The sequence below is a fragment of the Protopterus annectens genome, chromosome 12.part0 (genome assembly GCF_019279795.1).
Source record: "Protopterus annectens isolate FY-2018-M chromosome 12.part0, PAN1.0, whole genome shotgun sequence".
NCBI lineage: Eukaryota > Metazoa > Chordata > Ceratodontiformes > Protopteridae > Protopterus > Protopterus annectens.
Window position 1 is genome coordinate 892,651,729 of NC_056746.1, and position 72,089 is coordinate 892,723,817.

The window sequence follows — 72,089 nt, forward strand, 5'->3', positions numbered from 1 at the left end:
TAATCAATTCTGGCCTGCCCTTCCAGTGGTATATAGGCCTATATAATATGCCTTTGTTCTAAACTGCAATAACTGTAACCTGTAATATGAGAAATGGCAAGTGCATTTAGTATCATACTGTTTTCTATTATTTTGGCACAATTGGTGTCTATAAGATATAATTATATGCACACAGCTTTATTTCAGGCACTATACTGTCAAAGAAGTGCTTGACATGTTAGAAGATGAAGATTCTTTTTCTGTGCAGATATATACATTGAGCCACCAGACGATGGAAATGAATCAGAAGAAGACAGCATAGATGAAAAGAGGTCTGGGCGCATTGATAATCTCAGTGGCAGGCAACTCAGTGCCCATGGACATGCTGTAATTACACAGAATTGTCAAACATGTTATGTGGGTGATACAGTGGATGGCAATGAAGAATCTTCTCCTCCTGCTGAAAAGGAAGGAAATTCTAAAAATCAATGACAAATAGAGGAAGGTGAGAGTTTCACAATGCTGCAGCCAAGAGCAACATGTGAGTCACAAAGCTGAACCAAGCATACCAAGGAAAAACCCACTGGAAGGGAAGAAAATAAGCCCAATACAAGAAGACAGTGCAAAAGACCTGTTTCTGCAGGTTGTGATGAGGGACCAAAAATAAGAAACACATGACAGATGAAGTCTAGATCAACCATGGTAGATTCCTCTTTCTCACTGAAGAGGAAACAATCATTACAGAATCTGGGGGACAAGCATGCTGGGTGAGAAAAGACCTGAAACCTGGTTTTCCAAATTTTGATTTAGGAAACCAACAGTTCCCAAGAGATGTCGATCCAGTTTCCCTTTTTAAATTATACTTTGATGAAGAGATATGCAATTACTTGGTGGACATGATAACTCTTTATGGACAAATAGTAAAAGGTGATCAGAGTTTTGAAGCAGACCTGGGCGAATTACGCTGTTTTCTGGCTATCCTGCTTCTTTCTGGATGTCTGTATTTGCCACGCTGGTGTATGTTGTAGAAAGTTGACACAGAATCTTTTATTCCAACTATTGTAAACTCTATGAGGTGTAATCAGTTTGAAATGATGAAGTCATATTTTCACTGTACTGACAACAGCAAATTGAATCCCAGAAACAAATTTGCAAAGATGCACCAGCTTATGGCTATGTTGAATGTTACAGGAAATATGCTATTCTAGGGCAGCAGCTGTCAATTGATGAAAGCATGGCTCCCTATTTCAGGAGACGTGGGGCCAAGCAGTTCCTGAAAGGAAAACCCATATGATTTGGATATAAATTTTGGTGCCTCTCTGACAGACTGGGATATTTGATCCAATTTGAGCCATATCAGGGTGGCTCAGTGCCTTTTGAGAATCTGGAACTTGGACAAGGTGCATCAGTTGTACTGAAGTTGGTTTCTGTTTTACCAGCAAATACACTTTCTAGTTATATGGTGACAAGCTCTTCAGCTCCCTGATGTTACTGAGACGACATTCTTCCATGGACTATGGCTACACTGGAACTGTAATGACTGAATAGGATTGAGAATTGTCCAGTCATGCATTTCAAGGAATGAGGAGCATATGCATGCCTGTTAGAAATTCCAGTTCCTTGGTAGTAGCTTGGAATGATAATCGACTTGTCACAATGATTACCAACGTTGACCCTATTGAGCCAGTTGCGTCTGTCCAATGATGGATCTCTACCCAAAAATGCAAAATGGCCATTCTTAAACCAAACATTGTAAAGAAGTACAAGTTATACATGGGAGGAACTAATAGAATGGATCAGAACATTGACACTTCCTGCAGAAAAGCAAAATAGATGTACAGCCTGTGAGAAGAACAGAACAAAAATGTGTGTCAAGTACAGGGTTGATCTACATGAAGCATGTTTCAGAGACTTTCCCATGAAATAAACTTATAAAATGTACATTAACTTTTCTGCCCATAGTTTTCTTCATATTCCAGATTCATATACCCATTCATGCTCATTGTTCCAATTTTGAAACATAACATTTTACAAACATTTCATGCACTTTTTGTAATAAATGGTCAAAATGACTGTTCAGGCATTAATTTATACTTGATTTAGAGAAGGCTTAATGAAATTTTCCTGGCGGAAAAAAAATGGCAGAAATGGGTTAATGATAACTTAATGAAAGTGTTTAAAAAAAATATTTAAAAAATCATGAGTGGTGTATGTAGTGGTGTAGTTTGAGGATTAAAATGTTGAGTCCAAGGGTCCTTCCTTGTTTCAAATAATGAGAAATTAAGTAAGCTGTTTGTTAGTTCCAGATACCTTAAAGCTGTAGTGTTACACAAGAGATGCCTGTAGTTAGTAATGTGTTCCAACACTTGAAAATAAATGATTTGTTTACTGGTTTTTTGTTGCTGGGCAGGGACTGGTAATCAGACAATAATTTTGAGGTGCTTTGGGTGAAAACGCTTTTTGGAAGAGAATATGTAGGTATGATTAAATGACAGAGTGATATTTCCAGAGCATAACTGGCTGGTGAATTCATAAACCTGATGCATAGTTCCTTAAATGTGTTATATTCATTCAGTATGATTCATAAAAAGCTTGACTCATAAAGGACCAGTGCACTTATGGTGTGCCATGTAAAGACATAACCTGCTGTCTGTGAATCTTGAGAAATTCTGTCCCCACATTACCAGTGACAGACACCAAAGAAACAATGCTTTTTCTAAGCCTCTGACCTTGGCTACTTACCTATTGCATAAATGTACTTACCTTACAGCATAGCTTAAGAGCTGTTCTCCTTTCTTTATATACAGACTTCTGTGACCCCTTCCTGGGGGAAGAAACAACTTTATTATTTCAAAAGTAACCTTAATAAATAACAAAACAGCATTTCTGAACATTCGTAACAACAGCATATATATATATATATATATATATATATATATATATATGTATGTATGTATATATATTAACTTGTAAATACTAAAGCCAAGCAAATAAATAGAAGCAAAACAACAAGAATAAGCCTTCTGTAAATTTACACCAGCATCATAGAATTTGCTCTCTGGCAGGCTATACAGGGCAAGGAATCTCCTATCTTGTCACACACATCTAAAATTGCACTTTTAAAAAAGTATAAGTGCAGATGCCTCACTGATGGTTAGACTTTCTGGCTATCTTATTCCTTACTTCTCTCCCTCATTAATAAATTTAGACTGTTACTATAGAGAGAACTAGCTGTTGCTTGAAGGCATTGTTTGCAGAATACTTTATGTATATCTGCATATTTAGGTACACTCTAGCCCACTATCTGTAAAATTCAATGTAACCATCATATATTTACCTCACTAGCTTGGTTCAGCCTAGCTACCTGGTCAACAACAAATAAATAAATAAATAAAAATAAGGACGATAAGGACTGTGAATTTTCTTTTCTATTTTTTAAACAGTTTAAACCAAGTTGTGTGAGACAATTCATATGTTTACATTTTCCAGTACAGACATTTACAACACATATTTTATTTGTATAAGAATAAATCCTATCTTCCATACCTTTTTTTTTTATAACCTTTTAATTTCAGAGAAGGATGGAAAGAAGTGTAAAAGTAAGGCAGCTATATATACTATCAACGTTTGCTTCATATCTGGCTGCCTAGATATTGCAGCTAGGGTGAATATTTACTCGTAAAATTTCTACCTACTACTTTGTGTCATCAGTTGCTTCTCATCTTAAATCAGTTCAGCCACTGACATTTTTTATCTGCCCCATTCCTGGTATAGTCTGGGATTTACGATAGCTAGTAGTAACATTCTTCTCAAATAGTAACTATACAAAACTGTGTGTTGCACAATCAAAGTTCCTACCCCTCCTGTATCCTTAAAAAAGAAATAATTCCTCTTCCAAACAGCTCACACAATAAACATTGAAATTCTCCTATAAACATCTCCATCTTTGATCAAGTCCAAACAATATACATCCAGTCTTGCCTTAAACCCATAAAATATATCCAACATGCTTATTCCACTATCAGAAATATCTCTGTAAGCCTCCCTGGTATATAAAAATATTTATGAAGATAATTCTAGGCTAAGATTCTAAACCCCCACAACATAGTAGCTACACTAGCATTTGTTACTCTTTTATCCATATCAGCTGTTCTTTCTCCCTATCTAGCAGTTTTTTCAGATACCCTCTTAACTCTTGCTACTGATGCATTCTTAGTTATATTTAGCACCTTGCTCAACCTTGATATTTGTACCTTATCAGCTTGTTGATTTTGCTAATTTCTTTAATCCACTTAATCACTCCAGCCACTCTTCTTAATTTGGTTTAATCCGATTAGTAACTTGGATTCTTTGCATAAGGGCATATTAATCTAGCCAAACATTCTAGGGAAGCCTGAAATATCTTTGTGCCTCTACCCAGGAAAGAACATCCCCATTCTGTGTCATTTGTTCTCAGTAATAAGCCTCCCCCTTGAATGCCAAACTGTTCTAGTGTACTTAACACCTTTCATCACTCCTGTAGGTAAAATATCTTAATTCTAAACCCCAGACTTTGTGTTCAAAAATATTTTGCACTGCGTGCTTCAACATCCTCTGTCAGAGCCATAACTAGGATGGGGAAAAGGTGGTTTAGCGATACGTTTGGCAGTACAGATGTATTTCAAGTGCAGAACTGGCTTTAACATACCAAGCAACAAGGATATCACAGCTATATAAATGAATCCTGATACTGCATTCATATTTGCAGTTGAAACTCAGTGTGGGCATGATAGTAACTGTGGCAAGGTGCTTGTTATTATTTTTTTTTGTTTTGTTTTGTTTTGGTCCTCAACACTGGGGGCTTTTGTCTGGTTTGGGAATTGCTCAGTGCACCAGATGATCTAGTTATGGCTCTTCCTCCATAGACGCTAATCCACCCTTTTCTTGCTGAGCTCCCTAAAGTACTTGTAGCAAATCCATTTCCCTTTAACAAGAAATCTTTTGCACAATCTCTTTCTTTCCATTTAGCTGCACATGAATGTACTTGACATCTCACAAAAAAGATAAATTATATAGCCCTCATATATCAGGTTACATCCAGCACCAATTACCGTTCTTCTTCCTTCTCCCACACTACCTTTGGCTTATCTCTCATCCAAAAAAATTCAATTTTTCAGAATTTTAGGGTGACCAGTTGGCCCCATTTAGGTGGTAGCCAGAAGAACTGACCCAAATACAAGAGATGAGGGTAAGATATGTGACTGGACTGCAATGCCTGCACCCTCATATCTAGGTCTGAAAATATTTCTGATTTTGCTAAATACCTCCGGATATGACAGTACCATTAATTCTTCTAACATATTCATCAATTTTATCTCTAAATGAAACACCCATTCCATCAACTGCCACTTTTTCAAATGCCAAACAGTTAACAAAGCATAGCAGAGCATGCCCATTGTGAACAACAATGTGCAAAAGGAGGCAGGAAAGCATATCATTTTCCTCAGTGTTAGACAATCTCATAGACTGATGGTGAGGCATCTGAAGTTAAGTAATCAAAAGGAAGAATTCTGATGAAAATTCAGATGATCAATTAACACATATTCCTGTAAATACCTAAGTGACTTATGTTCCCAAATCTTTAGATACTGATTTATCATTTCTTGTACTGGCTTATAATTGAGCCCTAAGGCCTTTGTCTTGTATGAATTTATTTCATATCCCAACATTTTATTTTGAAAATCCTGCAGAATGTAAAGAGAAGTGTATCTCCCTGGGGGACTCCTCAGTGTTAGCAACACCTCATCAGCAAAAAATGAAAGTTTGTATTTTGTCATTTTTGTCTTAAAATATGATTTACTTTTCAGGAGCGTGTTTTTTACAGATGTTATATACCAGTTCATACTTGATAAGCAAATAACCGAATGAGGTAAATAATCACAAATTATTTAAGTAAATTGTAAAGATTTAGATCGCATATTCTAACTGGAGTGTAAAGATTTTAAAATAATTTAGCACATTATTTAGAAATGTCTATATAGACATTTAAAATAGACATGCAGTTCACTCTTTCTTTTTGGATGTTGCCATACATAAAAGTGGTAACAACTTCGAGAATGAGCTATTGAGAAAGAATGTGAGTATCAACAGTATTTTAGTAGTAATATCTGCCACCCTAGATTTTTAATCACAAGTATATGTCAGGCCATTTCAAAATATAGTAAAACTATGTCTACTATGGATATGTTAAATGAGAGAGTACAAAACAGGGAAAAACATTTCTAGAAAAGAGGCTATTCTAATAATCTGCTGAAAATATTTATAAACAGTTTTAAAATAATCTGACATGGGTGAAATGAAAGATGGGAAATATAGTTCAAGGAAGGAGTACAGCTGTTAATATTAATAGAAGTGGGTAACTTCTACCAATACAGAAAAGAAGTATAATATAAATAATAACTGGCCATTAATGCTGGTGAATTCTAAAGATGGCAAGTGTATCTCCAGTTATCTGTAATTTGTTTATAAAAGAGCACATAACATAAAGCGCATGTAGGGTGATCTTAGTTGGATAAGGCTGAGATAAAGATAAAAATTAATATAATAATTCCTTGTTAACACAGCAGGGTATGCCCTTATAAAATAAAAATGATATGTTTTTAAATGTTTATGCATAGACCACTGTATTCACTCCCTGTGTCCTAATTACGAGAATTGAGCTATGCTGCATGTACATGGTATGAATGTACAACTTATAAATATGAATTTTTTTAGCGATAGCTTTTGTACACCTAGACCTGCAGGAGAATTACCACAGATGGGGTTTTACAGTATATAAATATTGATTTTTACATCACAAGACATTTACACCCATGTTTTCCACAAATAAATTCATTAAGAAAGGTCATTTGGAGGTGGGCTTGTAAGATGCCTGACATAAAATGTGTATAGATCATTCTGCAAACAGCTGTCCAACTTCCATTCTCAGAATCTCTATAAGCATAATTCTAGAACACAAAAACTTCTTAACAATGACCTGTCTAGTACATGTACAGCTGATCTGGATCTAATGCTCAGCATGTGGTCTTTGCTTGACGTAATCATTGCAATATCATACGTAGTAAGAATGCTTCTATAAACACAGAATGGAAAGAATAGAATTTGTAGCAATGTGGCTCTTTTAGGAAGGTATTGATTCTGTTTTTCTGCTGTCACAGATTCAGAAACTGTGACCAGAGTCCTGTGGAAATAACGCACTCAATGTTTGATGTGCTTGTTAGTGGGAAGTTAAGACTTGAGTTGTATTTTTGTTATCTGCCTCTCTCCGTTCCACCACGCAAGGCAGACAATAGTCCCTGCGTCAAGAGATTAGCATTTTTATGTCATAAAAATCATTTCACAAACACATTATTTTCCTGGTGTGTATCAAGTCCTAGTATGGGCCATTTTCAGTCATTTTCTTATACAAATTATGTTTATTGATGTAGCAGTTGCTAGTACTGAAAAGAGCAAAATAAATTATCTTATATTGTCCTGTCTATCCACGTCAAACTTTGGGATTTCTCCATCAGCTGGATCTGACCCAGCAACAGCAGCTGCTCAAAAATGCTCAAGCTTCTGACTTGATTTCATTCTACACCAGTCTCTCCTTAATTCCTTGGCTATGAACAACTGTTTATTTTTCCTATGTTCTTAGAGGCTGGTTAGTTTTCATCTTTCATTCCTTTATAAATTCTTGCCTTTACTTCTGCTGATTAAAAAAAAAGTTTATATATTTTCCTCATTCTAACTAGTAGCCTGGTCCTAGTCCAAGATTATCAGCTTTCATAATTTGTTAAGTTGTTTATCTTTACTTTTAACAGATTTCCATAGAGTTTAGTCAGTGAAGTTTTGTGTTAACTGCTGTGCCTTTGTTTAATTTGGATTAGGAAGTGTCATGGAGAAGCAGTCAGGCTTCAGGAAGTATGCCCACTGTGGCTGTACGATACCACCTCAGGATATCCACAAGTTATATATGGTATGCCTGAGAACTGAACATTTTGATATCTCATGTGATCTCTGTAGGACTTTCAGCCTGTGCTTCTTACAACGGCTTGGAAACAAGATAACTTTGAATAGAATTTTTCCCCCTAGCTCTAAGGATAAGGAAGAGAGGAGGGAGAAGAATAAGGGGAAAGAGAAAAAGGTTCCTAGAACCAAATGGGGCAAGGGACTCTGTCTCTGGCTGCATCAGAGCCGTCCACTTCACCATTGTTAGGACCCTCTCATTTTGTCAAGACCCAGATTAATACCCCCCCCCCCCGTATCTAGGGTAGATCTCACTGGCCCTACAACTCCAATGTCTGAAGCTCTTTCCCCAACACAAGTCTTATTTCTAGATGTTTCAGAGCTGAAATCTATTCCAATGCACCCTTCTTCAGCACAGGGTGATTTTCATGCCACCAACTCAGTCGTCTCCAGTTCCATCAGTGCTTGATGTGTCTCAAAGGCTGATCCACAACTATAATGATCTGGTATCCTCTTCTTTGCTGATGCATTTGGTGCACTTTGTGTATTGGACTGATCTTAATTTCAGAGCTGGCTGGGTCATTAGAGCCAACAGCACCATGCCCTAGACCATCAACATCTGCTTTCTTTGGGACAAACATGGCACCAAGAAATGTATCTTCAGTGCTGACAGATTCCACCTAGGCTTTCAATTTCTTTTAGAGGATCATACTTTTTTGTATTACCTCAATGTTGTTTTGAATGTTTGGACTATATGCTTATTAGGTATGTGTTAATCTCATAGTTCCTCTTTAGTTTGGTTCAACTAGTTCTTCTTTTTTTTTTTTTGCAGAGTCTAGCAAATGTAACGCCCCATACTGTATATACTCAGTGCTGGTTTACATGTAATATTGTATTTCTTTTATATGTGGACTTTTTCCTCTCTGTCCTCCACTGAAAAGAGGCTACTAAGCCCAGCTGGATCACTTCAGTAAACAAATGTCAAATAAATCATTGCTCATCCTTTCATGCAGATAGGAGGCACACCATTTTTTTTCCCACCCCGTGAGACTGTTCAGTTTGTGACCTTGAGCCCTCTTCATCAGTCCCTAAGAAAGAATAGATCTCAATGCCTCAAGATTTCCCAACAGCAGGGATGCCATCAACATTCAGTGGCTTCAAACAAGGTCATACTGGAGCCATCTAAAATAGGCACACTAATTCACCCCATGTAGTCTGACACTGGATAGAAATCTTGATGAGGTAGAAGGTTCTCCATCATCTCCTCCTGTGGACACCAGATTTGGTAAGAACCTAGAACTAATGAGGCAGAGGAGTACTTAGGACCTTAGGACTGTAAGAGGTTACTAGGCTAATTGCCTTGAGGCCCTTACAATCCTAACCAAGAGTTTATCCCCAAAAATGAAACTTCAGTTAGCCTGTTTCCCCTATCGATGAGGGACACAGGTGGAACCCCTGGGACAAATTTGTGGTTTCCCATCCACTCATCAAGGTTATGTTTGAAGGGGGGTCAGAGAGGTACTCTGTTTGATATGTATGGGAAGTCTATTCCAATGATGGGGCAGCCTCAGGGAGACAAACTGGTCTCTTCAGCAGGTTTTGTTGATGTCACATATTATATTTAGGTCTTTTGAGTGGGTAATGCATGAGGAGTTAGACTTAAGGATATGGAATATCTCTAGTAGGGCAGGGTCCGATATCACCTTGTAGGCGAGACACAGATCACCTCTGAGCAATCTGTATGATACCGAGTAGAATGACAGTGATTTGAGCCTGTCCACATAGAACAAGTGTTGGAGGGCATGGATTCTCTTTGTGATGTATCTCTGTGGCCTTTCCAGTTGGCTCAGGTGTTTAGAGAGGTGCATAACAAATAGGCGTTATACTCAATTATTGGCCTAATGAGGAAGCATTACAGAGAGGTAATAACCTCCTTTTTTCTGGATGCAATCCCTTTATGTATGAGATGAACTAAGTAAAAGACTTTTCTGACCACTGCCGCTACATGATGGTTGAATGTGAGATTATTGTCAACCTGAGTACCAAGGTCTCTCACCACATGTTGTGTGCTTAGGGTGTTGCTGTTGATGTGGTAATCAGTAGGGGCCGTGTTTTTGACGAAAGATATGCTAATACATTTTTTTGCTTTCAACTTAAGGCCATGACTTTGGCATCAGTCATTTGTTGCTGTGATTCCCTCTTGCAGTATGTTAACATAATTTGGGGAGTCAATGACAGCATCCAACTTGCAGTTGTCTGCAAACTTGGTCAGCCACAGGCCTTTTGTCTTTGCCTGAACCTCTGAAAAGTAGATGCCAAACAGTAGGGGTCCCAGGACAGACCGAACATCAGTAGTGACAGATCTGGTGTCGGAGGTGGAGGTGCCTGTTTTGATCTTGTGGGTCCTATCAGTGAGCCAGCTGGCCACCCACCTGATGAGATAGAGATTTACGCCATGTTGTGTTAGCTTTTCAATGATGCCTGAGTGTAGGATTGTGTCAAAGGACTTAGCCAAGTCAAGGCAAGCTGTATGTACAGACTTTCCTTCATTCAGGGCCTTGGTGACAGTCTCAAAGAAGTCAACAAGGTTCAACAGGTAAGATCTGCCCTTGAAGTATCTGAACTGGGTGGGTCAATTACTTAGAGATTGCCTATGTTCTTGTTTATGAGATCCATAATAATATGCTCCATGATTTTACAGATCAGACTTGTCAAGCTAATGGTTTCCAGGGTCAGTTTTAGCACCACCTTGAACTACTGATCTCTTGCACTCAATTAAGAGGGTCTGCCTGAGCATTTAAATCTGCCCCCTCTCCCTCCTGGGTGGTTCCTCCCACTGATTGTATGACGGAATTGGTGACAGAGAGGGCCTAGTGGGAACCTGACACAGTAGTGCCTATCCCTAGTAAACCTTACAAAATCCTCCGGCTAGCAAAGGACAGACCCTTTTGGAGCAAATGTCCTCTAGTTGACTCAACTACTGTAGCAGCAGCCACCAAGAAGGAGTTTTCTAAAAATAGCTTAGTGATATGTCTTCCTACAAAGCAGTCCAGGATGATGGATCTCATGGAGAGGCAAGTTTATGACTCATGCATTTTCACTGTCTCAGCACTGAACTTTTTTATACACATGACTAGGCTTTAAAGAGACCTAATGGAGCAGGTCCTAAATTCTTTGAGGAAACCTGCCACATCAGATAATCACAAGCGGGTCAAGTCACAGGTGGCCATTAGGTTGACTATAGCTAGCTTTTCCATGAGACGTTTGCATAGTGCCACTTACAGCATGGTTAGAGCAATGGGCTCAAGTACAGTCATCATATTTTCTTCTATTTATGTGGTTTTGTGGACAATCTAAACACATCTTTTGTCAATATCCCTTATGATAGGTGCACACCTTTTGGACCTAAAGTCAAGGAGATAATACTGAACAGTGAATAGGAAAGAAAAAACATTATCTGCCATAGGAATACTTTTTGAAACCCACTTAAAGGTCCTTTTCTAGGAACCAGAAGGGCTCTAAAAATCTCTATTTTCAAAAGTTCTAACACTTTTCCTTTGATTATTTTTCAAATAGCAGTAACTGTGACACAGGAGGCCCCTTCAACCAATGCCATCCTAGGTGTAGAGTTGGTGTATAATATCAGGGGTTCTGGGTCCCTACCTCTGGAAGCAGCCTTATCATCCCTAGGGATGTACCTGGTTTCTGTAGGATAACTCTCTCATCATGTGGACTTGTGGATGGCCATCACACAGACAACAGAGTGATGAGCATAGTATCCAGACGTTATACAATTCACTTCACAAAAAACCCAAACCTGCAGCTCTGATGCACTCAGATGTACCACCACAAGAAAAAAGACAGTGCTATGGAAATCAACTTTCTCAAAAAAAAAAGACTTCCAGAGGTTCTGCCAGAGCAGAGAGGTTCCAGAGTCTACTACAGATTACTTTTAGTTTTCCCCAAAAATCAAAGGATGTCAGGCCCATTTTGGACTTAAATGGCTAAACAACTACATAAAAAAACACCCAAACCACCAAATCGAGGAAACTCAAACAATAAAAAACAAAACCCTTGTACAGCCAAAGTCATCAAGATATACTAACACAACCGTATTAACGTATACTCAGTTTATTGACCGCTTTCGTCAAAAAGACTTCATCAGAATACACAATCTTAAAACTTCACTCAGCTTAAATAATCACAACACAATCACATTAAAACATTTCAATTAAACAATTAAACAATTAACCCTTCTGTTAAAGCACTAAAACCACACAATATAACTTAGCAAGTGTTTTTTGTCGTATCTATTATCTATATATATACTCTCCTGTTTTTTTAAAAAACATTTGATATTCACCATATAATTAAGTCCTGGGACTTTGTCTGAATTTAATCTAATTTGCCATAAGGCTTCCCTTTGTTCAAGAGAGATTTAAAGTCCCCTCCTCTTAGATCATTATGCACCTGCTCTATAACTGAAAAAATAAATTTCTTATAACTAGTGCATTATTTAACATGCAGAAATCACAGATAATCTAAAGACATGCATTGTACAATACTAAGCACACGTATATACAATCAAGTCCATGTTGCTGTGTATTTCACACTAGGCTTAGAAGTCCATATCGTGTGACATAAAATTGGGAATCAGATTTAGCAGCTGGAACAGTCTCTGCAAAATGGTTGACCTGTGGAATGTTTGAATTACTTTCTGGAACAGAATCAAACTTCTGAATACATTCTGGTCTGGAAACCATGTCTGACACATTCTTTGATTTAGAGTTTGCATCACAGATCCAATGTTGTGATTGCAGTGATGATGATTCTGGTACAGGAAGACGATGTCTGAGATTCCTCACATACTCCACACCCTCAGGGCTTAGCAAATAGGATCTTGGCTCAACACAGATGCTTGTAATCTGTCCTATTTGATCAAAACCTTTCATTGTCTGAATCCGTACCATCTCACCTTCCCTCAATGAACAGGGTAATCTGCTTGGTCTTTTGTAACTAGATTTCTGGATCTTCAACAATTGAGCCTTGATGGTTTTATTGTTCTTAGAGTTAGGCTGAAACAAACTTAATGAAATAGGTAGCGTAGTTCTAGTGTGTCTGGAAAGCAGTTTTTGAGCAGGTGAGCCAAGAATATCATCACAAGGTATGTTTCTGAGATTAAGTAAAGTCAAGAATACATCAGTATTGTCATGCTTTGACTTTTCAAGTAATTGCTTTGTACTCTGTACTGCTCATTCAGCTACACCACTGGACTGAGTATATTCAGGACTACTAGTGACATGTACAAAGTCCCATTCTCTTGCAAATTTCTGAAGCAACTGGCTGGTAAATTGAGTACCATTGTCAGAATAAAGTTTGTGTGGACTACCATGGACTGAGAAATGATGTTTCAGTTTAGTGATAACAGCTGTTGAGGTTAAGTTTGGTAGCAGATCAATCTCAAATCAATTTGGATAAAAGTCTACCAAAATCAAGTAGTGTTGATCATTACTGTGACGGCTGTGCACTGGCTCTGTAATCAAGAAGCCTCAATTCTCACCAGTAACACCAGTGAGGGGTGTCCACATTGGGAAGGATAACAAATACACACACAGTAAAGTACAATTTCCCTTAAGAGCACACAGGGATCATAATCAGTCTGGGTTTGGTTTCTCCCTTTCTCTCCAGATCCCCAATAAGACTCCCCACTGGCACAACTATAAGGTACAAATCTCAGGGCATCTATAGCAGATGATTGAATGTTTAGTTAAGTGAAAAACTAAATGTTGATCACTACTAATTGCACACACAAAATATCGAACGGAAACAATGCCATTGCCCAAAGGAAAAAAAAATGTGGTCTCTGCCCCCCCCCCCCCAACTAAATATACCAACTCCGAGATCACTCCACATTGAAGAAAGGGCAAACTCCGCGCAACAGCCAAACGACTTGGTTCCCTGAGTGGAAACTGTCGTTCGTGGTTTTGTGTGTTCTATTACTAGTGATCGACGTTTAGTTATTCGATTAACTAAACGTTCGCTCAACTCATATAGACCCATCTCAGCCTAGTGGTCAAGCTAAAACCTCCAGCATCATCTCTGTCCAACCAGTGCTTCGTGTCCCTGCCCAAGTAGCTGACACACACACACACACACACACACACACACACACACACACACACACACACACACACACACACACACACACATGCACACACACACACACTTTAAGATATGAGTTATATACAAACACACAGACACTCCTGGGAAAGGCTGGCACAGGTTCTCCAGCTATGCCCCTTCCTGCCAGTCTATAAAGTTGTACCAGCTGCCACCAACCATTAATATCAGCTACTAAAAAGGCCCTTACGAAAGGGTGCCCAATTTTACTGTGCAATATTATTATCCAGATATTAAGTGTGATTGAGCAGCAAGACTATTGGAGTGGCTTTGTACAGTATCACTATATAAATACAATGTAATCAAGAGCTTAAATTATTTCTACACAAAACAGCCACAGTTGAAAGGTTTAAAAATATTTAATAATAAATAATAAAACACAAGATCCAATTTTGCTGCTCAAAACACAAGACAATACTTCTTACTACACAGTGCTAGTCAAGAGTTCAGATATATCACAGGAAAATGCTTAAAATAATAATGTAGTGTAGTTCTACATAAATATAGAAAACAGCTAGACCAAACTTACTATTTTCTATTTTTTCCCAAGAGCAATCAGAGTTCTAAATAAACTTACATATAGAGCAAAAACAAAGTACTGGTGAGTTGTTCTCTCTCTCTTTCTCTCTCTCTCTGAGACAGTCTTTTAAATTGATAATACATCACTGCTGACTCATTTTAGATGACATAATTTTTCTCTGGTTCCCAGGCTAACAGAAACTCAGACTTTAAAATTTCTTTGATCTTGCACCTAGTCAGGAAACCACAGCAATTAAAGACATTATAGATGCACAATCTAGTAATTAACTCTGGTCTCAAAACAATAGACAGAATCTGATGGTCCAGACATCATGGCTCTGAGTTTTAGATAAAACAGTCATACAATGCTTGACTTCTCAGCTTTCTTCCAACAGAGTGCACTGCTGTTGCATTTGTGACGTTCAACATTTAACACAATTTTCTGATATTTAAGAGAACAAGCCTGTGGTTTATATTAATATTTGGAAATGACAAAATTATCTACAAATTTCGGTACTTATGTATTATCGCAACCAGATTTTTGCGATAATACGGCTTGCTTCCCGGTGTGTGACTGTAACCAGAAATGTATGCAGAATCACACAGGGAATGTTATCTGTAAAAAAAAACACTCTGTTGAGGTAGGACTAGTGTAGTACTACAAAAATGACTGCTTGTTTGAACCTATGCCGTTTCCAAACATCATGTCAGTCTTAGTGCTTTTCCAAGTCCTGTTATGTGTGCACGCAACAGAGCAGAGCCGCGTCTGCAGCATATATTCCCTTCCCCAGAACTAGCAGCCCAAAAGGGGTAAAAAGCAACTGACAGTTCACACACCATTCAAAAAGGGGGAGAAAGGTAACAGCTACAGACGTGATTCAGTTATTATTAAACACACACATCACAGAAAGCAGGGAGTGTGAAATTTTCATGTGAAAATGCAGAAGCGCAAAAGACTGTTTCAGGAAAAGTAATATCTTACAACCTGCACGTTTGCTACGGGGGACAAAAACATAGAGATAGCCGGTCAAAATCTTTCAGATGACGAAAATAAAATCTGAGTACTGGCGATGAACATAAGGATGGTATATTCCCGATTAACTTAGCCTATATTGCGCTTGTAATCAGGAAGGCAGGATCTACCTTGCGCTGCATGCAGCAGTATGTAGTTCACTGGCAAAGTGAGACATGCCACTCAGGACTCCAAAATTTGGCAGTTAGTCCTCTCCTTTCCTCAAAACCATGTGTGCCAAAATTTAACTTACTTACTTACACTCCCTTTTCCAGCTTAATAGACCTGCTGTCTCAGACACGGGACTAAATTCGCAACCGCGAAAATCTGGTCGCGATAATACGTAAGTACCCAAATTTCTATCTAGCTAGGCTGGCAGCCTTCACATATCCCCCCCCCCCGGAGAACTCAAGCTTGTTTTTCAAGTGACCCTTGAAAAATGTTGCTTGAGAAGATTAGGTCTATCTGAATATACCTTACCCCATTCCCCTGTCTTGAGAGCCATCTGCATTGCCATTGCTAATCCCACTGTGGTGTTGCACTGACATAAATGCTTGCAACCCTAGGCTCCATCAGAGCAACTTGGCCTTTTGCTGGCTGCCTTAGTGTAACCATATTAGGGGATTGTGGTCTGTAACTACAGTGAATTTTCTTCCATACAGATAAGGCTGAAGTTTCTGCAGTGCCCACACTATGGCTAGACATTCATTTTCTACAGCTGCATAGCATTCCTCCCAGGGTTGGCGGTACAACTGAGATAAACCACTGGGTGCTCTTCTCCCTCTGAAGAAATCTGGCTAAGTACAGCCCCCACCCCATGGTTTGAAGCATCTACCTGCACAACAAACCCTTTGCTGTAATCTGGACTGGCTAACACAGGGGGTCCTCCCAAAGTTTCTTTAAGCTTCTGGAATGCCTGCTCACATGCTGGGGTCCGCACTATCTTATCTGGCTTGTTTTTCCTTGTCAGGTCTGTGAGGGGATAGCTATGGTACTATAAGTGGGGACAAACTTTCTGTAGTACCCTGCTGTCTCTAAGAATGCCCTCTCCTGCTTTTTGGTAACAGGTGCAGGCATTGCCTGAATGGCTTCCACTGTGGCAGGTTCTGGCTTGATCTTACAACTCCCCACTCTATATCCCAGGTAGGAGATGTCTGCCATACCCACCTGACATTTGCTCAGCTTAATGGTCAACCCTGCCCTCTATAGTCTGCTCACTGACATGTTGAAGGCGGTCTTGCCAGGAATGGCTGTAGATGGCAATATCATCTAGGTAAACAAGGGCAAACCCTCTTTCTCCTGCTATGATATGATCTACCAGCCTCTGGAAAGTCGCTGGGGCATTTTTCACCCCAAAGGGCATCTTTGTGAACTCATACAAGCTGAAAGGCATCACAAAGGATGATTTCTCTCTAGCACTGGGAGTCAAGGGCACCTGCCAGTAACCCTTGGTAAGATCAATGGTGGTAAAATACTTAGCCCCACCTATTTGCTCTAGGGCCTCATCTGTCCTAGACATGGGGTAAGCATCTGACTCTGTGTGACTATTTCATTTCCTGTAGTTCACACAGAACCTGGTGCTGCCATCCTTCTTTGGCACCAGCACCACTGGAGAGGCCCAGGGACTGCTGGACTCTTGAATTACCCCTAGTTCCAACATCTCCTGTATCTCCCCCCTCAGAGTCTGTTTGACTCTCTCAGGCACCCTATAAAGGGCGTACCTAATAGGCCTTTGGGGTCCTGCATCCACCTGGTGCTGCACCAAGTGTGTGCACCCTGATTTCCTAGTGAACATGTCACCAAACAGCTGTTGGGACATTGCTACCCTTTCCGCTGAGGTGTCAGTCCGAGCCTCACTGAGGAGATTAGTCACCAGATCTCCCTCAGACTCCTCCTGCAATCCACTGCAAATGCTCAGCACAAGGGCCTCTCTATCATGGTAAAGTTTCATCATGTTAACATGGTACAATTTGTGCTCCTGCCTCCTGCCTAGCAGTTCCACCATGTAGTTAACATCACTTACCTTTCTGTTGCTGGATTTCTGCCAGGTTCTCCTGGGCCAAGCCCATGAGTTCTCTGAGCCTTGTCCTGAGGTTTAGGACATATGCCACAACAGACTCCTGGTGAGAGTCACACTCACCCACCCACTCATCACCAATTAAGTCTTGAGGCCCCTCATCCTATGCCCTTCCAGCAAATCAAAGGGTGAAAAACCTTTTGGATTCCTGGGAAACCTCTCTGTAAGCAAACAACAGATGGGGCAAATATTTGTCCCACTCCCTCTTAAACTGGTCTGCAAATGCCCGTAGTATGGACTTGATTGTAGAGTTTAACCTCTCAACAGGACCATTAATCTGGGGATGGTAGGGGGTGGTCTTCAGGTGCTTCACCCCACAGTACTTCCACAGACAAGCTAGCAGGTCTGACATGACATTGGCACCTCTGTCAGTTGGTATTACTTTTGAGAACCCTACCCTGCTGAAAATCTCTAGCAAAGCATTTGCCACCTTTTCTGCCTCAATGGAGGACAACGCCACTGTTTCAGGGTATCTTGTAGCATAATCTACTACCACTAAGATATACTTTTTCCCTGTGGAACTTGGGGTACTCAGAGGCCCTACAATATCCATAGCTACTTTCTGAAATGGCTCCTCAATCACAGGCAAAGGCATCAAAGGAGCTCTCACCTTGTCCCCTGCCTTGCCTACCTTTTGGCCCTGGTCACAGGTCCTGCAGTACCTTGTTATATCTCTGAAAATTCCAGGCCAATAGAAATTCTGCATAATATGTCTCTTTGTATGTTTTATGCCCATATGACCTGCAAAGGGAATATCATGGGCTATGGCTAGATGGTAGGCTCTAGACACTACCAACTGCTGTATCCTTTCACCTTCTAGTCCTCCCTCAGGGGGTCCACTCTCTATACAGTAACCCTTTGTCCCAGTATACAGATTCCCCCTTTCCTTGAGAATCAGGTGCCTCACTAGCTACCTGCCTTAGGCCTTGCAATGTAGGGTCTGAGAGCTGAGCCTGTCTCAACTCTCTCTTTGAAACCCTTCTCAGCTCCCCTTCCACAGGAAGTCTGGCATCCTCTGATAGTGGTGCTTCAATGTCAGCCTGGGTACTACTACTCACATCTAGCTTTGCAGTCACTCTGTCCAAAGGAACATCAGTGCTCACAAGCAGCTGTGGCTCACCTTCAGACTCACTGCTACAGAGTAGATCTCTCCCTGTTGTAACCACCTCACCAGTCCTGGCTGCAAGTATGTGGTCTGTCTAAGTCTCCCCTAGGCTACCTGACACACATACTTGTCTTGAAGCCTGAATGTGTGCAACTGCATAAACGTATGGTACTGCCTCATCAAAATCCTTCCCTATCAGGACATCTGCAGGATGGAAGTTCAGTACCCCTGCTGTCTCAAGACAACCTACTATTGGCATTTTCTCTTTTCCACTTACTGGCTCTCTCAACTTTTGATCCCCACCTTGCCTCTGTGGACATCTGTATGCCACATGGCCCCACTGGTTGCATTCAAAACATTTAACCCTAGGTCCTGGACATCTACCTGGACTAGTGGCTTCGCCTGCTACTGGCAGATTCTGTTGGGACAGTCTGGGCTGCCAACTATGGGTTCCTTTAGACTCATGAGCAGAACTGGGGGTCACTTTCCTGTGCAGGGATTTCTTACTTGCTAGGTATAGGTCTCCCTTCTTCCCCAACTCATCTGAAGTAGCACATTGTCATTCAGCTAACCAGATCCTCATGTCCTCAGGCAAAGTGCTAAGAGCTTGTTTCCTCACCAAAAGGTCTGCCACCCCTTCAAAAGTGGTGACCTGACATCCACTCACCCACCTGTGAAAATAAGTGCTCAGTTCAGCAACATATTCACACACGCTTTCATCTGCCTTGCGTCTTTACTCATGAAATTTTTTCCTATAAGTTTCAGGTGTTAACTTAAAAAATTCAAACAGATAATTCTTAGCAGTAAAATCAAAAATATTATTGATCAGAAAGTTTAGACAACACAGTTACAGCTTTACCATGGAGTAAGGGGGTCAGGAATCGTACCCAGAACCTTTGTCAACATTCTACTGTTGACATACCCTCTCAAACATATGAATGAAACTATCAAAATTATCCCCCTCTGTAAACTGCAGAAGAAATTTACTGACCTTTTGTGCTTTTGTGGTTACTCCCTTCCCCATTACCTGCATGACTCTGCTGAAGAGTCAGCATCTCCTTTTCAAGATGTCTCTGCCTTTCCTTCTCCTCAGCTTCCAGGTGTAGCAGTTTCTCATTCTCCTCAGCCTGTAGACATCTCAGTCTCTCTGCTGCCTCTGTTTCCAAATGCCTGGCCTCCAACTCAAATCTCTTTAGCTCCAGATGTATTTTTAAGTCCTCTGCAGAAAGGTTGAGCTGTCCATTCTCTGAGTGTTGCACATCTCCACAGCCAGTCTGATCACCCTCCTGATTGCTGTTTTCTGATGCAGCTGTGACCAAAGCTGTAATCATGTCTGCCTTAATCAGGTTTCCATGCACCAGTCCCTTAGCCTGGCACATCTCAGCCAACTGGCTCCTTGACAGCTTGCCATCCTCCTCTGCTGACATTCTTGCCTGTTCTCCCTGACTAACTAAGCTAACAAAAGAAATAAAACAAGTGTGATCTGGACTCTGAATATTCACTGCGTGGCTGATTTACAGTACAAAAACATCTTCAGTGATCACTGTACACAAGCTACAGAAATTCACTATCCACACCACTGCAAGCCAATTGCCACACAATTAATATGTGGTGTGGATATCCCACCACTGCCAACCATTTAATATGTGATGCCCGTACACTGGCCCAGTAATCAAGGAGCCTTAATCCTCACCACTAACACCAGTGAGGGGTGTCCACACTGAGAAGGATAACAAATACACATGCAGTGAAGTACTATTTCCCTTAAAAGCACACAGGGATCACAGTCAGTCTGGGGCTGGTTTCTCCCTTTCTCTCCAGATCCCCAATAAAACTCCCCACTGTCACAGCTACAGGGTACAGCTCTCAGCCTAGTGGTCAAGCTAAAACATCCAGCACCCTCCCTGTCCAACCAGTGATTCATGTCCCTGCCCAAGTAACACACACACACACACACACACACACACACACACACACACACACACACACACACACACACACACACACACACACACACACACTTTAAGATATGTGTTATATACAAACACACAAACACTCCTGGGGAAAGGCTGGCACATGTTCTCCAGCTATGCCCCTTCCTGCGAGTCTATAAGGTCATACCAGCTGCTACCAACTATCAGCTACTAAAAAGGCCCTTACCAAAGGGTGCCCAGTTTTACTGTGCAATATTATAAGTGTGTCTGAGCAGCAAGTGAGTGGCTTTGTACAGTATCACTATATACATGCAATGTACTCTAGAGCTTAAATTATCTCTACACAAAACAGCCACAGTTGAAAGGTTTAAAAACATTTCATAATAAATAATAAAAACACAAGACAATACTTCTTACTACACAGTACTAGTCAAAAGTTCAGACATCACAGGAAAATGCTTAAAATAATACTGTAGAACAGTTCTGACATAAATATAGAAAACAGCCAGACTAAACATACTATTTTCTATATTTTCCTAAGAGCAATCACAGTTCTAAATTAACTTACATATAGAGCAAAAGCAGAGAACTTCTGAGTTGTTGTCAGCTTTAGACAAAATCCAAAATGTTCTCTCTCTCTCTCTCTCTCTGAGACAGTATTTTAAATTGATAATACAACACTGCTGACACATTTTACATTACATCATTTTTCTCTGGTTCCCAGGCTAACATAAACTCAGAGTTTAACAGATCTTTGATCTTGCACCTGGTCAGGAAACCACAGCAATTAAAGACATTATATATGTAAAATCTAGTAATTAACTCTGATCTCAAAACAACAGAAAGAATCTGCCAGTCCAGACATCACTGCTCCAAGTTTGAAATCAAACAGTCATACAATGCTTGACTTATCAGCTTTCTTCCAGCAGAGTGCACTGTTGTTACATTTTTGACATTCAACATTTAACACAATTTTCTGATATTTAAGAGAACAAGCCTGTGGCTTATATTAATATTCACAAATGACAATATCATCTACAAAATTATATCTAGCTATGCTGGCAGCCTTCACAATTCCATTAAAGATATCAGTTGCTACAGTAGACCAAGGTAGTTCAGGTATTGGATTTGGCTGACACAGTTCTCTTTGCAAATGCGCTCTGGTACTATTACATACTGAACAAGAAGAAAGAACTCTATCAATGTCTTTTGATAATGAATGCTAAAACACTAGTTCTCTTGCCCTTCTCTTAGTGGATAATAAACCTGGGTAACTACAATACAAAATCTGAATAAATTCTTGCTGCGAGGAAGCGGGAACAACAATTTTAGGACCTTTGAAAATAATGCCATCTTTCAGCAACAATTCATTTCTGTAAGAAAAATATGATTGCACCACAGGTGATACATTAGATTGCTTTGAAGGCCATCTGACCTTAATGTAGCAATTAAGCTTTTATTTAACTGGATCAGCCATAGTGTGATCTTTCAACTTATCAAGTCTGGTGCTGGAAAATATATGCACTGACATTACATCAAAGTCAAAAGTTTCACCATCAAGCTGTTATGTTGTACTTCTAGGCAATCTGGATAAGGTATCAGCCAAATAGAGCAATTTACCTTTAGGGTAGACCATTTTGAAATTGTACTTTTGCAATTTGAGCATCAAACTTTGCAATCTCCCTGGAGCAGAATGCATAGGCTTCTTTAGAATGCTAACTAGAGGCTGATGATCAGTTTCAATTTGAATAGCTTGACCATAAATATAATTATGAAACCTGGAACACGCAAAAACTATCGCCAAAAGTTCTTTCTCAAATTGAGCATACTGCATCTCAGTTTAGGTAAGTGTTCTAGATACATAGGCTACTGGTCTGCCCTCTTGAAGAATAACTGCACCAAGACCAAAATTTGAAGCATCACAGGAAAGAACAACTGGTTTATTCACATCATAGTATCTTAACGTAGGTGGGGGTGCCAGTTTTCTGCTTAAGGTCATCAAACACCTTCTGATGATATTCCAACCATGACCATACAACATTTTTGCACATTAGCTCTCTCAAAGGTGCTGTGAACTCACTGAAGTCTGGTATAAAGTTGCCTAAATAATTGTCCATGCCCAGAAAACAACCGTGCACATTATCTGGTGCTGACATCTCTAAAATAGCTGTTTGTTTGGTTGTGTCAGGTCTTAAGGCTGTACTTGTAAACAAATGTCTTATGTAGGTCACTTCTGGAAGCCTGAATTTGCACTTCAGAAGACTGAACTTCAAGTTTACTTCATGTGCTCTGTCTAGAACTTTCTTGAGGTTTCTGCCATGCTCTGCTTTTTCATTGCCTCCAACTAGTAGATCGTCTACTATTATGGCACAAGGAGAATCTGAAAAAAATTGTTCCATTGCACATTGAAATACTTTACTTGCAGAATTTATTCCAAGTGGCATCCTTAGGAATCTGTACCTGCCAAAAAGAGTACCAAAAGTAGTTAGAAATGAGGATTTGTGTTCAAGCATCACTTGCCAAAATGAACTCTTTGCATCCAAAACAGAAAATACAGTGGCATTCGGTATTAGAGCTGCAACTTCCTCAACTGTGCACTTTGGATAATATGTCATTTTTAATGTTTTATTCAAATGTCTAGGATCAATCCATATTCTGATTTTGTCTGAGCCTTTCTTATGAGCAGCTACCATGGACGACACCCATTCATTTGGTTCTGTGACTGGACAAATCACACCTTGCTGCACCATCTTATCCATCTGAGCATTGACTTGTTTTGCTTTGCTATTGGAACTCTTCTTGCTGGTCTAACTACTGGAGTGGCCTCGGGATCTAACTTCATAGAATACGCAACTGGAAGTTTGCCTAATTTGTCATTGAAAAAATCAGCATACTCTGAGAAAATGGCTTCAGAAAAACTTGACCTTATTTTATTTATTTATTTATTTGAAGTTTGTTTGCCAGGGTAATCCATTGGGCTGAATGAGCCCATTTTCAATGGAGTCCTGGGGAGAAAAGCTCCACAGATACAATGTCAAATATGCAATTAAGAATAAAACAGAATACAGTAGTATAAATGTTACACAGCATTTTGTTAGAGTGTCAGAAGTAGTACATATAAGCAAAAGATAATGTTAAAGCAACATGAAAAACAAGACAGAAGAGCTTAAGCAACAATACATATAAGTTGACAAATTTTAGTTGTCTATGTACACAAGCAAATGGAAAAAGTGTTAAGTAAAATTTTAGCTAGTAGATATGTACAGAGAATATTTACATAAAAGGTAGCTACAATATGAATGTTCCCATAGGAGGGAAGAGTTGTGGAGTAGGGGGTGAGTAGTAGCTGGAGGTATTATGCAGGATGGGTACAGGAGCATTCCCAGAGAGAAGATAGGTGTGAATGGAGGAGAGATTTAAAGATTGAAAGGCTGCTGGTATTGTGGATTTGAGATGGGAGTGAGTTCCAGAGGCGGGCCAGGGAAAAGGAAAGTAAGAGTTTGCCTGCTGGACGGGCTGGTTTGTGGAGTTGAACTAGGTTCTGAGTGTTGGTTCTGAGGGGTCTGTTTGGGTGGTGGATGGTGAAGGCTGAGGAGAGTGAGGGGCAGAGTGAGGGTTTGAAAATGAGTTTGTGAGCATGAGTAAGTTGAGTGTAGGTAAGGTAGTTAGGGAGCTCTAGCCAATTTAGTTTGTGGAGGGCAGTACAGTGATGGGAGGAGGATCTAAGGCCAGAGGTGAATTTAGTGATTTTGTTGTAGTAGGAAGAGAGTTTTGTTTTAGTAGAGGATTTTAGGTTAGTTAAGAGTGGGGCACCATAAAGGAGAGAGGGGATGAGGTATGTGGTAGATAGGAGGAATCTGGTGGGTGGGGAGAGGAAGCGGATATGCCGGTAGAACAAACCAAGTTTCTGATGTGTTTTTTTAATGTTAGTTTGTATATGGGAATCAAATGTGAGCTGGTTATCAATGAGAGCTCCTAGCAGTTTGGCATTGGAAACAATTTCTAGGGATGTGTTAGTTTGACTAGTTATGAGGAAAGAGTTTATGTCGATAGTCATGCTTTTTGATGGGGTGAATAACATGAGTTTGGTTTTTGATGGATTGAGAGCGAGATGATTGTCATGCATCTATTTTTCAGTGGTTGAGAAGGCATCTTGAGTTAGTTTTATAAGGGAGGGAATGGAGTTTGCAGCGCAAATAATAGTTGAATCGTCTGCATACTGGACTATTTTAGCATTTGGGATGTTGTGGTGGAAGTCATTAATGAAGATATTAAACAATAAGGGACCTAATATGGAGCCTTGGGGTACACCAGTGACAGTGTTAAGGTAAGAGGAGGTGGATTTCTTCCATTTGACAGATTGCCGCCTATTGGAAAGGTAACTAGAAAACCAGTTGATGCAAGAGGAGGAAAGATGTAGGGTAGAGAGTTTGGTGAGTAGCAGGGAATGGGAGATGGTGTCGAAGGCCTTAGAAAGATCTAAGAGGAGAGTGGAGACAACTGCCCTCACATAATGAACTTCTTTAGCAAACGAAAGCAGATTCATTCTCATACTGCCTTTGAGACCTAGTAAAGATTGCATTGGTTGTCAAACTACATAGACTAATAAGTTGTAACAGTTCTCAGCCAAATAACTTGAAAGTTTTACAGAACCTTCTGTTTGAATTTCTTCACCTCAAATTATGTATCTGCTGATATAACATTACACTTTGACTCAGTGTCTACTTTGAGCTCTGTGGATTTTCCATTGATCCGAACCATACAAAAGACTTCACTCCTTGTTAATAAGTTTACTGCATCAACTCTTTCTCCCAGTACTGATACATCAGCCACATAGAAAGCTGACTGTTTCAGCTCTACTTGATCAACTTGCTTTTTTGTGTGACCTTTCTTTACAACTGAGTGAGGCTTACTTGATTTGCAAAACATTTGGAAATGGTTCAATTTTTTACACTTGTGGCATTGCTGACCATATGCTAAAGACTTCTCTCTTTTAGACTCATTATTTGCACCACAATTACAACAGTTAACAATAAAGCTAGACTTGGGTTTTGCTGACTCACGTTTGTGTTGCACTGAGCTGGTGGTGAAGCTTGCACTTTTTCTGGAACTTTCTGGAAAGCTTCATACCTTCTTTGGAGGGTCTATATCAGAACATCATATGACTGAAATCGCATACGCTCTAAAGAGTGAAAATGCTGGACCTCTAACTCATTATTACCCCTGCAAATATTCCGATCTTCACTGTACTGCGATCTCAAAAAAAGCACTTCAAAGTCCGGCATTTTCGCTCTTTAGAGCATTCACGATTTTAATCACTCAATGTTTTGATATGAACTCTTCTTTGAAAACTTTGTGGCTGCCCTTTGCTTAGGCCTGTTTCTGTTTGCCACACTTTGCATACTATCTACGTTTGCTCTGGAGCTCACTAAAATCATGCTTTTGTCACTTGCAAGCATGTCTTTCTGTCACTATGTCTTTCTGTCACCCCATGGATCTGACAAATCTCTATTGCTTTGTCTAATGTCAAATCACTGTCACAAAGTAATATCTTTCTCACTGCAGCACTATTGATACCACATACAAGTCTGTCCTTTATCAACTCATCTTTCAAATCACCAGACCGACACGTTTTAGCTCTGTTTCCCAAGTCAGTTATATAAGCTGCAAATTTTTCCCCTGGTTTCTGATTTTTTTGTGTAAAACAAATGCCTCTCTAATGTAATGTTTGTCTGGGGGTTGCACATTTCTCTAAACTTATGCTTCAAACACTCTGGATCTTCTCTTGATTCAGCTTGCATAACAATATGGTGGTCTGCACCTTTACCTTCATACACTGCATGGTACATATACAAATGAATGTTCTCTTTCTATGGCCTCAGATCCTGCTAGGTTTAGCAAAATGCCTTGGCACATACCTCTTTATCTGCACAAGCTGCTTGTATGAAAATATCGTACTGTTGTTCAAATATTCTCCAGTTCTCTGCAATATTCTGATCAAATACATGTGGTTTAGGTTTTCGAAATCTGTTATATTAACACATACCAGCGAAGGGACTTACAAATATGCACAAATACACACTCACACACACACACACACACACACACACACACACACACACACACACACACACACACACACACACACACACACACACACACACACTCACACACACACACACACACACACACACACACACACACACACACACACACACACACACATACATACACACACACACGTGCATAAGTAATTGGCATAAACACAATTTGTTTAATGTTTTTGTGCTCTGTATTTATACTTTCTCTCTTTAAGCTTATCAGAATTGTGCCACTAACCAACGTCTTAACACTTTCAAATAACTGGACTTTGCGAAATAAACTTCTTAGGCTTCTTAATGCTTTTCTGTACTTTGCAAAATAGCTTTTCAGTTTTCTTGATGCTTTACTGTACTTTGCAAATAACTTTTTAGATTTTTCAGACTTTCTGATGCTTTATGAATTCCTCGATTGGTAAAGGCAGAAATGCTAAAGTCATTTATTATCACTCACTATGCTTGCGGCATTTGTAAAGGCAAAAATGCTAAAATAATTTACTTTTGAAATTGGTAAAGGTAGAAATGCTGAAATCATTTACTTTCAAAACTGGTAAAGGCAGAAATGCTAAAGTAATGCTTGGAAATTTATCGATAAAGGCAGGAATGCTACAGGCATACGCCATCACTTGTCAAGGTCATCACTTTAAGAAACATTCAAGAACTTTACGATGCAGCTGAGCATTTCACGAGCATTATAATACTCTTGTGATCTTTTGTAAGAAACACCTTTTATCAATGCAAGAAACATATCAAGCAACTGTACAATGCAAATAAATCGAACTTCTGTTGCCCAAATTCAATATCTTTTGAAGTATTTGCACTTTGCAAATGAATACATCTAATACACTAAAATGTCTCCAAACTGATGCTACCTTGCTAGGCAACTCTTTACAGTACAAGAAGCACTCTGTAATTGCGACACTTTGCTGTGAATTGACACATCCAGCACAAGAATTTTTCTACAAATAACCATGCTTTGACTGGATTACACAAAATAGTTGTGCTTTGCACACAGTGAACTCTTTGAAATACTTGCGCAGTAATAAGCACACACTGTAAGCACTTTTCCACACTCTGAGATACTTTGAATAATTTTAATTACACCCTTGATACAGTACAACATCATAATTATGCCCAAACACAGCACTTTGCCCAAACCCAAGCAGTCACCTTGCATTATTTTTGCTTACTGTACTCCTTTTCCTTTTCTTATTATATTCTTTTTGCTCATTTAAGCCCTTTTTTATGCCCACTGTACTTTTCTTGTTCTTGTTTTACTCTAAACATGCCCAATTCTGCCTTAAACTTACTTGTTTTGCCTTAAACAGGTTCATTTTGCTTTAAACATGCTCATTTTGTACTTTAAAGTCAGCCGTCCTGTGAAATGCTTTTATCTTAAACATTTTTCTTTAGTTAACAAACTTTTGTACTTTCTGCTTGTTTGATAATGTGGTTTGTGCCCTTGTAATACCCTTCCTTGCCTCTTTGCTTCAAGTAAATAATTTGTATTATTTTTCATTTCCTTTGATTCATTCTGGTTGTGTTTGTACTGTTTTTTCTCGGTTTTACCTTGGCTGTCGTCTTTACAACTCATGGCTATGAATATTCTTCTCTTTTCCATCCTATTTCTGACACCATGTCACTTTTGTGTTGGTACACGAATAAATGAGTCTTCGTGGGTCCTGCTTAAGTAGCTTTATTCTATACAAACACATCCCTATAGAGGCTTATTAACTATGATGAAGTAACTTATATACAAACTAACTACTGTGATCATACATGCTCACTCTCTGGCTGCTTCTACAAAATGGCACTAGGGATTGCACATGTCTGGAATTTATACGTGCACACACAGCCTTACATGCTTCTTAAAAACATAGCACACACACGTTACACTCTGATCTACAGTAATGATTTAAGGAATTAAAATATATTTTGCAGTGTGATTAGGTAGGTGACGTGTTCTCAACCAATAAATGAAATTGTGTTTTTTCTTGTTATTAATTGCAGCGCACTGGCTTACAGCGCGATTGATTATAGAATGTATTTTATCGGTAGTCTATCTTTTATACAACCAATCATAGGATGCATTGAAGCTCAACATGATTGGATGCTATGTGTTCTAGGAACGAATTATGTTTTCGTGTTTTGTCTTATTTACATGTTTAATTTTATTGGCCTAGACTTCTTTTTAAGCATTTTTTGTAATGAATATGATTTTATGACTTGAAAAAGCATTTGATTGAAAGTGCTTGTCTTATTTTGTTTTATTAAAGTTTATTTTAGCCATGTTCTCCATCCTTTTTTTCTTGGTATTGCTAGTGTCTCGTTTAGACATGTTTCTCCCTACCAGTATTTTTGCTTGCTTGATATATACCAAATAACTCTGAATTCTCCTGCAGCAGTGCTTACTAAAGTTCTGTGTAATTTTCATGTATGAGATTAATCAATGAGAATATCTTTTTAGGAAATTATGGGAAAGGTAGGGGGAATCTACATTTTTTAAGGAGTCTTTTACAGATGGTGCACAAAGACTAAGAAGCAAAAAACAGCCTTATAAGGTGGACTGGTTAGCATGGTACTTACAAGTCCAGCTGAAAAGCAAAGATGGTAATTAACCTGGAAAGGAAACTTTTAAGCCTAGAAGAAATCAAAGTACTTGTGTTTTTTTGGTGACAAAAAATAAAGTTTCATTGTATTCTTTTCAGAATATTAATGAACATATGGAAAAGTATGTGTGCATTCCTGAAAGATAAAAAAGCAAGAAGTATGGCTGTAATTTTTTTAACCAGCAAAAATAAAAAACACTCGTTTGCAGGTCCTTGTATCCACAACAAAACTGTAGCAAAATATCAAAAAACAACAAGTGGACACAGGGTAGGCTCCAGGTTAAAAAAGCTTTAATCAGGCACACGCGCTTTCACATTTGCTTCTTCAGGTGCATAAAACAAACTAAAACAAGTCAAGCATTTAAACATTGCTGATAAGATCACATGACAATCATTCATCACATGACATAATACAACCAATCTGCTGCTATAATATTAGATCTATACTATTAAAGCTGTATAATAACAACAAAATTGCTGTCAGCAAAATACTAAGAGAAATTTCCTAAAATATGTGTCTTAAAATATGTTTTAAAATACATAACTATTTTACCTACGCAAAGGCCTGGCCTTTAGCTTTGGTCCCAATGGTATCTGTTCATTGAGGCCTTGTCCCATATCAGCTCTAAACAAAACTATCCATCTAGCTTCCAGTTCCTCTGTTTTGTTGCATATATCCCCTGGTTGTATTATGTCATGTGATGAATGATTGTCATGTGATGTTATCAGCAATGTTTAAATGCTTGACTTGTTTTAGTTTGTTTTATGCACCTGAAGAAGCAAATGTGTAAGAGTTTGTGCCTGATTAAAGCTTTTTTAACCTGGAGCCTACCCTGTGTCCACTTGTCGTTTTTGGATATTTTTAATTTTTTTTAAGTTATAAGCAACATCATTCAAAGTAATGTTTTGAAGGAATATATATAATCAGTGTTCTCAGCTGAAAGCACAGATATAACTTAACAAATACTTGAAACATTATGAAACATTATGTAGAGTACAGACTCATAAATCATTCATACTATAAAACTGCAGTTTCAAATGTGTGCGATAACATTTTTCTATCAAAAATATGATGATTTAGTGAAAATAATGCTGTGCACACAAGATGGTGTCCTTGTAATGTCGTGCACACAAAATGGTACAACAACATAGATGAAGCTTGATATTCTGCACTTAGTTTGGTAGCACTGCATTGTACATCAAAAAACACTTGGTGACTTCTGAAGCATGGAAAGAAGTGAAGGAGAGGCAGCATTAGCACAATATCTTTAAGAAATATTTCAACATTCTGCAGACTTTAGAAGCCAACCACAAACATATATGTGTTACTCCATGTTTTGTCTTACAGAATACGAAGAACTTAAAACACTGTGTAGTACCTCTTCTAATGTTAAAAATATTCGTAGTATGTGTAGAAATGGGGCATTTTCTGCACTGAAATGCACTTCTTGCAGTATATCAATGGAAGTAGCACTTTTATTCAACTTATTACCAACAAAAGCAGTGATGCAACCAACTTACTTTACATAGCATACTTTACTGCATGTTAAAAGGATGTATAATAGACCGATTATCATAAACTTAAAGGAAGAGTTTGAATAATGCAGTTTCTAAGCCTGTTTCTGAGCATGATATCACTCATAATTTTAAGTTTTCTATCACACATTTAATTTTTAGCAACAAATGAGGAGGTGACATTTCAACATATACTGAGCCTGTTGCACTGAATAGATTGTTGTTTTAAAGGTGATCTTTTAACCTCTCACAGTGATGCAGCTTCTATAAAGCTTAAATACTGTTAATTTCATCAATGCGTAAGGTATATATTAAGTATATATTAAATGTTTTAAAATAATTTCTTTTACCCTTTTGTTACATGTTTTAATATAATATTTATTCGATTGAAACAAAACTTATAAGATAATATGCTATATATGCTGTGCAATGTGAGATTTTGAATCACCTAAGAAAGCATTTGAGTACAGAAAAATTTGAGTTGCATTTTACTTCACCTTTCTTTAATAAATTTCTATAGCCTTAGATTTAAAATTTTATATTAACAGCATTTGATATGACTTCCAGGTTATGTTATCTTGAGACAATGGTGGACCTACAGAAGAATTCTGGGCATGCATTTTGGTAAAAGAGTACTTAACCTGCTCACCTACTAGGTAATAAACGCCTATGCAATAAAAGGGACTATATAAGAACATCCAATGATTAAAATCGCGAATGCTCTAAAAAGCGAAAATGCCTGACCTTGAACTCGTTATTTTGGGAGGCTGCGCCCCCACACCCCCTGCTAAATATATATTCCAGCTCCAAGATCGCACTACAGTGAGGAAAGGGCAAATATTCCAATCTTCACTGTACTACGATCTCAAAAAAAAGCACTTTGAGGTCCGGCATTTTTGCTCTTTAGAGCATTTGCGATTTTAATAATTCGATGTTCTGATATAGACCCCAGTAAAAAAGGGTGTAACTAATAAATGTACTAATGATGCTCATAAATCTTTCAAGCTGTCAGGTGTCTGTATAACTCCCAACCAACTATAAAAGTTTTTAGATGATACCACTGCATGTATGGTTGCAAACATTAATTCTGAGGTTCTGTGTTTCAGAGACTTTAATCATGTCCAACGCAAAATAGATTGGCTCAGCAGCTTCAGATCTGGTAGTTGGTGCAGAGAGTTAAGGCTGTGAGGTGTAGTTCCAGTGGTATAGGATTTGATTCCCTTATTTGCCTGCTGTGTGACCTTGATGAAATCACTGAACCAGGCAATGTTTAGAGGCAACTGGCAACTGGGATAGGCTTGTTGATGGTTCTCTGGACTGCAAGCATAGTAACTACCAATGAAGTCATATGTCTGTCTCTCCAAAAGATCATTCATAACTATGCTGGTTAAGTCAACTAATAGCCTCACCAACACACCTTGATAAGAGGACAAAGAGATCATCATTGCCTGGGTCCTCTCCTCCAACTTCTATAACACTAAGGCTAAAAGATGCTTAACCTGATGCTGTAAGTGACTCTCATACTATCTTTGTCATTTGATCTTAGTTTAAAGCTATGCCCATTCATAGAAATGTTAAAGCCAGAAGATCCTTAACTACCATTAAACCATAAATAATACTCTCATTTACTTTGTTGGAATTATTAGTTGTGTCTTGGATACCCTTGTTCTTCTGAAGTCCTTTGAAGTCATGCATGCCCAACCATCCTTGATATTCAAATCCATAAAAATATTGCCTATCCAAATCACCTGCCTTATTTCACCAATATAGATCTCTTAAAATCAGTGCCAAACAAAAATGTATGCTTCTGTAAATTAGACATAGGTTCATCGGTTCATAGGTTGGTACTAGGCTATTGGCCCTAGGGCCTATACAAGCCTAGTCATAACAATTCCCTGGCTATTTCTTCCCACAGTATTTACTTCCCTGAAGCAATGTCTAGCAGGACAACTGACGTGATCCCTGGGGTGAATTTCCTATCTCCCATCCAATCATCAAGGTTCCTTTAGAAGAGGGTCAAAGAGGCACTCTGCTTGACATGTATGGGCAGTCTATTCCATTGTCTGGGGAGTCTCTGGGTCAGGAACCTATCCCTCCAGCATATTTTGTTCATTGTGATGACAAGGCTTAGAAACCTGGAGCGTGTGTCTCTGAGGGATTGGGATTTCTTTAAGTGTAGCATGTCCAACAGCTCTGGGTTTGACACAGGGTTGCCAGATTTCCGACTGGCCAGGTAGGGACAAAGTGAACACTAAAAAACAAACAAAAAAAAAATCTTTAATGTGGAACATCAGAGTTCCGCATTAAACAAAAGTAGCAAAGTAGCTCTGCATTTATTTTTTATTTGATTGGCCCAGGCCAATCAAAAATAAATAAACATAGAGCTACTTCTGTTTAATGCGAAACATCGCAGTTCCGCATTAAACAGAAGTAGCTCTGTTTTGCAAATTTTTGATTGGCCCGTATACTGGTATATGGGCCAATCAAAAATCGCTAAAAACGGAGCTACTTCTGTTTAATGCGGAGCATTGCAGTTCCGCATTAAACAGAAGTAGCTCTGTTTTGTGATTTTTTGATCGGCCCATATACCGGTATACGGGCCAATCAAAAATCGCTAAAAACAGAGCTACGTCTGTTTATGCAGAGCATCGCAGTTCCCCATTAAACAGAAGTAGCTCTGTTTTGCGATTTTTTGATTGGCCCGTATACCGGTATACGGGCCAATCAAAAATCGCTAAACACAGAGCTACTTCTGTTCAATGCGGAACTGCGATTTCCGCATTAAACACAAGAAGCTCTGTGTTTAGCGATTTTTGATTGGCCCGTATGCCGATATACAGGCCAATCAAAAAAAAAAAAAAAAACAAAGCGGAGGCTGCCTGGGATTTAAACCGGCAGTGCGGGACTCAGGATCAGGCTGCTGATCTCGAAACAGTCCCGCCCAAACAGGGACGTCTGGCAACCCTGGTTTGACATGGCCTTGTATGTTAAGCAGAGATCTCCTTGGAGTAGATGATATGCGACAGAGTATAGCTTGAGTTTTTTAAGGCAGTCAGCATAGGGCATCTGCTTTAGGCCTGTGATTCTTTTAGTGAGGTATTCCTGTGGCCTTTCCAGTTGTTGCAGATGTCTTGAGAGGTACATACCAAATGGGGTGTTGTATTCTATAATGGGTCTAATGAGGGATGAGTACAGTGGGACAATGACCTCCTTTTTTCTGGGTGAAAAGCCCTTAGTGATGAAGTGTGCCACATAGAAGGATTTCCTGACTGTTGTGGTGATGTGGTTATCGAAAGTGAGACCACTGTGCACCTGTCTCCCTAAGTCTGTTATTACACTTTTGGTGTTTAGTGTACTGCCACCTATGTGGTAATTCACGGGTACATGTTTTTTTCCCAAAGGAGATAACTATGCATTTCTTGGAACTGAGCTTGAACCCATGGCTCTGGCACCAAGCATCTGTTTCTGTAAGGCCCTCTCTAAACATCTATAATATAAACCTTCTGGAAAAGGATACATTGGCAAACTCTCTACCCTTTGTCCTCTCCTGATCAGCTGAGTTAGAAGTTGTTGAGACCTTTAGAAACTATTCTGAATCACCTGCCCCCCATACCTATCAACCTCTTAGACCAAGAAGTCTGGACAAATCCATAAATAGTGGGGGAACAAAGGCAGCAAAATAATGACATTTTTAAAATGATGCTCTTACAACTGTAGAAAGTTGATAGAATACCATTTTTGGCATTACAATGCATTTTCTGAAGGGTAAGAAGCCTGAAACCTAAAATTTCTGTTATTATGTTCTGACTTCAGTCCTCAATGATATGTCAGTGATTTGCTAGAAAAACAAAATTTTATATATGAGGCAAAAATCTGGACTTTTGAGAGGTATGCTGCCCCACTACCTCAACATAATATTAAGTTCTGTGAGGTGGGGTATAATCTGAAATCCAGGTTCAAATAAATATGTGCCAAATGAGGAAACTGTTGGCTAAGGTAAAAAGGACTAGCTCAACAGCTTCAGATCCTATCCTGCCTAAACTTATCAGTCTTGTGTTATACTCCTCATCTACTCCATTTGTGTATCTTAGCAACAGAAATGTCAGAGATGGTTGTGACCCTTTGCTATGTTTTGATCCCACTACATAAGAGTGGGCCATTGGTTGCAACAAACAGCTATAGTTTCATTGGTATCTACTGAAGTCCCTCACTAAGAACTTGGAATGGTTGCACATCTATGTATCTCTGAATACACTGAGTGCAATGCTGGCTCCCTGTGACAGTGCAGGATCCAAATGTGCTGTCGTGACTCTGGCACCTCAGAGAATGGGGGACATCCAAAATACTGCAGTCTTGGACTTCTCATCCATTGTCCCACAACTGCACTTTTAGACCTGCTAATCTGAGGATGACAATTATGGTCTTTCAACTTTCAGCAGGCACCCTCCAGCATTATACTCAGTATATCACTGTACAACATGGAGTCATAAAGGACTACCCAGCAAATATTACTCTGCTATCCATCTCCAAGTATATCCGTGAAGGTCTTAGCAATGAAGAGGTTGTACCTAATCTGCTCCTAGCTCTGTGCAAGGCCTTTGACACTATCAGTTATAATTGCCTTCTAACAAGGCATGCTTCTCCAGCATTGAATAATAGCACCCTCAGTTGGTTCAGTAGCTACTTAAAAGCTGTACATTCAAAGTTAATAGCTACCAACTTACCTTAGTTAACTTATGGCTGGGGAAAGTCTACCATAGGGGTCAGTGTTAGGCACATTACGCTTTATGTCAGCTCCCATGCCTTTGCAATGTACTGACCTAACTATAGTTCAGTATGTTGGCAACAGAGCACTTAAATGATATAAAACAAGTCTCTTTTAATAATCCAGGCCAGATTAGAAGAGGGGATCTCAAGGCATGACCACCAGTTCAAGGATTCTTAACTTTCAATGCCCCTAGTTTCGTCATTCAAGGACTCATTTCATTCTAAATTCCAAGTAAACTGTATCAGCCCACTTCCCCAGTAGCTGCTACTATATCATGTATTCATAATATCTTGCAGTTTCTCTGTCTGGTGGGGCCTTAATAAGATTTGAGGACAACATAACATAAGTGTTAGTTATTCTTGGCAATCCCCAATTTCTTCATTTTTAAATTTAATCTATTGTAAACCAATTGCTAGGCTACATGTACCAAATAAAGGACCTCATTTTATTCAGTTTCAGAAGCAGACTTGTTTATTCCACTTTGTTCACTTAAATAATCTAACAACCGTATCATCTTCATGCTGCTTCCCATGAACAATATCACTAAACTGGAAATAGTATACAGTGTGCCAAATTTGCCAAAATAGCCAAATCCAAAACCATCACTGTGAAGAGGGGGGATGAACTGCGTATAATTCACCAACAATTTATACTTCCTCTTCTTCTATTTCTTCTGTCTTTATCTTCATCCAGAGAAGCCCTTTATACTACAATTTTTACTCAATCGGTAATTTCTGAGTAGAGCTATTAATTTTCTAGAGGTTCAGCTGATAACAAAGTCTTGAAATCACAACAGGTGCAGTGATACACTGCTTGCTATGTTAGTCAGAAGCAGCAACAATATCACAAAATTCAAAATGAAACTGCTTTTCAATTGAATTATATTATTAACTGTTTGTGCTACAACAGTTTCATATTTATTTATTTAACATTTGTTAACTGGGAAAGTCCGACTTGGAACGAAGCCAATTTTCAGCAGAGTCCCGGGGAGAAATGCTCCAGAAGCATGTCTTTGTGATGTGGGAGGAAACTGGATTACCCGGAGGAAACCCACATGGACGCAGGGAGGACAAGCAGACTCCACACAGAAGGCACCCCAGCCGAGAATTGAACCGTAGAACCTCTTGCTGTGAGGGGACAACGCTACCGCTGCACCACTCTCCTTCCCATAGGACATCCTCTAATGGATTTATTTTCTTTCCCCTCTTACATTTCATTCCTGCTGCTTTGATTCTCTCTCTTCTTCTTCTATCCTCCTTCACAATTTGTTTTCTAATATTTTAGGCACATTGATTATTCTTCTGAACTTTGATTCATTGCACCCCTGCAATACCAGGCTACAACTCTTACCACACTTTTTGGCCACCAAACCAGGACAAAAACACTAAAGGTGGAGGAGTGTCTATATTCACCAAGGATATTCACAACACCAGGCTAGTTGCTCAGCATAATGCATCTGAAATTCTCCAGGAGCAACTAACACTAGGTAAGACTGCAATCCAAATTGTAGCTTGCTACAGATCCCCCACCATGCCCCAAGATTCTCACTACACCTTTCTAAACATAATGGAAAATATTAAGATACAACCAAACACCCTAATACTGGGTGATTACAACTACCCTGCCATTAACTGGGAAAAATACTTGTGTACCAACACCTTTGCCCATCGGTTCTTGGAATTCATAAATTCCAATGCCCTGGATCAACTAATCCTTAGTCCCACCAGGGGCTCCAATATCCTAAACCTGGTCATTACCAACATGAGAAATCGATGCTCCACACCTATGGTCACCTCCTCATTGGTCAGGTCTGACCATAAGCTAATCACCCTTGACATCCACATCCCATCCCCACACCCCAGTAAGGAAACCTCCGTAAAAAACTTCTCCAAAGTCAACTTCATGCTACTCAAATCAGAAGTGACAAACTTCATGAACATCTGTGCAGACGGGAACTGAAAGTTCGACTGCTGAATCCTACACTAAGGCACTGTATGAGGTGTCCATATTATAATCGCGAAAGCTGTCTTTCACGAATACATGCTCATCGACACATAAACATCAAAGAACGAGAACAGCGAAGTCCCAAAAAATCGAAATGAAGAACGCTGAATGCATTCCTGGAAGTAACAGCGCCATACAGGTAAGGTAAACCTAACTGCACAAACCTCACCTAAAACACTTTTTCAAATGCCCCCCACACCCCCACACTTATATATACCAACTTCAAGACCGCACTACAATGGGGAAAAGGATTAATTTCCTCATCCCCATGATCACCCTGCTGGCCAAGAAAATCCATTTGGCATATTCCATTTCGCTCTTTTGATACTTCGCTGTTTTCATTCTTCGACGTATATGTGTCGATGAACATGTATTCGCGAAAGACAGCTTTTGCGATTCTGATATAGACCCCTGTACGAGCATATCCACTCGTGTATGAATTGTGCCATCCCCAATAGAACCAAGACACTCGCCTCCAAAAAAGGAAGTCAATCTGGTGGTCCCTTGCCATAAACAAACTTTACAACAAAAGGAAGAAACTGTTGCAGAAAAGAGGAAAATCCCAGGATGCAAAAAACTCCCTTACCAGCCTCAGTAAGAAGCTGAGATCCCTCATAAAATCATCCAAAGCTAGTTCCGAAAATAAAATTGCCAAAGATTCCAAAGACAACCACAAGGCATTCTATAGCTATGTCAAGAATCTAAATGGCAATACTCAGATGTGCTCTGAGCTACAACAAAATGGCATTAAATATACTGATCCCAAGGATATTTCCAATATCCTGGCAGATCAATTCAGTGCAAACCTCACCCCCCTCTCACCCCCTAAAGGGCTCATCTCAATACTGAAAGAATGCCAAATTCTAGTAATAGCGGCCACACAGGTAAAAAAATGCACTCTCCAAAGCTAAGAATACAGCATCCATGGGAGACCAGACGACATCCCAGGCGGTGTACTACATGAATTACAAAATGAACTGGCACCTCACCTAAGTGTCATGTTTAATCATAGCCTCACCTCAGGTTTCGTGCCCACTGAGTGGCGCACAGCTACAGTTATCCCACTCCACAAGGGGGGATCCACCTTGGATCCCAGGAACTACCTCCCCATCAGTCTGATGAGCCTGATCTGCAAGGCCATGGAACGTATTATCAATGAACTTATAAACAAAGACATTGGCAACCTTCAAACACTGGACCCCACGCAGTTTGGGTTCATGAAGGGATGATCTTGTCTCCTGAACCTGATTGACTTCTTCGAATCAGTCTCCAGAGCCATGGACAAGGGTAAGATGGTTCATACAGCCTATCTGGACCTCACCAAGGCCTTTGACACCGTCCCCCACTCTGGAATCATAGATAAACTTACTAAGCTGGGCATTAATCCCTACGTCACTCGATGGGTTGCCAACTGGCTTACTGACAGAACCCACACTGTAAAAGTAGCTGACTCCAAATCCAGCTCCAGACATGTGACAAGTGGAGTACCTCGGGGTTCAGTCCTGGGACCGCTCTTGTTTGGCATCTACTTCTCTGAAGTACAGGCTAACACTAAGGGACTCTGGCTAACAAAGTTCACAGATGACTGCAAATTGGGAGCCATTATTGAATTCCCAAATGATGTGGATATTCTACAAAAGGGCCTTACAGAAACAGATACTTGGTGCCAGAGTCATGGGCTCAAGCTCAATGCCAAGAAATGTATAGTTATCCCCTTTGGGAAAATATATGTACTTGTGAATTACCACATAGGTGGCAGTAGACTAAACACCGAAAGTGTGATAAGAGACTTAGTGACACAGGTGGACAGTGGTCTCACTTTCGATAACCACATCACCACAACAGTTACGAAATCCTTCTATGTGGCACACCTCATCACTAATGGCTTTTCATCCAGAAAAAAGGAGGTCATTGTCCCACTGTATTCATCCCTTATTAGAGCCATTATAGAATAAAATGCCCCATTTGGTATGTACCTCTCAAGACATATGCAACAACTGGAAAGGCCACAGAAATGCCTCACTAAAAGAATTACAGGCCTAAAGCAGATGCCCTATGCTGACCGTTTAAAAAACCTCCACCTATACTTTGTCGCATATCATCTACTCAGAGGTGATCTCTGCTTAACATACAAGGCTATGTCAAACTCAGAGGTATTGGACATGCTACACTTAAAGAAATCTCAATCCCTCAGAGACACATGCTCCAGGGATATAAACCGTCAATGAACAAAACATGCTGGAGGAATAGGTTCCTGACCCAGAGACTCCCCAGACTCTGGAATAGACTGCCCATACATGTCAAGCAGAATGCCTCTTTGGTCCTCTTCAAAAGGATGACTGGATGGGAGATAGGAAATTCACGTCAGTCGCCCGCTTAGACAGGGGCCCAGGGAAGTAAATACTGTGGGAAGAAATATCCAGGGAATTGTTATGTCTAGGCTTGTATAGGCCCTAGGGCCGATAGCCTAGTACAAACGTATGAACCTATGAACCTATTACATACCCTCTTATGCCACTGTAACACTGTCCTGCTATCACAATGTCTTTTATACTTTACACATTAGTTATATTTCATGGCATACTCCACTGTTATGCATTAGTTATATTTCATGTCTTGTGTTTTTTACTATAAACTTATAAAACAGTATTTAATTGAGTTTAACTGCTTACTTTAACCTTGTGCAATTTTGTATAATTGCAACTTACAGAAGTCCTGTTTCTGTTACCATATGTATTATTTTCTGCAGCTTTCTGCCAAACGGACAACTTGGATAACAAAGCATAAATTAATACAAATAAATAAATATAAAATGGTATCAAATGAATAAAGTTATCAAACAAAGTTACATAAAACTAAATATTTTAGTGCAAGATGTAGGACTGTGGCTTCCCTATACCTCATTGTGCTTAAGCTGGATGATGTCCCCTCTGGTTGAGTTTTGTGTGGTGAACATGGATTCTCCAGTCACTATTTTCCATAGGATATCATTTCCGGAGTTGTTTCTGAGTGTGAACTTGCAGCAATTCCTTTCTTTTGTGAAGTTTACCTTTTATTCATGTTTGTGCAACAGTGGAGTTTGTATTCAAAAATTTAAAGGATTGAGGAGGGGTTTGAAACTCACATACTGGGTGACAAGATGCCTTGGACTGCAGTAAAAAACAAAACAGTTCATTTTCTGCTTTTTGTCAAGATGAGTTTATGGCTAGTTGCCCTCATTTGATTGTAATTTTGTCCAGTTATAACTTGACAGGTTGCAGTGGAAGCCCTGGCTGTTCATGAAATATTTTCTGTGTGTATGTGCATTAGATATACAATTAAAAAGAGAGTTAAATTCATTAACGATCAAAAACACCCAGAGTGTATTTTCCTCCCCTACAGAATTGTCTCCATACTTACACATATTAAAACATGAGTTAATAACAGCTCCTCTGTATCATCTCTACACTTGCCAGCTTGTTCAGTGCACACCAAGCTGGGTATGTATGATACTTTCTTTAAGAATTTGAACACATGTTCTTAGCTCATTTTGCCCATCATGTGTGAAAGTTTTTTTTCATTATTTTGTTTGCCAAGGAAAACTCACATAGCAAGGTGAGTTTTTTTTGTGTTCATCTACATCCGCAGTGGTCATAAAACTATGGACTGGTATCTACAGTTGCATTCTTTCCCTCTGCTTGGCCATAAAACTGTTTAGCCTTCTTTTTTTTTTTTTTAGTCTGAAGGTCAAAAATCCTGATAATTAGTGGCAACTTCACTAATTAGCTGAGATATGAAAGCCAAGAAATATTATACTCCTGCTGATACAGAGAAGGAAGTAAGGAGAAAGACAGAAATGCTTTGCAGATTATATAACATATATGCATGAAATATATGTAAGGACCTTTGTAAACCAGTCACCGACAGCTTTACTGAGTATTCTTTAACTTCTTCAAGCTTTTTCTGTTCCAAGTGAATAGAAATGTGATCTGACAAGAAAGACAAAGGTAAATTAATCTTATTAGCTTTGCTGTTACAATGGATTATAAGCAAAAAGCAGCTTTCCAAGAAAATGATATCACCTTGATATCTGCACCTATGAGGGTAATCAAGATTAGATAAAACTATGTGTAATTACTGTGCTGCTGGTAGGTTTGCGTTGTGTTAACGTGTTTTTTATTTTTCAATTTCTGCCTGCAGTATTCCTTCAAAGTTACTGTTTAATGTTTGAAAAAAGTTTATATTTTTTGTCTGCGTTTAATTTTTTCTCCAAACGTTTAGTGCTCTATGTAATAACTATTTCATGAACAGTTGCAATAAAAGCAACCACTTCTTGACTGGAAAGAAATTGTGCAGAACTTCAAGGTGAGAAAATGGAATTAATTCAAGTATGATCTCTAAAGTTATCTGATAGATATCCATCTTCATGAAACTATTGCATTAAACCAGAAGTAATCAATGGGAACACATCAAATACTGCTGAAAATGTCAGACCATTTCATGTTTTTTTAACTGCAGGACTGCCACTACTTTGGGAATATATAGTTTCCTCCAAGTTATGGCAACATCTGAACTGATTATATTAATTAGCTACGGTTGTGGTGGGGTTGGTCAACCAAGTAAAATATTATTTCTTTTCATGTGTTCCTGAAGTACTGCTCCTTTTCAGGTGTGATATACTCAACATGATGGATTATTTAGAGAAGAAATGGTTTCCAAGGGTGCTCATCCAGCTATGGAGAGTAAAGTGTATCCTAGCTGACTGGAGAATAAGCATTCTAGTGACAGGGTATAAGAACAAAGGGAATATTCACAACTGTGGGCAGTACAGATGTATCAAACTCCTGTAACACTGCATGAATGTGGTAGAAAGGGTGACTGATAAATGAATATTCAAAATAAAAGATGTGAGCTGAATAATTTGGATTCAGATCAAAATGCAAAAAAAACAACCAACCCAATGTTTGCAGAGACAGATAGTGGAGAAGAAGCTGGAGAGGAGGAAGGAGTCAAAATGGGCACTAACACAGTTGGAGTAAGCCCAAGAAAGCTGACTTGGGCAATCCTACAATGGTATGAAGTCCCAGAAACATTGGTAGAATTAGTGCACGCTATGTACAAGGATCCAATGACATAAGTACAAATAGTGTTTGGATTCACATATGGGATTCCAGTAGATATGGGTGTGCATCAGGGTTCAGCTCTCAGCCAGCTGCTGTTCATATTGGTAATGGACTACATTAGTAAGCAGGTAAGACAGGATAGATCAACAAAGCTGCTGTATGCAGATAATGTTGCACTACAAGCAAACTCTGAGGCACTGGGAACTAAATTTGGGTGGCACGATGTCAGGGTAATCTTATGGCTAGGCTTGTAAAGACCCCAGGGGCATTAGCCTAGTACACACCTATGAACCTAAGTAAATTCTGAAATGATAGGAGACTGGAATGCAAAACTGAAAACTCATAGGATGAAAAATTACATACAATTTTCATGACAGCAAATGGAGGAAATCAGAAGAAGATGAAAACTGAGATAGAGGGGAAAATAGTAGAACCAGTTAACAGTTTCAAGTATCTGGGAGGGGTGGTTGTGGAGAAGGCAAGTCTAAATGAGGAGGTCAAAGCTAGAATCAGAGGGGCTGCAGTCAACTGGCACAGAGTGTCAGGTGTAGTCTATGACAGAAGAATTCCAAAGAAGCTGAAAAGTAAGGTGTACAAAACAGTGGTGTGACCAGTATTACTATATAGTACAGAAATCTAGGCAGTAAAGGCAGAGCAGCTGAGGAAACTTGATGTGATGGCGATGAAGTGCCCAAGATGGGTGGTAGGATGTACACTGTGGCACAGATAAAGAAATGAGGGTATCAGAGCAGAAACCAAAGTAGCCCCGCTTTCAGAGGCGGTCAAGGAGAACGGATTATGGTGATTTGGTCATATATTATCAACGATTATCTTTTTGTTTTTACTTTTATATGTAGTAAATTTAGACCACTGCTATCAGTGCAACCCTTAATGTTCATAATTTTTTCTTTTGTTTTTCTCTTTATAATTAATTTTGTATTTGCATTGTTATTTTAATAGTTTTTGTCCTGTATGTTTATCTTTGCTTATGTTTGCTGGGGCTCTTTCCCCTTAGGTCTCCACTGAAAATAGGTTGCTTACTATCAATGCAATGCAAATAGTTAATAACATTTTTTTTTTACAATTATTTTGTATTGTGATTTTTATTTAATATTTGTATATTGTCACTTTATCTTTACTTATGTTTGCTGGGGCTCTTCCCCTCGGGTCTCCACTGGAAATGGATTTGTTTGCAAACTCAGTTGGACTAACCTAGTTAACAAATGTGAAATAAATACATATGCATGAAAGCAGAAGACGACTTTATGATAATTTGGGAGAGAAAGGAAGAAGACAAGAGGAAACAAGGACATCCAGCCACAGATGGATGTATTGTGTGAAAAAAGACTTATGGCAGCCACGCATAACAGATGAACATGGTAGGAGAGTGGCACTGAATCAAGATAGGTGGCAACAGTTGATGTGATGTAGAAAAATGGGAAAAGGGGGTTGATAACAGTGATGATGATCTAGAAGATGCTATACTGAAAAACTGGGGACAGTATTGTACCAAACTACATGCTTATGTTTCACATTTCAGACACTGAAATTTAATATTTTCATTATTTTTTAACATTGTGAGCTTAAGAATCTTAATTTATGAAAATGTCAGGGGAAAAAGTTGCATCAGTCTGAAAGGTGAACTTAAAAAAGATCATGATATCAATTTTATGAGGACAATTTATATTTCAAAATGTTCGTAAGTAGGGGGTCATTAAAAGACTCATTAATAACCTATAAGTAAAAATGGTCAGAATGGCAAATATAACATTAATATGAAATTTCCACTGAAATACATCTTGTCACATACCTACGAGTACATTTGCTAGTTTTTTGTGTAGCATTAAAATGATAACATACCTAAAGCTAGCTCAGTGGTATAATGGATGGTTTACTGACTGCATAGCTGGCGACCTGAGTTTAAACATCTGGCCTGGGTGTCAGAGGAGATGGTGTGGAGTGATTGGAGTAAATACTTAATGGCTGGCTTAACCTTCCAATGGAAAAGGAATACTGGGTATAGGCCTTCCTCTGCCACTGTACTGAACAGATGTTATGTAAAATGATTTTGACAAACACAAATCTGTGTGTGTGATAGCACTTCAGCTGAGGTGGAATAAAACCCTACTGCAGAAGGTCACTATACTTCCTGCCAATCAAAAAGAACAGGGGACAGAAACAAAAACAAGAAAAAATACAAAATGGAGGACAGGAACCAAAACAAAGGAGCAATACAAGGGGAAGGGGACAGGAACAAAAACAAGAAAATAATGCACCAGTGTGAATGGCAGTTGACAACAGTGCATCTAGTGCCTCTGCTGACAGAGGCTACAGCTGGTCAGTATGGAGAAGTAAATGAGTCATCTGGATGCTTGCGGGCAAGATAAGCAGGGTGCTGCAGCAATAGTGACACAAAATAATGACAGATCAGTTGGACTCCTCTTGGGATACTAATGGAACAACTAGGAAGGTGCTTAAATAATGGCACTGCACACATCACCCTGCTTTATTTAAGGCTGACACCAGTGGGCAGTAAGACTGTTATCTATGCCTAGGATTTAATAGCAGTTTGCAGAATTAATGTCTCCAGAGCTCAGGTGGCTGGAAGAGGAGCCTGGGAAATGGATGACAAGAAGGTGATAGGAGGTGTAGTAAAACCAGACTCAATCAATATATCATATGGGTGCAATCATAAAAACCAGTAAGGGATTAGATATGTCCAGCTACAGCGATATCTGACTGTATCAGGGGGATGGCTGGGGGTGGCAAGGAGGGCTGAGTAGAAGCAACAAAAAGTAGATTAGCATGATTCACACTAATAATAATATCTTCTTCATATTGATCCCTTCTGCAGTAGCCTTAGTTATATAGGGTATAACCTGCATAGGATATAACAGCTGGCCAACTTCCAAAGCTTCACCTTCCACATGCATAAACTGTGTGGCAACTCAAGCTAAGCTAATTACAAGACAAGTTTGGATGCCAAGCCCTTCAGAAATTTCCTGCTGGAGAACAGTATGCTCCTCTGAGGCTTTCAATGATTGACAGTTGACTTGGCTGTTACTTAGCTGGGCATATAAGTTCCCTTTGGGGGGAAAAACTTCCTTTATTTATTTATTTGTATGTTTGTTTGTTTATTATTATTACTACTTTCCTTTTCAGAAAAGTTATTTTAAAGCTAGGAATTTGTGTTTTAATTGACTGTCATGAGACTATACTATACTTTTAAACAGGGGCACTCTTTTTTCCTGTAAGCTGAAACGATGTTTAAAGTTACTGCAAATTATTTTTTTTTGTGGAGAAATTGTGCTTATTTTACTTTGTGAGGTTGGCAAAGTATTTTAAAGTGTGGTTTACTGTGTTGTTTTTGAAAAAAAAAGTAACTTTTGAAGACTTTTAGTTTTTACCAGCATTTGCTACTTGCTTTCCTTAGGAAAGAGATATAATTTTCTGCTTAATCATGGAACAATCTGTTGGTCCCATGATCAGTCCTTCTTCCAGCCACAAAAACAGAAAGTTAGCTATGTCCTCTGGCTGTTGGGGTCCTCTCAGTTTACAAGGAAGAGACACTTTTGTTGGTCCTGAGAGATGGAACAAGGAAGACTTCCTTGTTTAGTCAGAATGTTGTGTCCATACCTGAGGAAGCTGCTATTGCCATTAATAACACTGTGGGCCTGTTTTCCCTTCAAAAAGAAACAGAAAACTAAGCATTTATCTACTCCTCAAATTTCCTTAGACAGGAGTAGTTTACTGGGTCTGACTCATAGTTTAATTCTGGTTATCGATCCTTCTTATGACATAGTTTCTGGTAAAAGAAAGAGGGATAACTCCTTTCCTGAAGAGGAGGATGTAGGGACAGATACAGGGTTTTCACTCAGATTTCTGATTCCAGGTCACAGGGGAGCTCAGGTCAGAGGAGAGCACAGTTTTCAGTGTGAGAACAATGAGGTTTCTCAGTCCCTCAGAAAATGTATGAGCTGTTACAGAAGGAATTTCCAGAACCTGAACCTATTTTTCCAGTTCTCTCAGTGTTGGAGGATGTGTGTGTGTTACTGCCTGCAATCTTCTCACAGTCAGCTGGCTGCCCCTAAAAAGGCAAATAGGATCTATAAACTTCCTCAATTGTTTTAAGTTTTGATACACTCTTCTCAAACTTGATCCAGCAGCTACAGCTTTAGTTAATCCTTCAGCTGCAAAACAGTTAATTTCAATCCTACTCTGTCTGATAAGGATGGAAGGTTATTGATCAATATGGGAGAAATATATATGCTTTTGCTACTTTGATTTTCAGAATTTTGAAGTGTCAGGCTCATATGCTAAGGTTTGTTCTGACTAATTGTGAAAGTACGAGGAATGTTTTATCTGTAGTTGCTTCTTGTCAGGAAAAATCCACTTTAAATAATTTAATTTCTTCGATAATTCAAGTCACTACTCATATACAGTGTGTGTATGCCTCTCTTGATACGTCTTCCAGAGTTATGGCCACTGATACTGTTTTGATGACGTTTGCATAGCTGCATTCTCAGAACCTCCCAGATTATGTTAAAAATGAGATTTTAAATTCTCATTTGGATAGAGATTTAGTTTTTGGACCCCCTGCTGCAGAAGTTACCAAAAAGTTGGAGGAAAGGGGTAAGCTGATACACAGAATCTCTAAGAGTTTTCAGCCTTCATTTTCCAAGGGATTCTCAAATTCCTCATCCAGTTTTGGTTAAAAATATAATAAGCAGCCTTGCAAGGGGGTTCCAAGAAGAATTCTTGAAACTCCCAAAGCCAAAGACAGTCCAATAAGTTAGAATGACTGTTTAAGAGACTTTTTTTCCTCTCCCACCCTGGCATCCCCTTTTTTTCTTCCAGAAAATCTGTATCTCCATTTTCTCTTTGACAACAGATAGTTTCAGAAAAAATGGGTTCCGAAGATCATACATCAAGGTTACAGATGGCAGTGGGATGAAATTCCTCCTTTTCAGTGGGTAATTTCTCATCCTGCAGACCAGATTCTTTTAGTTTCACCTCTCATTCATACTATCCTAGGGAGTGTTAGAATCTGTTCCCCCTCACTAGGTGGGTAAGGTGTTTTTATTCAAGGATGTTTTTAGTGCCAAAGAAAGAAAATGCTTGGAGACTAGTTCTGGATCTTTCTTTCCTAAACCTGTTTGTGATAGTGCCCGAGTTCAAAATGGTGTCCCTTCAGAACCTGATACCTCTTCTTCCTCATTGAAGTTTCCTTGTAAAATTAGATTTAAAAGATGCTTAACCTCACATTCCTAATCATCTAGACTTCAGGTATTTCAATAGGTTCTGTGTGTCTGGATCACATTATTATTTCTCTGCCTTACCCTTTGGATTATCCACTGCACCAAGACTGTTCACAAAGTGTCTAGTTCCATTTATGGCTCATTGCAGGCTATAGGGAATTCACATTTTTCCATATTTAGATGACTTGCTTACCTTTGCAGAGTCTTTTTCAAAGTGTCAGGAATCTCTGTCTTGGGTGAGAGATGTCTTACACAAGTTGGTATTCCAAGAGAAGTATTTCTCGTCTCCTCACAGGATTCTGTTTTTTGGGTTGACATCTACACACCAGAGTTCAAATAGCTTTTCTTCTCAGGAAAAATAGATGTGTATCTAGATCTATTTCTAGGGTTTTCCACTCAGACTTCAGTCACTGCAAAGGAATACCTCAGGATTTTGTGTCTCATGACTTCTATGATTCTCGTGATACCCCTGGCAAGACCCCACATGAGAGATATACAACAGTATCTGAAGTTTCTTTAGTCTCAGCACTATCACCCCCTCATCTTTTCAGATCCCAGTGTTCAAGTTTGTCAGAAGATAAATCATTTAGTGGAGACAGCAGATATACCCAAGTTCAGGCCTCCCCTTCTTTCTCCCTGTTTCAAAGCAATCAATCACCACAGATGCCTCAGACTTTGATTTGCAAGCAGTTTCGGGAGGGATAAAATGGAAAGGTTTGTGGGACACCAAAGACAGATGCAAGCACATAACTGTAAAAGAGATGCTTTTCCTGATGAAGTCACTCAATTCTCATAATTCTCTTTGTTCCCCAGGAACTCATCAAGTTGTTACAGACAATACCACAATCACGTGGTGCATCAAAAAGCAAGGGTGAACCAGGTCGTACCCCCTCTGCAGACTAGCCATGTTAGCTTTTGGTATTGCTTCACAGCACAATCCCACTCTACGCACATTCTACATTCAATCAGAGCAAAATTGTGTGGCAGACTCACACAAATGGAAACTAGATGAGGGACTCTTCCAAGATTTGATTCATCTATGGGGAGTTCCTCAAACAGACCTCTTTGCTTCTTCTCTGAATAATCAGGTGCCAGGATTTTATGCAAGAAGGCCTGGAAGAAAGATGCCTTTTCTTTTCTTTGAACATGAATGCTCCTGTATGCTTTTCCACTCTTTCCACTAATATCCAGGATATTTCTGAAGATTCAGAAGGAATTCCCCAAGATCATTGTCGTGACCCCCTTCTGGCAAGGTAACAGCGGTTGTCCCTTCTTTTGGAAATGACTATGGTAATTAACATAAGTGTCCTCACAGATTGGATCTACACACACGTACAGGAGTGGTTGATATACCCCAACACCAGTCAACTTCAACTGGCTGCCTGGATGATAGGGTCTTAATTCCATTTAGGCACATGTTTACTGAGGGCATGCAGCAGGTACTAATGGAGGCAAAAAAGCATGTTAGTAGAAAATCGTATCTTAGCAAATAGAAAAGGTTTTCTAGTTGGTACCAACAACAATAACCAACACCCACTCAGGTCTAGTTGTTCTCAGGTTTTACAATGTTTGTGTGAGTTACTATCTTTTCCTCTTTCTTACTGCTCTGTCAAGGTTCACAAAGAAAATGTACCAGCCAAGAAACCAAGCTAATAACCAAACCCACTTGGCTGAAATACTAGTCAAGAGCTCATGGGTTTAATTAACTGTGAGTTAAGAGGTTTCATCCTCTAAAGCAGGATTTCATCAGATCTGAATAACACAGTGCACTCCACAAATTTAACTCCCACTCAATTAATTACTCCACCAATCAACATCGACCAATTACATACCACAGAAAAGGAAAATAAAACAACATTGTTGAATAAAAAAGAAAAAGGTGAACACAGTAAAGCACATAAAAACACAGTAAAGCACTAAAATGCAAACATGCCATTTTAGTTCAACAACTCAAAATTCGCATATAACTAATAATAAAAATATTATTATTTCTCTGTCAAGGTTCATTAATCAGCCCATGGATCCTCCTCCTTCAATGCATTCTCATATCTAAATATTTTTGAAAAGTGTTTTGTATAAGAGGCCTCCAAGAAAACCCCTCTTTAGGATCTTAAATTTGTTTTAGAGAAGCTAATGTTTGCGCCATTTGAAAATGCAGACCTGGCTGACATAAAGTTCTTAACATGGAAATAAATTTACTGATTGCTTTGATGTTTGCAAGAAGGGCATCTGAGTTGCAAGCTCTTGCAGTGAGTCAACCATACTTCATTTTCTGCAGGGACAGGATTTCTTTGAGAACTAATCCTTCTTGTATGCCTAAAGTGGTATCTGGGTTTGCAGCTAAATCGTAATCCTTAGGCTTTACCTTTCAGTGAGTGTTTAAATTCATTGTTAGCAACTAACTCAAACAATCCAGAATTCTGGTCTATCTGAATTTAATATATTTTGGGAAAAAAGTCACCTTTAAACCTTCTATGTAGAAGCAGAAAATAAAGGCAATAAATGCATGATTAGAACTACCTTCCTCAGAAAGCTCCATCTTAGCTAACAAGATCTCCAGTCTTAGAGAATTGAGTCAACAACCTCCTTCATTTAACACAGCAGTGACTAATGATACCTCTCCAGTTATGGTTTGGGGAGCTCTGACAGAAATGGTAATCAAAATTAAAAGTGATATTACCATATTTCAAAAAAACATGGGAGAGTAATAGTCTGATTTGCGTTGAGTGATAAGCTCATTTTAAATGAGCAGGTCTTGTTAAAACTCTGCTTTCAGCTTTAGCTGTAGATCTTTTTGTTATATGAATGTAGTCAGATGTTTCACTAGTCAGATCTAATGGTACTATGGCCACCCTGTCTTTTTCTCCTGAGTTGAAATTTTTATATGCATGTGTGTGCATGTATCTGCCCAAGCACGCATGCGTGTGTGTGTGTGTGTGTGTGTGTGTGTGTGTGTATGTTTATGTGTGTGTGTGTGTGTGTGTGTGTGTGTGTGTGTGTGTGTGTGTTTGTGGATACAATAAGGAGGTTAGTGTGGTAAAAAACAACTGAGAAAATGGAAAATTTACACAGCTGTAGCAAAAGCTATCAATATGGATTTTTGTTTTAGTGGACTTGTTTTTTTATCGTTCAGTTTCATGTAAATTTAAGAATGAAAGCCATGAGGACTTCTGGGCATGCTTCAACTTGTCTACAGCAAGATGCTGAGCATGTATCAGCTTATCTTCAGCTATATTCTGAGCATGTACCAGCTTCTTTGTAGCTAGATGCTGTGCATGAACCAGCCTTCTTTTTCCCACTAAATTGTAGGCATGCACTACTTAATCAAAAACCACCAACAGTTCAGCACCACAGTGCTCAAGATGTACAACAAAATCTGTTATTCACGTACAAATACTCAGAGAATCCTAAAATATCCAATTAAACATAAATGGTTAAGCTCTTTCATCTTTAACAAAAAAAATCTTCTGAACCATGAATGAAAATACCACACCTTCATTTTAAACGTACAGCAAATGGACTCTCCCCCAAAATCATCCAATAACATCAAAGCTCACCAATTACATTATTGTACTCAAGAAAAATTGTTTAACTTTAAAACAACCATCAAGTTTGTTGAAAAATGTTCAGTATAAAATGTTCAACATAGGTTCATTATATATATGAATATAGTAAAAACCCATTGTTAAACACACAAGGCTTTTCCTCCTTAACTCGCTGGTGATAGACACTGCTTCATTCAGGCCAGTGTAATTTGTGGTGTTTAATCTAACCTGCCAACACATTTCTCTTTGTAATAGCATATTTTCCCAGTCCCCACAGTATGGATAAACCTCAATCTGCTCCAAGACTAAGAAAATGAATTTTGTAAAATTCTTGCAGTCAGAACTGTGTCTGGCCAAAGCACTTTTATCATCTTTATGATGTATACTATAATTATAGTGATAAATTTGCTTAAGCATGTTTTTTGTTTTAGGTTTATAGGTTTATAGGTGGGTACTAGGCTATTAGCCCTAGGGCGTATACAAGCCTAGCCAAAAAGGTACCCTGGCTTTCACCACCCAAGAAAATTATTTTCCTGTGCCCCTGTTGAATTTCCTCTTTCCCATCCAATCATCAAGATTTTTCTTGAAGAGTGCTAATGAGGAGCTTTGTTTGATATAGATAGATAGTTTGTTCCAGAGTATGGGAAGTCTCTGGGACAGGTATCTATCCCTCCAGCATGTTCTGTTTATTGTGGTGAGAAGGTTTAGGTCCCTAGAGCATCTAGCTTGGAGGGATTGGGATCTCTTTAAGTGGAGCATGTCCAACAGCTCTGGATTTGACATAGCTTTGTATGTTAGGCAGAGATCACCTCTGAGTAGGCAATATGTGACTGAGTAAAGCTGGAGTTTTTTTAGATGGTCTGCATAGGGCACCTGTTTGGGGCCGGTAATCCTCTTTGTGAGGTATTTCTGTGGTCTTTCCAGTTGTTGTAGATGTCTTGTGAGGTGCATACCAAAAGGGGTGTTGTACTCTATAATGAGTCTAATGAGACGAGTAGAGGGGAACAATGACCTCTTTTTTCCTGCATGAGAAACCTTTTGTGATGAGATGTGCCACGTAGAAGGATTTCCTGACTACTGTGGTGATGTGATTATCAAAGGAGAGACTACTGTCCACCTCTGTCCCAAGGTCTCTTATCATACCTTCGGTGTTAAGTAGACTACCACCTATGTGGTAGCTCATGGGTACAGAGTTTTTACCAAAGGGGATGACAATGCACTTTTTGGCATTGAGCTTGAGGCCATGGCTTTGACACCATGCATCTGTCTCAGTGAGGCCCTTTTGTAGGATGTCCACATCATTAGGAGTTTCAATTATGGCTCCTAGTTTGCAGTCATCTGCGAATTTCATTAGCCAAAGACCTTCTGTGTTAGCCTGTACTTCTACTTCAGAAAAGTAGATACCAAACAGGAGAGGACCCAGGACTGAACCCTGGGGTACTCCACTTGTCACTGGTCTGAAGTCAGATTTGGAGTCTGCTACTTTCACAGTGTGGGTTCTGTCAGAGAGCCAGTTGGCAACCCATCTTGTGACATAGGGATTTATACCTAGTTTAGTGAGTTTATCTATAATTCTAGAGTGGGGGATGGTGTCAGAAGTCTTGGCGAGATCTAGATAGGCTGTGTGAACCATCTTACCCTCGTCTACGGCTTTGTTGACTGCTTCAAAGAAGTCAATCAGGTTTAGTAGACATGATCTGCCTTTTACAAACCTGAACTGGGTGGGGTCCAGAGTGTGGAGATTACCAATGTCTTTGTTTATAAGTTCCATGATGATACGTTCCATGGCCTTGCAGACCAGGCTCATTAGGCTAATGGGGTGGTAGTTCCTGGGGTCCATGGTGGCTCCCCCTTTGTGAAGTGGGATAACTGCCACTGTACGCCATTCAGTGGGCACAAAGCCTGAGGTGAGGCTATGATTGAACATGGTGTTTAGGCGGGGTGCCAGTTCATTCTGTTGTTCATGTAGAACGCAGCCTGGGATGTTGTCAGGTCCTATGGATGTTGTGTTCTTGGCTTTGGAGAGTGTGGTTTTTACCTGTGCAGCCATGATTACAGGAACTTTCCATTCTGCTAGTATAGAGATGGGCCCTTTATGGGGTGGGGTAAAGTTAGCACTGAACCTATCTGCCAGGATGTTGTCAATATCAGTTGGTTCTGTATATTTAGTGTCATTGTGCTGTAACTCAGAGCAGATCTGAGTGTTACCATTGGGATTCTTGACATAGCTATAGAATTCTTTGTGGTTGTCTTTAAAATTAGTGGCGATTTTGTTTTCATAACTAGCTTTGGAGGATTTTTGAGGGATCTCAGCTTCTTACTGAGGCTGACCAGAGAGTTCTTCCAGTCATGGGATTTTACTCTTTTTTTTGCAACAGTTTCTTTCTTCTGTTATAAAGTTTGTTTATGCCAGGGGACCACTAGATTGGCTTCCTTTTTTTTGGAGGATAGCATCTTGGTTCTGTTAGGGAGAGCATGATCCATGCACTCCTGTAAGTGCTTATAAAGTGTATTTCTGTAGAATTCAGCAGTCGTACCATATTGTTCGTCTGCATGGGTGTCGTGAAGTTTGCCACTTCTGTCTTAAGAAGCATGAAGTTGGCTTTGGAGAAATTTTTTACAGTGGTTTCCCTAATGGTGGGTGGGGGTGGGATGTGGATGTCTAGGCTGATTAGCTTGTGGTCGGATCTGACCAACGAGGAATTGACTTCTGGTGTGGAACACTGGTCGCCCATGTTGGTAATGACCAGGTCTAGGATATTGCTGCCCCTGGTGGGGGTGTGGATTAGTTGATCCAAGGCATTGGAATTTATGAATTCCAGAAAACATTGAGCAAAAGAGTTGGTACATGAGTAGTTTTCCAGTTAATGGTGGGGTAGTTGAAATCACCCATTATTAGGGTGTTGGTTTGTAACCTAATATTTTCCAGTGTATCAAGAAATGAGGAGTGGGAATCCTGGGGCATGGTGAGGGATCTGTAGCAAGTTACAGTTTGGATTGTGGTCCTGCCCAGAGTTAGTTGCACTTGGATAATCTCAGATGCATTATGCTGAGCAACTAGCCTGGAGGTGTGGATATCCTTAATGAATATGGACACACCTCCACCTTTAGTGTTTCAGTCCAGGTTAGGTGGCCGAAAGGTGTGGTATGAATTATAGCTTGGTAATGCAGGGGTGCTCTCTGGAGCTTTGAACCAGGTCTCTGTCACTGCACAGATGTCGATGTTCTCCATTTTAAGGAGTGCCTCAAGTGAATGCATTTTGAGGTTTCGACTTCTAGCTTTGAGTAGCATTATCCTCAGATTTTGCTTGCTTGTACCTGTTACAGTGGTGAATTTGTCATTTGAACCCTGCCTAAAAAAGGCACTATAGGGGTGGCAAGAACCTTAGCCAGTATCCGGAATCCCAAGGGCGACAGGTGCAAGCCATCTCTGGCAAAGCATCATGGTCTGTCGATCATGTCATCCCAGGCTGACAGATACTGGATCCCCTTAGAATGACACCAGAAGCTTAGCCAATTGTTGAAGTCAGTCATTTTGTCTTTGTACTGTGGTATCATTCTGGGTGATGGCAGGATGCTACTCAGGGCTAGGGTCATACCAGCCTGGGCTACAAGATCAGAGAGCTCCTCCATGTCTGTTTTCATGTAGTCCAGGGAGGTACGTCTCAGGTCATTCACACTAACATGGACAATGACAGAGTCATATTTGTACTTGTTGTGGAGTGACCTGAGTGCATGGGTTATGTGGCATATCCTGACACCTGACAGGCAGCTGACAGTAAATTTCTCCTTGTTTAGCCTGGTGAGTGGAACATCAGTGTGCCTGACTCTAGAGTCACCTATGACTAGAGAGTTGGGTACGTTGTTATGCCTTATGGGCTGTGGTTGAGTGGCACACTGAGTTTGTGGGCTATGTGTCATTTGAGTTGTGTTGGGGGGGTGGAGGTTAAATGCTTTTCTGCTTTGGAGGTCTCAGTTGCTTGAGCAGATTTTTATTGAGAACCTCCGTGAATGTAGGTGTGTGTTTTGTGTTGCTATGTGTGTGTTTTGATGGTGTAGGTTTTAAGTGACTATGTAATGAGTGTGGTGTGGTGCAAGTGTTTACTTTCTCCTCTTGACTGTCTAGTCCAGTCTTGGGTGAAGAGAGCTTTGCTTCCAGTTTGGCTATATAAGTGCATCTCTCACAGGTTGTAGTGTTGGGGTTTACCCACATAGAATGTGGGACATGCATTGCATTTGGCCAGATATAACACATTTGATGACAAACAATTATATGCCAATTTTTTGGTGTTGAAATCTAAATTCCAACACCCCAGATCAATGTAATCAGTACAAATAAAAGGGCACTGATGACAGTGTACACATTTCTTTGTTACTCCAAATCCCTGATTATATATTCTTGGCCTTTCTAAAAGTGACTTAATATTAAACTTATTTTTATATGTGAAAATAGGAGGTGCAGAGAAAAAATGTTTAATACTGTCGTCAAGCTGCAATAATTTATCATGGAATAACTGTGATGTGTATAACCTGGTAAGCATTTGAAACATCAGGATCAGCCAGTGGGATTGTCAAAACACTGAGAATGAATGGTTGAAAAAACAGACTTATACTGTATATACTGTTATATACACTATGCCTGATATGATCATTTGCCCAAATATTACCTTTTCTCTGAGGTGTGGCAATCTCAGAGTTAATATATATAGTCTGGGTGATGTGGGGACTTTGTCCCTGTAAAAAAAAGTTTAAAGAACAACAACCATATTCAAGATTTGTTTTTCTCTTCTGTTTTAATTTCTTTTATTTCAGCTTCTTTGCACTCGGCATTTCAAGTGCCAGCATTTGAGTAGGGAGCTGTATAACCTTGTAAAGATTGCTCCAGCAATTGAAGAACAGGGCCTTTCATATTGTGATCCTATTAGGAAATTTATCTTAAACACCTGTCACTTCAGAAACTGTCTAGATCTGGTTACAATCTCTGAGCTTCCTCAGAGTTTGAAACAGGGAGAAGTGTTCCTTGTTTTTTTTTTTCAATGAAAAGTTTCTTTAATCTGAACCTTGGTAGCAAAAGAGCAGACAACTTGCTTAGTACAAATACTGTCAATAGCAGTGACTGAGTTTTTTTATTTTTTTGCATAACAATTTATTAGGGTTCTAAAAAATGCACACAATATTAAACAACAATTCTTCAAAATAGCACAAATACAACAAATTTATGTATCTATGTACACTATTTACAATCTTCAAAGTGTTGATTCTCAGAAACACTGATTTAAAAGAAAATTTACTAGGTGCTGGTACAACAGAGGGAGAAAATTGTTAAGAAAGAAAGATTAAGAATTGACTTATTTTCTCAATGCATAATGTATGTTGCCAGGCAGGTATCCTTCAGTCATTTGATACATGAGTGTAAGGTGACTGATAGGAATATTTAAGACTGAAATTTTAAAACTTGTTGTGTTGCCAGTTTCCATGCTTTATTGTTTTGAGAAGAATTTTGTAATAATCTAAGGCATTTATAGTACTGGAATAATAATTCCTCAAATGATTTCCAGTGTAAAGAGTTTAGAAATAACCAATGTTTGAATGCATAAAGTTTTAATATCATAAAAATAAATATTAGAAAACTGATGTCCTTAGACTTAATGCTTGTAGGTGGCAAATAAAGCATTGTGAATTCCCAAGAGATATCTATGTTTCTATAGCTTATAGAATCTAGTTTCATGCGTAGAGACATCAATACTTTTTTGAAAAAAGGCCAATTCCATAAGATATGGAATAAGTCATCATTTTTTTTTCCACATGTTAGACGTAATGAGTGTTTGAGGTTGAATTTGTACATAATTTGGGTCTTAAATATGCACTGTTAAGGATCATCAAATTTGTATAAGCAAATGACCAAATTAACTGGAAAAGACACTGCAGTAATCTATTTTTTTAATACACACGCAGTGGACAAGGTCTCCGTAACTAAGAGCATTATCCATTTTTTTTAGGGAACTGGTCTTCTATGTCTTATAATTCCACCAATAAGCAGTCTTAATGCCTCCATAAGAGAGAATGAGTTGAGGGACAGTATTAAAACCTTAACACTGATGCTGCTGTTGGATGTATCCCCCTATCTGGGCTGGGGGAAGTATACCCCTTTGTCATGGAAAGTAATGATTAAGAAACCTGATAAAGATTCATGTTATTCAGGGGGCTATTAGCAGATCTCTGTTCTTAATGTTAATTATATACTTTTCATAATCACATGGGCTCAGAGGGCGAGAACTCTGGTTGGCCTAAGCCATCCAGACCATGTGTGGATATTACATCCAGACAGCCATGAGACTTTATATATATGCTATTGTACCTAACTGAAAAACTCTCACAAAATGGGAATCCTAGCTTTTGCCCTATGCTGCATGTTCATAATATTTCAATAGGTTGTCCAGATAATACCCGATGGTGGTAGTAGAAGCCTTGGGAATCCCTGACGTAGCTTGTGAAGACTAGGTAGAGATGGGTGGAGAAATGTGAAGACTGGTAGAGATGGGTGAAGGCTGCCAGCCTAGTCAAATATAATTTGGTACATAATTCTATTATTTGTAAATACTGTGAATTCTGAACTTAAAACAATGTGGCAACATTGCCATCTGCTGTAAAGAAAGCTAAGTCAAGCAATTCTTGCTGGTCCTTTGAAATTAAAATTATTTCATCACTGCCTTTGATGTTTTACAAGTCAGCTCCAGTCCGGCTGAATGGGGGCTTCCTGCCTATTGTTTTAAGGCTAAAGTTAATGACCAGAATTTACATGTGGAATGTCTTGTATTGCTCTAAGTGTAAAATAATGTAAATGCAGTTAATGTGTAGCCTGGGAACTTCAGGAAGGGTGAAAAAGATGATGAAATGTTTATCAGAATTGGAGTTTCAATTTAAACAGTGAGAACCAGAGATTGTTAAGCATTTTTGTCTGACTAGTCAACTCAGCACTGCCTTGCTCTATGTAAGTAAGTTATTTTAGAAGTATGTTTTCTTGTAGCAATAGCTAGGAATTAGAAAAAGATTAGACTAAGTGTTTTTCTGCTATGTCAGAACTGTACTACTGAATTATTTTAAGTTTCTGTGTGATCTCTGAACTCTTGAATGGCACTGTGGTGTAGTAGTATTGTCTTGTGTTTTTAGTATTTATTATTAAATATTTTTAAACCCTTTTCAAATGTGGCTGGTTTATGTAGAGATAAATTAAGCTCTAGAGTGCACTGCATGCTTATAAGTGATCCTGTAATAAGCCCTTCAAATAAGCCTTAAGACTGCTTAGTTACACTATTATTGGATAATAATATTACACAGTAATAATTGGACACCCTTTTAAGGGCCTTTGGGTAGCTGATAATTATAAGCTGGTAGTGGCAGTTATTACTACCCTATAGTCTGGGTTTAGGGGCACAGCTGGAGAATCTGTGTCAGCCTTTCCCAGGAGTGTCTGTGAAGTTGTATAAATACTTATCTCAAAGTGTGTGTGTGTGTCAGCTACTTGGGCAGGGACACGAAGCACTGGTTGGACAGAGAGGGTACTGGAGGTTAGCTTGCCAGCTAGGCTGAGATCTGGACCCTATAGCTGTGCCAGTGGGGAGTCTTATTGGGGACCTGGAGAGTAAGGGAGCAACCAGCCCCAGACTGACTATGATCTTTGTGTGCTCTTAAGGGAAATTGCACATTACTGTGTGTATCTGTTATCCTTTCCTCTCATATGAGATGACCTCTCTGGTGTTAGTGGTGAGGATTGAGGCTCCTTGATTGCTGCACCAGGGCACGGGCGTCACATAGCTATCATGGCCTCATAACAACAATGTGAGGTCACAAGCTTGATGAGTTTGTCCCATGGAGTTCTGAAAAGTCCAGGCTTACTAGGGACACCTGACAAGGTTTCTTATTTTCACCTTCATTGCTCATTCTTGTGATCAAGCTTTAGCAGCAAGAAACAGGCAGTACCCTGATCCATGGGAATATAAGGTGAATGTCAATGGCCTCATGTTATTCTAAACCTACTCATAATGTTCTCAAAGAAGTATGGGATCTCATCTATGTGTTTGGTCAGCTATCAAACATTAAGGAAAATCCTCAGGTGACCATCCCCTTGTCATCAGTTAGTAAGAGAGCTTTTGTTCAGCCCATTAGTCCCAGTCTTCACTCAAATACTTGGGAGATGAAAGGAATCCCTTTGTTGACCAAGTCTGTGACTACCTTCAAACTCATGTGGGCTGTATGTTAAAGACTCACCTCCAAAGCTGGTAATCAAAACTGCAGCTTATTAACCAGAATGTAACCTTGTTAAAATGATAGCCTCACACTTTGATGCATATTATGACAAATCCATTGGATCAGAGAGTGACCAGGTGGGTCAGACATTCACTAGGTACTTTTGGGAACCTCCCAGATGTACAACTAGAGTATACTTATGGCTATCAACAAGTGGGTGATTGCAGTCCCCAAATTTCACCAACATATAAAGCTCCATAGAAAGTCAGACAATTGAAGATAACATTGAGATCCTGGATGGATATCATAGGTCTGTTAGGGACAGTAAAAGGGTCACAGGTAATTATTATTTAGTGTTTGGAAGGTATGTGTTGTTTAGGGATGTTGTGCTGAGGGTTATGGACTTATTTCAGTTAATATTATTTGGAAAAGGCTTGCTGGACCTCTGGACAACAGCAAAGCTGCTCTTGCCAGACTGGAATGAATCTGTTAGGAGGTTAGGTGCTTGAGCAAACTTGGGTGTCAATTGTGGTTCTAAGTGGATAAAGGCTATGAGTGTAATGATCCATTAAGAGGACATTGCAGAGTTTAACTTTTGGGGGAGCACTGGCTCCATTATCACAGTGTGCATGTCAAGGCTACTAGGGTCTACTGATGATAACTTGAGCTGGGTGAGCCCTTGGGTACTAAAACTGCTCCTATAATGGATTTATAGGGGCAAGTTCTATTGGGAAATTAGTGAGAAAATTCTCTTTATCAAATACATATAAAATCAACTAAATCCTCCTCCAAACATTTGTGAACAGTTTAAGCACTACAATGGAAATGAGATGCCTTTTGGAGACTCTGAAAATAAAATTATTGACAGTAATGGACAGCTCCACGGATTCTGTTTTTTTTTCCCTCTGGCTGGCTGCCTGGGATTTATAGCATTGTTCCTGACCCTTAGGTGAAAAGCAATAATGTACTAAGACAGACGGACCTGTCCCACATTTCTGCTATATGCCTAGGACTGAGAGAGATGTGGGAAGAAGTGGGGTTAGGGTGTTGTAACATGTAGGGAGAGAGTATTGTACTGTCTGTGACCATTTGATTATATAATTTCCCACAGCCATAATCAGTACCATTATCTCAAACCAGACATTCTGGGGCACTTTACTGATGACCAGGGAGAGCATTACTCACCCCTAGAGAAAAAAGGTTGATCCTGTCTTGCTGAAACACTAGAAAACCTAATTGGCAGGACCTTATCTTACTGAGCTGTCAGTACTGTAAAATAAGAAATTATTTTCATGAAGGCTAGCCCTTGGCTCAGACTGACAGATTGTGTGGCAACTGCTATCAGTTCTGAAACTGAAAATGCAATTCTGTACTGTTAGCTATTAAAAATGTATGGGTCTGTTTGTTTTACTGAAATTTCATTCAGTGAATGTGACCTTTACATTTAGCGGAGGCCTCTTTTTTCACTTCCACCTTTCAAGATTCCCCTTCCTTCTACTACTCTGTGAAAATGTTATTCTTACTATATAATTATTTTTTTCTCTCAATAAAGAGGCAGAGGCTAGTTGATGCAGTACACTGTTTTTCAGGTTTTTAGATTACCAGACAGGAGTGGTATGAGCAGAACAATGTGACTACAAGCCTTGAACCTAAAGAACTGCAACATAATGGTAGATATACATGCACATATCTACTATGAATTACAGAATGCAAAATGGCAGAATGACTTTCAACTGAATATATGTTTAGCTGAAACTAATTTCATCAAAAAATGGCCTTACAACCCACCTTCTCAGCACCCTTTACTCCAAGGTCACAAAAGATGTCAGGATGAGCTGTACTCCCTAAGAAACAGTTAAATTCACTTTGACAAATATTTTTTTTCAACCAAATGCTGCACTTAGCTGACAGCCTGCATATTTACTATTTAACATGAATCACACACCTATCTTGTCATTATCAAAAAAGCATACTACTACAGTAAATGCAACCTAAAAAAATAATATCAGATTTTATAGCATGGGAAATAAGGCCTCAACTTTTGTGGCAAGCATTGTGTACCACTGAGGAACACCAATATAATTATCTCTAAATCTGTTAACAACAGCATTGTGCATCTTCTCAAATAAATTTAATAGCATGCTGCCCTGTAATTAAATCAACAGAGCAGCTTTTATTATTTGATTTTCTTATTCTGGTGAAACATAATTGTATCCACCTCAGCATTTTGACACAGTCAAATACTCAATATTTTGGATGAAGGTTTTAGACAAAGTCAGTGCAGATTTAATAATCTATATTTATACAGTCTTACAATTGATAAATATAAATAATTCAGAATCATAAATAACAGTATATGAAACAGTAAACAGTATTAGATTTTCCATTTTGCTCACATTAAAGAAATGTGCAATTGAAAGTAATTTAGTTTACAGGAACTGTTAATTTCTCTCTAATGTCTGGTAATACTCTTGTAACATCTGCTGATACCAAAGGATTACAAAGCACTTCAGAGTATGTAAGAATTACCATTTCAAAGATTACATTTTGTTACATAAATCATTCAGTAGCTGAGCTCAAAAATCGCAGGTTCTGTTAACATTTTATTGTATTTCCCTGAAAACACAATTTTATATTTCCCTAGGATGACATGTCACTGAGCAACTGACATATGTGAGTTTCATAAACATATTTGCACAAAGGAAGCAGCAACTATGCAAATCAAAATCAAAACTGACTGTGTATTAAGGAGAATATGCTGATAGGTAACTATATAGCAGACTATGCAAAGCATGTAAGTGCAAACACTTAGTGAAGCATACAAAAAGGCAAAAACACAATTTAGAAACATTGTATTTTATGTATGAACACAGGATGCCATCGAAGTGCTGACTGCATAGCATTGCGGTCAAAGAGATGAATGAATATAAACTGTTATTTAACAATGCAAACATTAGTAATGGCCTCACAAACCGAGCCACAACTGAAGGAAAGTTCAACATCAAGGATACTGTGACCAGATGTTATACAATGTGTTCACCACCCATGAGCAAACAGACCACTATTATGTGGACACAAATGCACCATGATCTAGAGACCATGGGACCAATAATCAGCCAATGTTAATGTAAACTAAAATCATAGCACACAGGATATGGACACTTTCAAAGCATACCCGTTGGTTTACTGCTCAACCTAGTCCAAAAGAGAGACTTAAGAACTAATCTCCCAAAGGAGAGGTGAAGTTTCATAGCTGCTCACTCCCAACCTTCATGGCCAGCTCCACAAAACCTAGGCGACTATTTAAATTCTGACAACTATCGCTGCAATTTATTTATTCAATCATTTAATTTGGTAACCAGAGTAGAGCACTGATCAAAATGGACCTATTTCAGTCTCAGACCAGGCAAATAGAAATGACAGTAGACAAGCAAGTTAACAAGAAGTATTATGAATACAAATAAAATATTGTGTGAAGATAATAATGAATCAGTAACAGTAACAATGTATTTATTTATTTATTTATTTCCAATTTGATGACCAGGGATGTCCACTAGGCTCAGGGAGCCCATTTTCAGTGGAGGCCCGGTGAGAAAAGCTCCATTTTACAAAGTTTAGATACAGATACAATATAGAAAAGAAGAACAATTTACAATTATGTAATAATAATAAAGTACAAAAGATAATACGAAGGGATAGTTAGAGTAAGGAGGGAAGAAGAAGAGAAAAAAAGGAAAATACTGTGAATGCAAATGGAACTGGTGAACTAAGGCATTGTTTGCACAAGAATAATAAAATCAGGACTTGGTTCTCTGAGAGAGTCATGAGAAAATGGAATCAGCTACCTCTGAACACAATAAATAGTCTCCAAATTAAATCTTTTAAAAAGACAATCTGCCAGATTCATGATGGCTTGCACAGAGTGTACGAGTAGAGTAAGACTCCATGCAGCGATCCAGGAACAGCTTGTAGGGGAGTGTAAGAGAGCTCCTAAAATGTCTCCTACATGGACAGGGCTGTGATATGCAAATTACCTCACTTGCAGCCCAAAGGCATGCAAATGAGGTAAATTTGCAATCCAGGAAGTACAAACCTGTCCGAGTAGGAGCCGTGTTAGCTGCAGAAATGTACTCGGTTGACAACTGAGTACCGTTCTGCAAATAGCACAATGGAGCCTTGTCAGCTCCAAATAAAGGTTGCATATGGTTGAGGAAGCATGCCAATGGCTAAATATACGGCCACTGGAAATGTTCCCAGATGCAAAATTAAAATATATTTTTTTTTCGGTGATTTCTGATGTTTAAGCATAGCGCAGTGCCGTGCAAATGGGGTGCACTAAAAAAATCATAAAATAAGAAAATAAAAGCCACAAACGTGGAAACTATGAAAACTGTTAAATTACAATGTAAGGGAATAGCAGGCTGAAGACAACATGGCCACCGAGTAGGGGTTGCTAAGGGGAGAAGCCCAGTCTAAGACATGTAACAAAGCATTAGTAGGCAATCCTATGTAAATGAGTGTTAGGATAGAGAATCACACTTTTACATAGCAAATGAGCACAGTCAGTGGAGTGTAGGAGTAGGATATGGGGAGTAACAGAGTAGAAGATAGGTGACATCACAAGGGGGTATGTATGAAAGTAGTGAAGCTCATAGGAGCAGAGTGGCATGTGTCAGCTGTCAGTTAGACATCATGGAAAGAGGTGTGTCAACAGGTAGGCCAGGGAAAGCCAAGAAATGGAAGGTGTATACTGTGGATAACACCAAAGTTTCTTGCTGAGTGGGTATGCGTGTGTGCATGCCTGTAAACCGGAGTAAGACAGAGTGCATGCATGAAAGCATGAGTGCGCGCGTTTAAGCCGGAGTAAGCATGTATAAGGTTGTGTAAAGACCTGTGAGCTTGTTTGTGCTGGTGTGCACACGTTAAACCCGAATAAGCAAGTTTTAGTCCATCTAAGCATGTGTGCGCGTGTGTGAGCTGCTGTGAACGTGTTTGCGCTTGTATGCACATCGCTCCCTCCTGAGGAAACAGAAAGGAAAAAGGAAGCACAACAAATAGTAGGAAGCTACCAGGGAATACTAGTAGGGCTAGCAGGTGAAAACAATAAGAATCAGGCAATTACACAGGCAGAACACTAGCCCAGCCCAGCACTTAAAACTCTGCAAACAACAGTGCAGTTTGTTTCTCTCAAGAGACACTGCAACACTGGAGTAAGCTACTAGAAGTGAAAACTGAAAAAGCTTCACTCAGACAAAAAATGCTAGGGGCTGCCATTGCTGTTATAAGGCGACATATGCAACATGCTGAGGGTGGTGACAATGCAAATGCTGCCAGACAACCCACAGTGAGGAGATGGAGAAGAGTGTACAGGCCCAGGGTCACCTACCAGGGGTTACATGAGCTGGAGATAGTGGAGTGCTATAGAGTGGACAGAGACCTCCTGCAGCAAATTGTTGAGCTGTGCAGGCCATGCCTCACACACAGAACCCACAGAGGGGAACCCATCCCAGTGGAAACCAAGGTATGTGTTGGCCTAAGAATACTAGCAACAGGTACCTTCTAGAGACCAACTGGTGATATGATGGGGATATCACAGGCATCAGCATCCAGGGTACTGCACCAGTTCCTGGATGCCATGTCAGCACATGTCGGTGATCATGTATATTTCCCCAATTCCCGTGAGGTATTGGCCAGCAATATGCATCTCTTCCAGCAAATAGCAGAATACCCTGAGGTAGTGGGTGCAATAGACTGCACGCATATATGCATCAAAGCACCAGCTGGTGAGCGGGGTAGGGCCTACATTAACTGCAAGGGCTTCCACTCCATCAACTGCCAGGTCGTGTATGATGCCCAGGGCATAATAATGAATGTGTGTGCTGGCTGCCCTGGAAGCTACCATGATTCCCATATCTGGCATTTGACACAGCTGTACCAGACATTTGCCAGTGGGGACATCCCACATGGTCACTTAGTGGGGGATGCTGGCTATGCACTGGAGCCGTGACTGATGACACCCATCAGAAACGCACACACACCTGAACAGGAACGCCATAATGAGGCACATGCACAAACACGAAATGTAATTGAGCGCATGTTTGGGTTGCTCAAGTCACGGTTCCGGTGCCTGGACACATCTGGTGGAGCCTTGCAATACTCACCCACTACATGTACCCAGATTGTCATGGTATGTGCTATGCTACATAATATGATTCTGCGAAAACAGCTGCAGCAGGACCAGCATAGGCCTGGGCCAAACAGCCCCCCACCATTGCCAAGGCCATCACAGGCAGAGCGTGACTCAGAGGAGGAACAACCTGAGCCTGCCCCAGTAGGCAGAAGGAGGCATGCCCAGTATGCCTTGGCCTTGGCAAAGAGGCAACGTATAGCACATACACTGGCTCAGTAGGAACCCTGGATGCCTAAGTTGACACAACCTGCTTTTAAACATGTGCAGGGAGTGTAGTATGTGCATCCAACATAGGCAGCCCTGCAGCACCACCTGAGGCATGATTGCCATGTGTTAAGCAATGTAAGGTAGTGCTAAACAGCATTTACCGCCATGTAGTATATGCAAACTTGATGACCTTGAGTATCATCCTACCCTCACCAAACATGATGCCACAATATGAAGACAAGATGATCAATTACAACAATTGGCGTAAATATTGGTGTCAGAGAAAGGGGATCCAACGCCTGTCAGCCTGGGATGACATGCTCGACAAGACGATGCTTTGCTAGGGATGGCTTTCACCTGTCACCTGTGGCCTTTTGGATATTGCCAAAGGCTCTTGTCACCCCCATAGTGCCTTTTTTAGGTAAGGCACAAAAGACAAACCCACCTCCATAGGCATCACAAGGGATAAGAAACTAAGAGTAATGCTACTCAACGCCAGAAGTCTAAACCTCAAGATGCACGCAGTCCAAACTCTCCTCAGCATGGAGAATGTTGATATCTGTACAGTAACAGAAACCTGATTCAAGGCTCCCAAGAGCACCCTAGCACTAGCAGGTTACACCTCATACCATGCTTTACAGCCGCAAAACATGGAACAAACTACAAAAGGAGGGTGAGTATCAATATTTGTCAAAGATACCCACACCCCCAGGTTGGTGGCACAGCATGAAGCATCAGAGACTATCCATGTGCAACTAACAGTGGGTAAAACCGCCTTCCAGTTCATAGCCTGCTACAGACCACCCTCCTAAACCCAGGAACTACACTTGGCTGGCTGGAGAACACATGAAAATATGAAGGTCTCCCCAAACACCATTATATTGGGCGACTTCAACTACCCAAACATAGACTGGGAGCCCAAAGGTTCCTAGAATTTATAATCTCAAATGCTATGGAACAACTTGCTACCACTCCCACAAGAGGGGAAAACATACTGGACCTGATCATCACCAACATGGGGACTCTATGCCCAAGACCAGAAGTGTATCCCTCACTGGTAAGATCAGACCACAGAGTAATCTCACTGGATATTCGCATCCCGACCCCAGCCCATGGCCAGAAAACCACAGTGAAAATTTTTCACTAAAGCAAATGTCACACTCCTCAAAACTGAGGTGGAATCCTTCACAGCCCCTGTGCCTGTGGAAAATATGGCCCAGACCTCAGAAACCTTTATAAATGCATTCTATGAACACCTTCAGGAATGCATGGATCATGCAATCCCAAATAAAACCAAGATCCAATCCTCCAAAGGCAGACATCCTGTCTGGTGGACCCCAGCCATAAAAAAACAAAATACAAGGAGGAAGCTACTATATGATAGAGCAAAATCCCAAAAAGGGGAGGCATCTCTGATCAGTATTATTGAAAAACTACGGCCACACATAAAATTGTCTAAGGCCATCTTTGAGATAAAAATTGTACAAGACACTAAGGATAATCACAAGGCTTTCTTTAGTTATGGTAGGAACCTGGGTGGGAATTTTCAGATATGCTCAGAATTAGTCCAAAATGACAAACAATACACCAAACCCACAGACATTGCCAACATCCGAGCTGACAGGTTCAGTGCAAACTTCTCCTCCCCTCCCCACCAAAAGGGCAAACATCTATCCCAGCAGAGTGCTGGCCCCCTGACATCTCAGATGCTCAGGTAACAGCCAGCCTCTCCAAAGCAAAACACACAGCATCAATGGGATCAGATGTTGTCCTGGGCTGTATCCAACATGAACCCCAAGAAGAATTGAACACAAACATAAAACCACTGTTCAGTCTCAGCCTTACCACAGGATATGTACCCAAAGAGCAGTGTACAGCAACAGTGGTCCCTCTCCACAAAGGTGGTGCCTCAGTGGATACTGCAAACTATTGCCCCAGATGCCTGACTAGCTTGGTCTGCAAAGCTATGGAAAGGATCATCATGGACCTCAGAAATAAAGATATTGGGGACCTACAGACACTGGATCCTACCCAGTTTGGCTTTGTTAAGGGCTGATCCTGCCTCTTAAACCTGGTTGAGTCATTTGAAACAGTCACCAAGGCCATTGACGAGGGGAAGGTGGTCCACACAGCCTACCTGGACCTCGCAAAAGCCTTCCATACAATACCCCACTTGGTCATTATAGATAAGCTCACCAGCTTCAATATAAACCCCTATGTCACTAGATGGGTTGCAAACTGGCTCAAGGACAGAACCTACATGGTCAGAAATGCTGGAGCCATGTCAGACCCCAAACCAGCTGCAAGTGGCATCCCACAAGGCTCAGTCCTGGGACCTCCCTTGTTTGGTATATATTTCTCGGAGGTACAGGCCAACACAGAAGGACTGTGGCTGAACAAGTTTGCATATGACTGCAAACTGGGTGCCATAATCGACCCTCCAGCTGACACAAGCATCCTACAAAAGGGCCTCATAGAAACAGACAACTGGTGCCAGAGCCATGTCCTCAAGCTAAACGCAAACAAGTGTATAGTCATCCCCTTTGGCAAAAACTTAGTGCCCACAAATTACCACATAGGTGGTAACCCATTAAGTATGGAAAAAGTGATAAGGGACCTGGGGACCCAAGTTGAGAGCAATCTCTCATTTGACAACCACGTGGCCAAAGTGTTTAGAAAAACATTTCATATAGCCCACCTAATCATGAAGGTATTCACATCTAGATCAGGGGAGGTCATCGTGCCTCTTTACTCATCCCTCATCAGGCCCATAATTGAGTACAATGCCCCTTGTGGGATGTACCTTATCAGACACCTGCAGCAGCTGGAAAGACCACAAAAGTACCTCACCAGGAGGATCAAAGGGCTCAAACACATGCCATTTGCTGCCTGGTTAAAGAAACTGCAGCTCCACTCAGTGGCATACCGCCTGCCCAGAGGTGATCTGTGCCTGATGTATAAAGCCATGTCCAACCTGGAATCAATGGACATGCTGCACTTTGGAAAATCAGAATCCCATCAAGTTATGTGCTCAAGAGACCTGAACCTCAGGACTGAAATAAATAGGACATGCTGGAGTGACAGAGTCATAACCCAGAGGCTCCCTCCACTCTTGAGTAAACTCTCACTCCAGGTTAGCCAGAGTCCCTCATTGACTCTCTTCAAGAGGAATCTTGATGAGTGGATTGGAGATTGTAGGTTTACCCTGGGTATCACTTCTATGTCACTGTTAGACAGAGGCACAGTATACTAACCTTGAAAAATGTCATGGCAAACGCCACTTAAAATGTGTGTTGAAAGCCAAACACACTCTGGTTAAGATTATAAACGCCCTAGGACAGATAGCCTAGTATGAACCTATGAACAAAATCACACACACCAACTAGTACAACTGCGGTCAATGTGGAGTAATGTTTGACAATGTCCACCCAAGTTGGTGAATACACAGCAATTTTGGACAAGCCTGGTTTAAGTAGGCCATAGCTGAACAAAATGCAACATGCTCATAGTTGCCCAACGGGCCTTTAACCAGTCTGGTCTGCTCAGTATGAACATTTAAAGCAGTGATGGGACTCAAACCCATGATACTGTGCACCATAGTGAAAGCACTGAACCAGTACACCATGACAGTATTGCAGCGTTCAGCAAGTATGAAAGAATGTTGACAAGCCTTTGCAAACTATGCCATGGAAACCCTGCAGGCACAGCCAATCCCTGTTGAGTTATGACACAAAGGAGTCTGGTAGGAAGAACACAACATGATGTCCAACACACACAGTATAAATGTCAATATTGGTCATGTTCACACACAGCCACAAATGTTGTGGACTTCAGATCACAACATATGGAAAGGGCACACTGGGTATGCTCACACACTTGGATAAATGAGACATATGTCAGGCAACAAACCATGGAAAGCCTGAACTGGGCATGCTCACACACTTAGGCCATGTCTGAGTATAGCAGTTGGCCACACATATCTGGCAGTTGTATGTGTTAAGCCAGGAACCTCCCACAATCCAGCAATCTGCCCTGTGCACACAGTTAAATGACAACAGACACATATATTAATATACTGGAACCCTGTCATGATCAAACATATTACGCAGATACACAAGTTGTTCATAGAAACTGGGAAAGCTATGGCAATAAAGACCTGCAAACAGTATCAGCAACAAATATTGTGCATCCCCAACATAAACAGAGGTGCAGAGGTCGATACTAGGCTGTCTGCCCTAGGGAATTCATAAGCCTAGGCAGAGTGTATTTGGCGTCCACCTCCCCAGTAGAGTAGCCTACTGTGCCTCTGTAAAGTAGGTCACAGAAGGCACCCTTTAAGGCTAGTTTGATGTGCTTCTGTCAAGCAGGGACACAGTGGAGATCCCAGGGGTGAATTTACAATTTCCCATCCATGCGGCTGGATTTTGCTGGAAGAGGGTTGGCGAGGGGCTATGTCTAACTTTAATTGCGATTCAATTCCAGAGTGAGGGGAGCCTCTGGGTAATGAATCTGTCCTTGCAGCATGTCCTATTTAGTTTTGTGCTGAGGTTTAAGTCCCTGGAGTGTGTAGCTCTAAGGGTCTTGGATGTTATGAGGTGGAGCATGTCCATTACTTTTGGGTTTGACATGGCTGTGTACGTCAGGCATAGATTACCTCTGAGTAGGTGTTAAGCAACTGAGTAGAGCTGGATATCCTTTAGTTGAGCTGCATAGGACATCTGTGTGTAGCCCATGATCCTCTTGGGGAGGTACTGTTGTGGACACTGTAGTTGCTGCAGGTGTTGGGTAAGGTACACCCCAAAAGGGGCATTGTAGTCAAACATGGGCCTGATGAGTGACTAGTAGAGGGCCACAATGACCTCCCATGATCTACATGCAAACCCCCATGTGATAAGGAGGGCTATATAAAGGTCTTTGCAATGACTCTGTCAATGTGATTAGCAAAGGAGAGGTTATGATCTGTGTTGGTCCCCAAATCTGTAAATACATCTACTGTACGTAATGGATTACCACTTATGTGGTGATTTATGTGCACCTTGTTTTACCCAAAGGGGATGACTATGCATGTCTTAGCATTTATCAAGAGACCATGGCTCTGGCAACAAGCATCCATCTCTGTGAGACCCATATGGAGGAAGCATGTGTCAGCAGCAGTGTTGCTTATGGCCCCAGTTAGCAGTCATCTGTGACGTTTGTTAGACATAATCCCCCCATGTTAGTCTGAACCTCAGAGAAGTACATACTGAACAGGACAGGTCCCACAACTGAGCCAAGCGAGACACCAGTTGTAACTGGTCTGGAATTGGACATGGCACCTGCAATTCTGACCATGTGGGTTCCATCCCTGAGACGGATAGCAACACATCTAGTGATATAGGGGTTGATATTTAAGCTGGTAAGCATATATATGATGCCTGAGTGGGATATTGTGTTGCAGGCTTCTGCAAGGTACAGGTAGACTGTGTGAACTATCTTGCCCTCATCCATGGCTTCAGTAACCATTTCAAAGATATGAACTATGTGTAAGAGGCAAGATCTGCCCTTAACAAAGCTGAATTGTGTATGATCCACTGTCTGGAGGCTCACAATGCTTTTGATTATGACTCCCATGATAATACGCTCCATAGCATTTTCTACCACACTAGTCAGGCTTACAGGGTGATAGTTCCTGTGGTCTGTTGTGGCGCCACCTTTGTGGAGTGGGAGCACTGTATCTGTATGCCAGTCTCAGGGTACATATCCTGTAGTAAGGCT